General features: G+C 35.0%; 1 non-coding gene across 1 annotated transcript; it reads right to left on the bottom strand.

The window, feature by feature from the left end:
* Positions 1 to 37,384: 37,384 nt before the first annotated feature.
* On the bottom strand, positions 37,385 to 37,516 carry LOC131489908 (small nucleolar RNA SNORA72). The gene has a single exon (XR_009250816.1). It is a non-coding gene; the product is annotated as a small nucleolar RNA SNORA72 (small nucleolar RNA).
* Positions 37,517 to 72,089: the final 34,573 nt, after the last annotated feature.

Below are 72,089 nucleotides of genomic sequence, written 5' to 3'. Positions count from 1 at the left end.
TAATTCCCCATGAAGGAACATAAAACAACACTGCAATAAATTAAGAGACTCAATCACATAAGGAGGTTAATTCTCTTAATTAAATCTTTCATGAAAATTTGGTAACATCCCAGTCAACTCCATCATAAAATAATCCAACAGTTAATCTAAAAACATTAAAATATTAAAATTGACATAAAAATATGCAAAAAATAAAGAGTAATGATCATTTGCCTTCTTTGTCACATATTAAAATGTATTATAAAATTATGATTAAACATTTTATAACACCACATTTTATATTTGTAAATTAGACTACTAAACAAACTTGCTGAAATTTTATTAACTGCAATGGTCAGCTTTTTAAAAATTAAGTGAAGGCTTCATGTATATAGTCATATTATCTGTAAATAATAAATAATTTACATTTTTCTATTCAATTGTTATACTTCATTTCTTTCTCTTGTCAAAATGAATTAGTCCATATTTTTAAAATTTTTCATAATAATGCCAAAAATGTGTAGCTTATACCTTGTTGGTAACTTTTACGAATGTTCTTTATGTTTTTCACTTAGGGAGAAAATATTGAGAGTAGACTCCAAATTTAACAAGACAGTAACAAGAACACTGGGGAGGGAAAGACACACTATTTGGATAGCTAAAAGTAAGGAAATGTTCAGAGGATATGAATATCAGAATGTAGACACAGTGACACAAATGCTGTATTTTCAGAGTCAAAGCAATAACAAAAGACAGAACTCTTCTAACATAGAGACATGAGGTATCAAACCTACCTTGGTTTCTACTATTTCTTTTATATGAACAGTGTTTTAATTATAGAAGAGCATATTTCATTTAAATATGAGGAAGGGAAAGAAGTTACAATTAAATCACATATTAAAAGACAGGCAGAATAAAAGGAAAGATAATTTTAATAATGTACTAATTGTTAACCAAGGCATAATAGAAAATTAGGGCCATAATATATGTGAAGTATTCTAATTTAATACTGTAAAATTATATAAACAAGTTTTAAAAACAATAGAAAAATGGAAAAAAGAATAAAATAGAAATTAAAAAATCAAAATGATAAGACCGAATAATAGAGAACAGAGCACAGAAAAAAAATAGAAAATATGGAAAAATATTTCAAAAATTAAGAGAAAACAAGAAGCTACAAAAGTAAGGACAGACACATTTGAAATTATGACCACAGAAATAAAGGAAGAAGTAAGAAAATCAAAAAGGAACAGAAAATACAATAGAAAGAATTAAAAGATGATCAGTTTAGAAGGCAAAGAAGATCCAACATAGATATAATTGACGTTCTCTGAGAAGAAAACAAATCAACAAAACAAAACAAATAGCAAAATATGTAATTTAAAAAATTACCCAAATTAAATAGAAATTGAATTTGTTTAGGAAGTGAAAACTATTCAATTGAGAAAATCAACCTAGAAGGGTTAAAACTAAAATATATTCTAGAAGAAAAAACCACTGTAGTTTAAACACAAAATAAATAAATGATCAAATCAATTACTCTGGACAACTATGCAAAAACGGTACTAAATAAGGTTAAATAAAAAAATATATTTCCATCTAACTTATCAACAGCAGCACATCTTAACACAATTGAATTATGCATTTAAAATCATGAAACAAAACAATGGTATAAAGATTTTAACCTCCAGGCAAAATTACTTTTCATGAATAACAGTTATAGAACAATTATGGGCCTGCAAGGCATTAAAAAGTTTGGTAGTGATAAGTTTTTACTGAAGAAATCTTTCAGGAATGAGCTTCAAAGGACCAAGAATTGTTGATGAAAGTTTCTTTCCAAAGTGTATTAGTGGGCATTGATATATTTACTTGTAGCACTGTGACTAGGTCATAGGGATAAAAGTGACATGTTAAATAAAACATGTAACAGGCCAAAAAGTAATACAAAAATGAAATTGCAGTGGGAGGTTGGAAGATGGTAGTGGAAGAGGGGTATCCTAAGCTTGTCTGGTCCCATGATTACAATTAGACAGCCATCAAATCATCCTAAATACCACAGAAATTGACCAGAAAACTGGCAGAACAAACGACACAACTAAAAGTAGAGCAGGGGCCACATCAAAAAAGGTAAGAAATACAGAGTTGCAGTTTGGGAGAGAAAGGATCCTGAGCATTGCAGTGGGGGTGGGGGGTGGGGCTGCAGTTGGAGAGAAGGGTCAGAGACAGAATATCACAACAGAGGAGCACACAGAAAAAAATGAATCCTCACAGCAATTGACTTGGAAAGCAAGAGGGGCCAAATTTTGTGAGTTCTTACAATCAGCAGGTCTTAAAGCCTGGAGTTATACAAAGGTCAGAGGGCACTGTGCTGCTCTTGGAGTAAAGGCAAGCAAACAAGTCCTGAACATATAGCTTACAAACTGTGATCTGACAAGTGAATGGGGGCACCAGGGGGAGATTATTCACTCATTTAGGAATGCATCACAGAGAGACAGCTTCAAGGAGAGACTCTTCCAGGAACATAAGGAACTGGCAGGCACCATTTCCCTCCCCCGCCCCTCAGCAGGAATCAAAACAGAGAAGATACTCACTATTTGCTTATATCACATTCTGGTGGAATCACCCTTCCCAGCCATACATGCCTCCGTCCCAGTATGGTGGGCACTCCCCCCAGAAGACTAGCCCAAACCCCTCCTCACACCTCATTCCCTCACTCAGGAGTTTTACAGAGCATCTCTTCCAGCAGCAGTTGCAATAGGTCTCATCTAATAGACCAGAGTTAAAACATACCACATTCAGCCCAGCGACTAAACACTGCATAGACAGCCTCTACAGATGATTGGCCTGAAAGATAAAATGGCCAGGATAAAATGGCAGAGCACATGCAGCACACATCACAGGCACTCCCAGAAATGCCAGGCACTGGTGAACAGGGGACACTACATGAAAGAGTACCACAGGACCTCTTCTTCATAAAGCCATTATTCTCAAGAACAGGAGATGTACCTGATTTTCCTAGCACACAGAAACAAGCACAAAGACTTCAACAAAATGAGAAGACACAGAACATTATCCCAAATGAAAGAAAAGAACAAGACCATGGCCAGAGATCTAAGCAAAACAGACATAAGTAATATACCTGATAGAGAATTTAAAGTAATGATCACAGAGATAAGGAGTAACATATCAGAGAGAAAGAGCTCAATAAACAAAATGAGAAAAACACTTAATGAAATGAACAGGTGGCTGGAAGAAGCAAAAGAACGAATTACTGACCTAGAAGAGACATAGAAATGGAAAGTAGATAAGCTGAACAAAAGGCAGAAAAAATAATTATGCAAAACTAAAATAGACTAAGGGTGCCTGGGTGGCTCAGTTGGTTAAGTGTCCGACTTCAGCTCAGGTCATGATTCAATGGCTCGTCAGTTCAAGCCCCATGTCAGGCTCTATGCTGACAGCTCAAAGCCTGGAGGCTGCTTTAGATTCTGTGTTTCCATTTATCTCTGACCCTTCCCTGTTTGTTCTCTGTCTCTCTCTCTCTCAAAAAATAATAAACATTTTTAAAAAATTAAAAAGACCAAGTTATTAAAAAAAAAACTAAAATAGACTTGGGGTACTCAGTGATGCTATCAAACATAATGACAATCATATTTCAGGATTCCAAAATAAGAAGAAACAAGAAAGGGGACAAATATGATTTGATGAAATAATAGCTGAAAACTTCTCTAATTTGAGGAAGAAAACAGACACCCCAATTCAGGAAACACAGAGAAGCCCCATCAAAATCAATAAAAGCAAACCCACACCAAGACATATTGTAATTAAATTGTCAAAATACAATGATAAAGAGAAAAAAAATTAAAGGAGCAACACAAAATAAGATAGTAACTTAAAAGGGAAAACACATAAGGTCAGGGTATTCTCAACAGAAGTATTTCAAGACAGAAGGGAGTGGCATGATATATTCAAAGTGCTGAACAGGAAATATCTGCAAGGCTATCATTCAGAATAGAAGGGAGATAAAGAGTTTCCCAGACAAACAAAAAATAAAAGAATTCATAACCATTAAACCAGCCCTGCAATAAATATTAAAGGGGACTCTGAGTGGAAAGGAGAGACAAAAAGTGACAGTATAAAGGTCTAAAACACAAAAAAGCAGTAAAAATAAATATTTCTGTAAAATATCAAAGAACTCACAGAATAAAAGGATGTAAAATATGACAATATATACCTAAGACATGAGGAAGAGAGGAGTAAAGAATGAGCTCAAACTTAAACAACCACCAACTTAATATAGACTGCTATTTGCAGAAGAGAGTCTATATAAACCTAATGGTAACCATATGTCACAGGCCAGTAATAAATATACAAAGAAAAAAGAGAAAGAAATCCAAATATATCACTAAAGAAAATAAGCAAACCGTGAAACACAAGAAAGAATCAGAGAAAATCTTCAGAAACAATGACAAAATAAATAATAAAATGACAATAAATATATATCAATAATTAGTCTGAATGTAAATGGAGTAAATGATCCAGTCAAAAGACACAGGGGGACAAAAAATAAAAATATAAGATTCATCTATATGCTGCCTACAAGAGACTCATTTCAGACCTAAGACATCTGCAGAATGAAAGTTAGGGGATGGAGAAACATCTATCGGGCAAAGGATATTATATATAATAAGCCAACAAAAAGATACAACAATATTATTTTAATTTTTGAATACATAGCAATTTTAAATATTTATGCACCCAACATAGAACTACCCAAATATATAAGATAGTTAACAACAAATATAAAGGAAATAATCAGTAGTAATACAATAATAGAAGAGGACTTTAATACCCCACATACATAAATGTACAGATTATCTCAATAGAAAAATAACAAGGAAACACTGGATTTGAATGATACACTGGATCAGATAAATTTAACAGATTATATTCGGAGCTTTCCATTCTAAAACAGCAGAATGCACATTTTTTTAATTGCACATGTAACATCCTCCAGAATCCATCACATATTAGCCCACAAAATGAGCCTCAGCAAATTAAAGAAGATCAAAGTCATACCTGCATTTTTCTGATCACAATACTATGAAACTAAAATTCAACCACAAGAAAAAATTCGGAAGGACCACAAATATATTGAGGTTAAATAACATGCTACTAAACAATGTATGGGTCAAGTAAGAAATAAAAGAATAAATAAAAAAGTACACGAAAACAAATGAAAGTGAAAAAAAACAATGGCCCAAAACCTTTGGGATGAAGCCAAAGCAGTTCTATTTGGAAAATTTATAGCAATACAGGCTTACCTCAAGAAGCAAGAAAAATCTCAGATAAACAACTCAGATAAACTTAACTTTACCCCTAAAGGAACTAGACAAAGAACAACAAGCAAAATCTAAAACCAGCAGAAATGAGGAAATAATAAAGATTAGAACAGAAATAAATTACATAGAAACAAATGACAACAACAACAACAACAACAACAAAACAATAGAACAGGTCAATGAAACCAGAAGCTTGTTGAATGAAAAAAAATCAAGAAAACTGATAAACTCTAGACAGACTTATCAAGAAAAAAAGATAAAATACACAAATAAATAAAATCATACATGAGGAGAAATAACAACACCACAGAAACATACTTATAAGAGAATATTATGAAAAACTTTATGCCAACAAATTGGACAACCTAGAAGAAATGGATAAATTACTATAAAAATAAAAACTACCGGGCGCCTGGGTGGCTCAGTCGGTTAAGCGTCCAACTTCGGCTCAGGTCATGCTCTCACAGTCTGTGAGTTCGAGCCTCGCGTCGGGCTCTCTGCTGACAGCTCAGAGCCTGGAGCCTGCTTCGGATTCTGTGTCTCCCTCTCTCTCTGACCCTCCCCCCGTTCATTCTCTGTCTCTGTCCCAAAAATAAATAAACATTAAAAAAAAATTAAAAAAAAAAGAGTACACTTATTAAAAAAAATAAAATAAAAAAATAAAAACTACCAAAACTTAAACAAGAATTAATGGAAAATTTGAATAGACTGATAACCAGCAAATAAATTAAATCAGGAATCAAAAAAGTCCCAACAAGCAAAAGTCCAGGACCGGATGCCTTTACAAACAAATTCTACCAAACATTTAAAGAGAGTTAATACCTATTCTCAAACTATTCCAAAAAATAAAAAAGGATGTAAAACTTCCAAATTCATTCTATGAGACCAGCATTACCCTGATACCAAAACCAGATAAGGACACCACTAATCAAGAGTACTACAGGCCAATATCTGTGATGAACATAAATGCAAAAATCCTCAACAAAATATAAGCACACCAAATCCAAAAGTGCATTAAAAAAATCATTCAACATGATCAAGTGAGGTTTATTCCTGGGTTGCAAGAGTGGTTCAATATTTGCAAATCAATCAACATGATACACCATATTAATAAGAGAAAGAATAAGGACCATACGTTCATTTCAATAGGTGCAAAAAAATGCATTTGGCAAAGTACAACATTCATTCATGATAAAAACCTGCAAAAAAAGTAGGTTTGGAGGGAATATACCTCAACATAATAAAGACCATACATGAAAAACCTACCGCTAACATCATTCTTAATGAAGAAAAACTGAGAGCTTTTCTCCTAGTAACAAGTAAGGATGTCCACTCTCACCACTTTTATTCAACATGGTACTAGAAGTCCTAGCCACAACAATCAGACAAGAGAAAGGAATAAAAGGCATCCGAATCCATAGGAGAGATGTAAAACTTTCACTATTTGCAGATAACATGATACTATATGTAGAAAACTCAAAAGATTACACCAAAAAAAATGCTAGAACTTATAACCTAATTCAGTAAAGTCTAAGGATACAAAATCAATGTACAGAAATCTGTTGCATTTCTATACACCAATAATGAAACAGCAGAAAGAGAAATTAAAGAAAAAACAATCCCATTTACAAATGCACTAAAATTCTAAGATAACTAGAAAGAAACTTAACCAAAGATCTGGAAAACCTGTACTCTGAAAACTGTAAAACAATGATGAAAATAACTGAAGATGACACACACACAAAATGGAAAGCTATTCCATGCACATGGATTGCAAGAACAAATATTGTTAAAACGTCTATATTACCCCAAACAATCTACATGTTTAATGCAATCCCTATCAAAATAATAATCATATTGTCCAGAGAACTAGAAGAAACAATTATAAAATTTATATGGAGTAATAAAAAACCCCAAATAGCCAACACCATCTTGGGGGGGGGGGTGGCAGGAAGGAAAGCAAAGCTGGAGACATCACAATTCCAGACTTCAAGCTATATCGCCAAGCTTTAACAACCAAGAGAATATTGTACTGACACAAAAATAGACACATAGATCAACAGAACAGAATAGAAAATTCAGAAGTGAACCCACAACTGTATGGTCAATTAATGTTCAACAAATCAGGAAAGAATATCCAATGGAAAAAAAAGACAATCTCTTCAACAAATGGTGCTGGGAACTGGACAGCAACATGTAAAAGAAAGAAATAGGACCACTTTCTTACACCATACAAGAAAATTAATTCAAAATGGATTAAAGACCTAAATGTGAGACCTGAAACCATAAAAGTTACAGGCAGTAACTTCTTAGTCATTGGCTATAGCAGAATTTTCCTATATATGTCTCCTAAAGCAAGGGAAACGAAAACAAAAACCAATGGGACTACATCAAAATTATGAGTTTCTGCACAGTGAAGGAAACAATCAACAAAACTAAAAGGCACCCTCCTGAATGGGAGAAGATATTTGCAAATGATGTTTTATCAGATGCAAATCTCATAAAGGATTAGTCTCTAAAATATATAAAGAACTGAAACAACTCAATGCCCCAACAAATGAATAACATTTAAAATGGGCAGAAGACATGAACAGATATTTCTCCAAAGAAAACATACAGATGGACAACAGATGCATGAAAAAATGTTCATCACTTAATATCAGGGAAATACAAATCAAAGCTACAATGAGTTACCTCCTTACAACTGTACAAATGGCTAAAATCAACAACACAAAAAACAACAGGTGTTGGCAAGGATGTGGAGAAAGAGGAACCCTCTGGCACTATTGGTGGAAATGCAAGCTGGCACAGCTACTGTGGTAAATAGTATGGAAGTTTCTCAATGAACTACCTTATGATGTAGTAATCACACTACTGGGTATTTACCCAAAGAATATAAAAAACAGTAATTCAAAGGGATACATGCACCCTGATGTATATAGCAGCAATATTTACAATAGCTAAGATATGGAAGCAGCCAGCCCAAGTGTCCATGAACGGACTCATGAATGGAAAAAAAAAAGTGTTATAAATATACAATGGAATATTACTCAGCCATAAAAAGGATTAAATCTTGCCATTTGCAATGACATAAATGGAGCTAAAGAATATAATACTAAGTGAAATAAGCCAGCCAGAGAATGACAAATACCATATGATTTCACTTATATATGGAATTTAAGAAAAAAATAAATGAGCAAAGGGGGAAAAAAGAAAGACACAAATCAAGACCCAGACTCTTAATTAAAGAAAACAAATAAATGGTTACCAGCAGGTGATGGTGTGAGGGATGGGTTAAATCGGTGATGGCGATTAAAATGTGCACTTGTTGTGATAGGGTGATGTATGGAATTGTTGAATCACTATATAGTACAGCAGAAACTAAGATAACACTGTATGTTAATTAAATGGAATTAAAATAAAAACATAAATTCAAAAAGAAAAAGATAAAAAGAATAAAAACAAGACTATCTTGCTCAAAATAAATAAACATTAAAAAAAAAATTAAAAGGGGCACCTGGGTGGTTCATTCAGTTAGGCTTCTGATTTCAGCTCAGGTCACGATCTCATGGCTCCTGAGATCAAACCCTGCATTGGGCTCTGTGCTGACAGCTCAGAGCCTGGAGCCTGCTTTGGATTCTGTGTCTCCCTCTCTCTCTCTGCTCCTCCCCTCTCACACTCTGTCTCTCTCTCTCAAAAACTAATAAACATTAAAAAAAAGAAGCAAAATGAAATTACATAATGTCTTCAAAATAATGATAATATAAAATATATCGGATCTATGGAAGTCAGTTAAAGTAATGACCCAATAACATTTCAAGGGATTATGTCAGCTAAATAGGGACCCAATAATATTTCAGGGGATTATGTCAGCTAAATAGGAAACAAACAAAACAAAACAAAACAAAACAAACTTAAAAAGTCCATACAGTCCCAAAGCAGATCAATTAGCTAAGCTAAAAGAAAGAAAATAATATTAATAGCAAAAATTAACATTATAAAAAGAATGCATTAAAACTAACAAATCAAGAACATGATTCTTTGAAAAGAAACTACTAAAAAATGTAAACTAGTAGCCAAACTCATTTTTAAAAAGAGAGAAGAAGCAGAGATACAGGAGAAAAGGGAAGAGCTGTCAAAACATGGAAAATCTTTTTTTTTAATTCATTAATAACTGTGGGACAAATTCTATGCAAATATATTTGCAAAAACATAAATAATATTGATATATCCCTGGAAATAGAATTTAAGCATAATTGATTACATTCAATAGGAAAATTTCAAACTAGTTTCCGTAAAAGAAAAAGAGAAATTTCCAAATGTGCTTCCACCATAAAAAGAACCAGACCCAGATGCCTTTATATGGCTATTCAAAAAACATAAATATCAGATATCGGTAGTAACTGACTCAATTCAGAGCTCTGAAGAAGAAACAAGCATTTCACATATTTCATATTGTCATGTAAAACACTTATTTCAAAACATTCAAAGGTATTAAAAGAAGGAAGCACTGCAGAAAAATCTCCCTTATGTATAACAAAGAAAAAAAAAAAGTACAGAAAATACCAGGAAACAAATCCCATGAAACGTTAGCTAAATAATTCATTATGACTCACTTAAGTGTTTGTTAGAAATGCAGAGGTAATTTAATATTAGGAAATATTTTAATATAATTTACTAAATTAATAAAAAGAGGAAAACCATATTATTTTCTACAGTGAATACAAAAAAAAAAAAAGCATTTGACAAGATATTTTCATAATTAAAACACTCTGTAAAAGAGGAAGGTCCAAGGTGGTAGTGTGGGAAATTCCTGAACTCAGCTCATCCCACAGATACACCAAATCTAGAGCTACATATAGATCCCTACCCTCTGAAACAGATCTGACAACTGAATGAATAGTTCTCCAGAACAAAGGATAAAAGACAGCTCAAGACAAGTAGGATAGTTAGAGTCATGGTCTTGTACAAAAACACACAAAAAAACAAAAAACAACTCACCCATGGTGGGGACACACATAGGGAGCAATCTCACCATACAGGTGCTCCTCCAGTAAGAGTGAGGAGTTGGTTCCCCACAACAAGCACCTTGGCCTTCAGATCTATACTGAACAGATAAGCCCTCTGAATGCATGGACTGGAAAACCAATGTGGTGACCTACAGGGGTCCCAAAATGCTAAAAAAGGAAACTTAGATTCCCATCTTGGAGGGTTCATATGCAGCCTCGCTTCCCTTGAGACACAGAAAAAAATTGCAGTTTGAAAAGCATTTAGACTATATGTGAGAAAGATTCATTTGCTTATCTGGGGCATCAGCTGGAGAGCCAGAGGACAGTTGAGATGGTCCCCAGAGACAGAGGCATTGACAGATACCAGTCAAGAACTCCAAGTATAGCCTGTAGTAGCACAGGCAGGTGAACTCAGATGTGGCACCCTTCCACCATATTGCTGGAGTAGGTTACGGTGAGTGGTCCCAGTTCTTGCTGAGGCCAAAGTGGATCATCAAATTCAGCACTCTCCTGCTCTCCGGCTGGGGCAGATGAGCACAGAAGAGCAGGGAGTCCTCTTGCTCACAGCCTAGAGCCAGTGTTCACCCACAGAAAAGGCACTCTTGCTGCACTAGTGAAGCCTGTAGGTACACACATTCAGGACATTTCCCCACTACTTTTCTTTTTTTATTTTTTAAGTTTAGTTTTATTTATTTATTGGGAGAGAGAGAGAGAGAAAGAGTGCCCTTGAGCAGGGCAGGGGCAGAGAGAGAGAGAGAGAGAGAGAGAGAGAGAATATCTCAAGAAGGCTCTGTGCTATAAGTGCAGAAACTGACGCAGGACTCCCTTATATGAACTGTGAGATCATGACCTGAGCTTAAACCCAAAGCTGGATGCTTAACTGACTGAGACACCCAGGCACCTTGTCCCACTGCCGTTCAGAAGTCAGCAAATATCCCCTGTACCCTACACTATCCAGCAGCCTTGCAGATGTGCACAATCGACACAGGGATACTCCTGAATGGCCTGGCCCTGGTGGCCAACAGGACTCGTGTTCCAGAACTCCATAGAACTGTAACAATCAAAAAAAGATTGTTCTTAAACAACAACAACAACAACAACAACAACAACAACAACACTATAAATCTTGGCAGGCCACCAACCCCAGAGCACTGCACAGACAGCATACTGAATACAACCTGAGTCTTCCTGTGAAAAAGGCCTATTTACATACCCAGAAGCTTCAGCCTGAGGGACAGGCTTCAGGTTTCCCAGACATCAAGAAGCTAAGGAGGCACCTTCAGGGAATGTAAGCTGGGAGACCCCATCCATAGGCTTACTACAGCTAGATAAGACTTCCTAAATGGGGCTTATATACTCATTTTGTGCTCTGACTTTTGCAACTGTCACCCAAGAGACACCTGCAGGGATTACAATTGCAGCCCCACAGGATGGTATACATCTGCATACTTTAAAAACAGCTGCCTGCCTTTTGGGATGAGCACTGGGTGTTGTATGGAAACCAATTTGACAATAAATTTCATATATTGAAAACAACAACAACAAAAACAGCTGCCTGAAAGTCTGGCTTCCAGTCAGCCTGAAACTAGGTGTCCCCTTGGTTCACTAACAGGTCTTGGCAAACCCTAAACAATGGAGGCATATCCAAAACAAACAAGGGGCACCATGGTGGCTCAGTCAGTTAAGCATGTGACTTGACGATTCGTATGTTCAAGCCCCGTTTTGGGTCTGTGCTAACAACTGAGAGCCTAGAGCCTGTTTCAGATTCTGTGTCTCCCTCTCTCTTTGCTCCTTCCCCAGTCACACTCTCTCAAAAATAAATAAACATTAAAAAAAAATCTATACAGGCACCTGGGTAGCTCAGTTGGTTAAGCATCTGACTTTAGCTCAGGTTATGATCTCGCCCTCCCTGAGTTCCAGCCCCTCGTTGGGCTCTGTGCTGACAGCTCAGAGCCTGTGAAGCCTATTTCAGATTCTTTGTCTCTCTCTCTCTCTCTCTCTCTCTCTCTCTCTCTCTCTCTATGACCCTCCCCCCATTCATGCTCTGTCTCTCTCTGTCTCAAAAATAAATAAACGTTAAAAAAAATTTAAAAACAAAACTATAGAAGAAAAGAATAAACCAAGCAGTTTAGACAAAGGTTCAAAAGACAATCAAGAGCTAGGGCTAGATTAAACACGAAGGACTGTCATACACAAAGGCTACTCCTTCAAAACTGAGAAATAGCTGTTTTGCCTAATACATAGAAACAAATCCATGAAATTAAGTAAAATTAGGAAACAGAGTAATATGTACCAAACAAAAGAAAATGACAAAACCTTAGAAAAAGACCTTAATGATACACATAAATCATCTACCTAATAATTCAAGGTAATGATCATAAAGATGCTTGCTGAACTCGAGAGAAGAGTGAATAAACACAATGAAGACTTAAACAAAGAGTCAGAAAACATAAGAAAGTACCAAACAAAATGCACAGAGCTGAAGCATACAATGACTGAATTGAATAATAAACTAAAGGGATTCAACAGCAGACTGTATGAAGCAGAAGAGACCAGCAAGTTGGGAGATAAAGAAATGGAACTCATCTAGACAGAGCAGTTAAAAGAAAAGAAAATAATGAAGATGATTAAGGAACTTCAAGAACATCAGTAGAATAATATATACATTACTGCGGTCCGAGGATGAGAAGATAAAAAAAAAAAGAGGTAGAAACATTGTTTAAGGAAATAATGCCTGAAAATGTCCCATGCCTAGGGAATTAAACAGATATCTAGATCCAGGAAGTCCAGAAAGTTCCAAGAAGATGAACCTAAAGAGAGTCAGACCAAGATATATTATAATTAAAAGGCCAAAGTTACAAAGAATCCTAAAAGCACAAGAGAAAAACAACTTTTTATATACAAGGAAACCCCTATAAGACCATGAAAGGACTTTTCAAGAGAAATGTTGCAAGCCCAAAGGGAGTGGGATAATATATATACAAAGTGCTGAAAGGAAAAACTTTCAACCAACAATGCTCTACTTGGCAAGGTTATCAATCAGAATTGAAGGAATGATAAAGAGCAATTGACAATACAATAATAATAAGGGATTTTCACACCCCACTTACATAGATGGATAGATCATGCAAACAGAAAATCAATAAGGAAACAGCAGTCTTAAATGACACATTAGACCAGATGAACCTAATAGATATATACAGAACCATCCATCCAACAGCAGCAGAATATATTCTTCTCAAATGCACATGGAACATTCTCCAGAATATATCACATGTTAGGACACAAAAGAAGTTCAATAAATTCAAGAAGCCCAAGATAATATCAAGCACTTTTTTAAAACATAATAGTATGAAACTAGAAATCATTACAAGAAGAAAACTGGAGTAGAGATTAAACCACATGTTACTGAACAACTACTGAAAGCATCAAAGAAGAAATAAAAAATATATACACACAAATGAAAACACCAGTGTGACATACCAAAATCTATAAGATGCAGCCCAAGTTGTTCTACAAGGTAAGTTCACAACAATACAGGTCTACCTCAAGAAACTACAGAAATGATATGTATCTATCTATCTATCTATATATATATATATATATCACTATATCTATAGATATAGATCAATACAGATATAGATATAGATATGTACCTATATATAAATATGAATAATGGATCACTATTTAGCCATAAAAAAATAAATCTTGTTAGTTGTGACAACATGGATGGACCTTGGACATATACACTAAGTGAAATGTCAGACAAAAACAAATATTGCATGATTTCACTTATATGTGGAATCTAAAAAATAAAACAAAGGAAATCTAGACTCCTAAATACAGAGAAGAAATGATAATTGCCAGAACGGATGGGGTTGGGATGACAAAAGGGTAAAAGGGATTAAGAAGTACAAATTTCTACCTATAAAATAAATAAGTCATGGGAGTGTAATGTGTTGTTTGAGGAATACAGTCAATATTATTGTACTAACTTTGTAATGTGACAAGTCATAACTAGACATTATGTTTACCATTTTGAAATGTATACAATGTATACACTGTATACACCTGAAACAAATACATGTCTATTATACCTCAATTAAAAAAATAATAAAATTTAAAAAAAAGAGAGAAATAAATGGATACTTCGTTAACATAACAAAACATGTGTATCTCAGCTCCAAGTCAAGTATTTCACTTGTGGAACAATGGTAAAGATATCCAGTAATATCATGCACAAGACTTGGGTACCCACTATCTTCACCACTATTAACACTGCTTTGGAAATATTAGGCAAAGTACCTATATTGCAGATGACTTGTTTGTCTACTTAGAAAACCCATAAATAACAACAAAAACTAATTTTAGAACTTGGTAAAATAGCGGGATATAAAATGCAATGAAATCAATTACTGTCAAACATAAAATAAATAAATAATTTAAAAGGCGTGTTTCAATTAAAAAAAGAATGCATAGGCATAAATCCTAATAAGAAACTTCCAAAAACACTCCTGAAAGTCATAAAAAGTAGAATTAAATAAATAGAAGGGTATCCCTAGATCCTGGAGAAGAGGACTTGACAGCATAAAAAGGCCAATTTTCCTTAATTTATGACTTGAGCATGATCCCAATAACACCACTTGGTTTTTCCAGGTTTTAAAAAGTTGAGTATAAATTTCGAACAAACAAAAATAAATAAACTAACAAGAATACTTAGTAAAATCCTGAAAAATAAGAATACAGTATGTGTATATGTGTTTTGTAGGGGGTAATCACACCAACATTCAAACATACTTAAAGCTTCTCTAATTAAGTGATTTCTGAGATTGGTCCTTGAATAGGATAACAGTCAAATGGAATAGAATAGGAAATCCAGACACAGATTCAATGCATATATAAATGTAGTACGTCATTATGACAGACATGAAAACGGTGAATCTATTATGCTATTGAATATGGTTTTGTTTTAATTCATTGAAAAACATGTGGTTACATTTTATTTGTTCCATGGGAACATTTTTCTGTTTAGAGTTCTTTGTAAGGAATGTTTCTCTCTTTTTTTAAAAAAAATATTTTCTTAAGTAATCTCTATACCCAACGTGAAGCTTGGATTTACAATCCCAAGATTCAGAGTCTTTGCTCTACCAACTGAGTCAGCCAGGCACCTGGGTAATGTTTCTTTCTTCTTTCACTCTTTTCATTCTCTCTCCCTCCCACCCTTCCTTCCTTCCTACCCTACCTCTTTCTCTCCCTTCCTTCTTTCCTTTTCTTCTTTGTCTCTTTCTCTCTCTCTCACACACGCAAACACACACACACACACACACACACACACACACACACACACACTCATCCGTCTTTCCCTTTCTCCTTTTTTTCTGTATTTGTATAGAATCCATGCGTCATCTTAATTACTTTTGTTTTACATGTAAGGGATAAGTTATGCTCATGCTCCAAGCAAGAATGAAGTTTTATTACTGATGATGAGTGTGAGATCTTTTCTCACATGTCTGCTCACAGTGTCTCTTTCCTAATTTCTAACACCAAGAGTGTATTATAAACAAGTCTTAGCTTTATGATTCCTTGTTCAGCACCTACCTCCTGTGCTTATGCTTAGAACAAAACAATTCTAGTCAAATGCCTACCATCAACATGAGAACCCCAATGCCATTGTTGCAAATAAGAAATGCTGCTTCTGTACTGCAGCGTCTTTCAGGATTTAAACTTCTGTTTGTGTGGCTTTTCATGAACACCACAGTCAAGAGTGTCCTTTCACTATATTGTATCCAAACATCATTATTCATCATTGATTTTGGAAGACACAACTCCTATTTTCTATTTTGTGCTTCCAGGGATTTCTTAATTTCTGTCAAAGATGAATTTGCTGTTAGATTCTATTAATTTTTCTACTTTTTATGATTTCCAGAAAGTGAAGGGGAGAGTATGCTGTATTTACTTTACATTTTTAAAAAAGGAATTCCTCCTCCAAAAAAAATTTAAAACACATATTAAAGTCTCTTACATTCATTTTATTTTTATTTTTTTTAACGTTTATTTATTTTTGAGACAGAGACAGAGCTTGAACGGGGGAGGGGCAGAGAGAGAGGGAGACACAGAATCGGAAACAGGCTCCAGGCTCTGAGCCATCAGCCCAGAGCCCAATGCAGGGCTCAAACTCACGGACCGTGAGATCATGACCTGAGCTGAAGTCAGACGCTTAACCAACTGAGCCACCCAGGCGCCCCGTCTTACATTCATTTTAATCTCAAGTTGAAAATGAAATTCTTCTCAAGTCTGAGCTTTAGAGGATGAAGGTAAGGGTCATTTTATTATTTTCAAATGTGGCAATAAAGTTGTCTAGAAGTACAAAAGGACTCTTGAAAATTATACCCACTGAAAACCTGGTTCTAATAACCTTAAAAATGTACACCATAACACTTCAGTAGTTTCACAGGTGGAAAAATGTGAAGTGCGTTTCCATTATTTACCATAAGCCAATTTCATCTGCATCAAGCCATATGTTTTGGGAAACTGCGAGTTCCAAGAGAATCTAGAGAGAAATTTAACATTACTATCTGAAAACAGAGTAAATTGAAGAGTGTATAAGCTATTCTAAGACACAGATGATTTTTTTTCTCTCTCCTTTTAAAAAATACTATCATACTAATATTTTAAAACAGTATTCACAGTGTTCTTGCCATTTTCTGAAAATTGCACCCTTGCTACACTGATCTACAGAAAATGTTGTCGTAAGGTTTGAACTCAATTATTGGTAACTTCTCTTCTGATGTAAGAAATTAGAAGTACTTGATGTAAAGTATGGTTATTTTAAATATCAACTATAATTTTTGAGGTTTCAAAACTATTACTTCACTATACCTTTCAAAATAAACATTGCTAGGGAATCATTCAGAAATGAGTATGAGGAGGGGCACCTGGGTGGTTCAGTCAGTTAAGCGTCCAACTTCTGCTCTGGTCATTGTCTCATGGTTCCGTGAGTTCAAGTCCCATGTGGGGCTCCGTGCTGACAGCTCAGAGCCTGGAACCTACTTTGGATTCTGTGTCTCCCTCTCTCTCTCTGCCCCTCGCCCACTCACACTCTGTCTCTCTCTCTCTTAAAAAAATAAACATTAAAAAAAATTAAAAAAAAAAGAAATGAGTATGAGGAAATCTGGTCAAAAATTACCTATCAACTAACTAAATATTATTTTGGGAAATTCTTTTGCTATCTACAGAATAACTTAATATAAAGGCCAAAAGTTTTATTTTATGACTTTACTTAGCATATTCACTTACCATATGTACTTTAAAATTTCAAAGGAAAGGTTAAAAAAATATTATTTTAAGATTTTAAGCTTGAGCTAAATGCACTCCTTAGGCTTTTAATTTTGTTTAATGTTTTTTTGGATTATAGTTCAAGTTAAGTATTTAGATTAACAAATACACTTAAAAAACTTGAATCCATTCATAAACATTATTAATTAAAGCAACTAAAATATATAAAATCTTTTAAAATATTGCAAATAATAAAGGAAAAAGTGACTTGCCCACATATTACTCATGAAAATATAAAGAAACTTGATTCCTCATCATCTACAACAGAATTCCTTAAGTTGATAAGTCAAATTTATACGGAATTGATTAGTTTGGAAACAATCACTTCTGTAATTAGGATAGGTCAAGAAAAGTTTCTTTATAAATAATTTATCAGAAACTACTCTATAAAAATCTAGAAAAATGTCAAGCCAGGTGCAATCTTTTTAAACTATTCCTGTATAAATCAATTAACGTGCTTTATTTTGACACCCAGTGTCAGTATTTACCAAACGTAGATAGACAAGTCCATCCCTGCAGCATGCATTTGCAAATAAGTTTACTCATTAATGTTTAATTAAGACAGAGGAAAACTGTCTTTGATATTTTGCTGCAATTAGTGCTCTCTATACCCCACTGACTTCTCATGATGAATTACTTTTCAAATGAAAAGTGAAGTGATTAAAACTGGAGACACTCCATCTACTATGCATTGCCCATACCACATTCTGAAGAGGAAAACCAAATAATGCTATGCATAGTGAAAACACAAGTGAAATTATGTTATTGCAGATTTCAACTGTGAAACTTCTTTTTTCATTATGACTCCAAAGTGATATAACATCCCGATTTATTGCTATTAAATTAATAAGGTCACTATACCAGAGCTTTGAGAGTTTTAACTCAAACCTCTCAATCTAAAACATTTCACAAACAGTAAGTGGATTGTGAAGGTCACACAGTTTTCCAAATGATTTTCTCATCATATTACCTATAGTTTTAACATTTTACTTTTTTGAAAGGCTCCATAATCCATATTGTGTAATATACTAATTTTACCAAACAACCAACCTAATCCAACACTGCACAATAATGACAACAAAAATGTTATGTCCGAAAAGGTTAAGTTGACTTGTGCAATGTTAGACAACTAACCAATGATAGATCTAAAATCGCAGTATAGTTGTTCTATCCCCAAAATCTTTCCCTGGACTCCCTATTCAATTAGTTATGCTTAGTTTAGTTTAGTTTATTATTTATTTTGAGAGAGTGTGTATGTGAGCAGGGAGCGGGGGAGCAGAGATAGAGGGAAAGAGAGAGAATCCCAATCCTGATGTGGGGCGTTGATCTCTCAAACCATGAGATCATAACCTGAGGTGAACTCAAGAGTCAGATATTTAACCGACTGAGCCACCCAGGGGCCCCAAATTATGTTCATTTTTGCCTGGAAGAACAAATATAATATAAAATATATTGATGAACTCTGATCATTACATGAAGACATAACCCAGGCTGGAATATTCTTTGTTTTTGTATATGTCTTATCTTGTTTCATTTTGCTTGTTTGTATAAGAGTGTTCATAGTAGCTTTATTCATAATAGCCAAAAAACTGGAAACAGCCCAGATGTCCATCAACAGGTGAATGCATGAACAAATGATAGAGAACTATACTCAGCAATAAAGTGAATGAACCACTCATGTACATAGCAGACTTGATAGATCTCACAAACATTGTCAAGTGAAAAGAGCCAGATATAAAAGAACACATACCAATGAGCCCATTTATATGATACACTATTATAGGCAAAACTAGTCTGAGGTGATAGAAATCAAACCAGGGTCTGCCTATGGTGGGTTGGGTTTGACTGGAAAGTATAAGGAAAATTTTTCAGTTGATGGATACATTCTTTGTCTTGATTGGGGTGTTGGTTATATTGATGTGAACATCTGTGAAAACTCATCAAACTATACAGTTAAAGTCTATGCATATCAGTGAATGTAAATTTTCTCACAATTAAAAAAAATGGTGTGGTATTTATATTATTTTGGATTCATTTAAAAAGTGAGTACTACTGTTTTTTTTTAACAGATTGAGGTAAAAGTAACAAAAATAAGCCACACATATTTAACTTTTACCATTTAATAACCTTTGACATATCACCACAATCAACGAATATATACAATTACACATAATTGTAATGAATATATTCATCACCTTCAAATATTTCTTCATGTCTTTTATATATTCTTTCCTTCCCACAGGTTGGAGCATTCTTGAAATAGTATTTTGTTACACATTTTTCATGTTATGTTTAACATTAATCAGCTAAGATGTTGTCAGTAATGGTAGAAAACTATTTCCTAGATTCTTTTGAAGTGTTTTTCTCATTATTCTATCAATTTTAGAATCACCCCTCAAATATATGAAATGCTCAGAATTTATAGACCAATAACCTGAGAACTGACCTGAGTTCACCAACCAGTGGTTATGCTTGTTCTATGCTGTGAATTATATTCCGACACAGAAAAAAAAGTGAAATTTCAAATATAAATCTGGATTTCCAAATTCTCTATAAATAACATGAGATCTGGCTAATCTGAGCATGCATTGTCATATAGCTGCAAATGGTCAGAGGTGAGTAACACAGGACCACTTTGAGTAGAGCATGTGTTCAATCCTCCACAGTCTCCACCACTCCCTATTACATTCCAATGCTGGAGCTTTGTATCTGTTGCCACTCAATTTTGAGCTTGCCCTGTTGCTTTACTAACACTTCACCTGTTTTTTACTCATTTACTTCACCTCCCTGGTCCCTGATGGCTTTTGCATTTGTAATTCCTGACATAATTACTCATGTGGCAAAATTACTGAATGAGATATTCCAATAAAATTACCCAAACACACACACACACACACACACACACACACACACACACACACACACACAGATTGTGAAATTAAATAGCATAAGATTAGTAGTTCAAGTAGAGATTGGAGAAACCTGGCAACAGGAAATTGTAATTTATTTGCTTTGAGCTTCTGTGTTATGGTTACTCAATATGAATGGGAATCCAGTGAAGTCTGCTAATCGTTTGTTTTTTAATGAATATAATTTATTGTCAAATTGGCTTACATACAACACCTAGTGCTCATCCCAACAAGTGCCTTCCTCAATGTCCATATAATTGTTTTCTTTTTTTTAATCCTCATAAAACATGCTATTCTGTTTAGAAAATAGTTTCTTCTATCATCCTTCATATACTACATTTTCTCTCCTATCAAGGAGGAAAAAGTATTTAAGTCCCGACAATGGCTATTGTTAGGTTAAAACTACAACATCATCTTAAATAACCAAGACAGAATAAACCGGTGGAAAGTTCAGAAACACACTGAGGAAATATGAACAGACCTTAATACTGGTCTCACTATTAGGTGCCGGTTATGATAACAATTCAAAGACCTTGAGCTATCAAGTAGGCTTACTGATGGAGGACTCTTATCAGAGCCCCTGCTGTTAGTTCTGACAGATTTACCACACGTGGCTGCACATGGCTACACTTGTACCTACTCAAGTGTGTAAGAAGTGTCTAGTGTTGAGCCATTGAGAATTCACCTCAGTAATGTTTTAATTGCAGTGTTACTCAAACCGAAGAAATTAAGCCCGATAGAAAAGTTATCCACACCATTACTGCTGCTTTCTTTAATGCAAAGAATCAGGTTATTTGAAAGTACATTTTTGACACTTTATCATTACATGTGAAAATGTTGAGAATGCCCTCTGGATTGTTGAAATACATTTATAGACAAGATTGTTCCTTTTCACGTAAAGGAACTAAACATCCATATATTTTATTAAATATTGGATAATGCCCAATACAGAAAATATCCATATGCATTTTCCATATAATTGAGAAACCAAAACAAAAGGTTTAAGGGAAAAGGTGAACACCTTGAAAACTAGCACCATTTCAACAGATCATAAAATGGTATTTGGCAGGGAGCCCCAGCTCAATTTAAGACACAAAATTTTACAACTGTGTCATTCAATCCTTCTTTAAAGTTAGATTAAAAAAAATAACATTATAGCCCTTTAGCATCCTTCATTATTCAACTTATTAATGAAAAAAGAATGATCTGCTTAAAAAATCAGACTTTCAATTTAAGAGATCCAATTTTGAGTCTGAGCTCTTCCACTTATTAGCTGTATATTTCATACTTCTGAACTTCTAGAATAATGATGCCTACCTTTCAGATACTTTTTGAAGACTAATTAAAATAATACATATTGACCACTTAGTATTCAAGGATGTAAAGCCAAAATGTAGTATCTACTCAGAAAATGCTAATATTTATAAATGTGTATTGTGCACAAATTATATAAAAATTGTAAAATTTATAATTTGCTCATTGGAATGTTTTAAATGTGTAGGTTTATGTGCCTGTTTATATGTAAATGTATATATTTTTTTAAATTAGCTGCTTTACTGAAGATCAAATGACTGAGTAAAATTGTTTATAACCTGGTAGAGTGATCATATACATATATATCTATAGATATACATCTATACATCATATATATATATATATATATATATATATATAGATAGATAGATAGATAGATATACCATCACACATATAATTCAGGATTTTGCTCCAAGATAAGATTTAATTTACAGTTAAAATTACATACATGAAGTCAATAATTAATCTAGATTCTAAAAGAGGCGAAAGAGAATCACTACAAAGCAGAAATATAATCTTAAACATCATGTTTGAAACTCAGTGGAGAGGTAGTTATAGCCCATAATTATGTATAGAGTCTATCATCTTGTGCTTCAGATGCAATTTCTTGGTGTTTTTAACTCTAGGATTTTAAGGGACACTTTCCTCTTAATCAGAGGTTAGAGAAACCTTTCACTTAACCTCAGTTTCAGCTTCTATGTAAGATAACCATTTTTACAAGGATCCATCAGTACACACCACAGTGAGTTTTTCATATCCCACATGACTGTATACACATTACTACATGTGTCATTATGTATCAAAAGTATTCTCCAACTTGAGCAAAAACCCATTCATGTGACTGCACAAATGTCGACAATAAATTTTTAAAATAGGCAGATATTTTTTATGGTTAAACAAATTTGAGAAATATTTTGAAGGAAGTTTACTTGGAAGTAAACTGTGGCTCTAGTCAAAGAAATGGGAATGACTATAGCAATACAATCATTTATTCCACATATCTAGTCAATATTTTAGTCACCTACTCCCATGGAATTGCTTGGTCTCAATTCAATACTTTATAATGATATAATAAGAAAATATTATAAATGAATATAAAAATTATCCTGCAAAAGTAATTCTTCTTTTCTATTGCCATGTTTAGGATGCCTCATTATAAATGATCCAATTTCTCTTTTTATTATAGTTGATAAAAAGCTTTGGCCAAAGATTTTGAACCATATTTAGAATACTAAAGAGGCTTTTATGGTTTATAGTTCAGTATTAGCTTTATTCTTAAATTCATTTTTAAATTTATATGTATTTTTATTCTTAAACCTACTTTTGACATATTGTATTTTGCTGTATTTTATGTCTTTGTAATTAGTAATAAAGCCTTTATAAAATAAGGGAGACTATAAATTAATAGATGACTTAATAGACTTCATGATAGATCCTTTGATATATAACATGGCCTCAACATCTCTCTTTAGCTGTGTCTCCCACTATTCTACTGAAGCATTATTTCTCTATCAACACTGATATTTTTAAAAGGTGTATTTATTTATTTTGAGAGAGAGACAGAGAGAGAGAGAGAGAGAGAGAGAGAGAGAGAGAGAGAGAGGGAGAGGATGGGGGAGGGGCAGAGAGAGAAGAAGAGAGAGAATCCCAAGCAGGCTTCACACTGCTGACAGTGCAGAGCTTTATGCAGGGCTCAATCTCACGGACTGTGAGACCATGACCTGAGTTGAAATCAAGAGTTGGACGTTCAACCAATTGAGCTACCCAGGTGCCCCTATCTACACTTGTTTTTAAAAATTACTTTATTAAGGTCTAACATAAGGTGTGTATGAATGCAACTTGATGAAAATCGAGAGAAGTATACATTCATGAAACCATCACTACAACCTATGCCATAAAAACATCCATCACCTCCAAACACTTCTCCCTTCCCACTTTAGGTATTTTTATTATTATTAATTATTATTTTGGTATTAAAAACATTTAATGTAAAATATATTTTTTCTTTGATTTTTCTGGACACACTGTTTAACAATGCTAAACCTCACATTACAATGCCCTTCCATTGTCATCTCTGTATAAATGATATGCATAAGATTGAACTCACAGTTATCCTTTCATGACTTGCAAATAAATTAATGACAGTATGTAGCTGTCTATGAAAGTGAAGGATATGCTTATTTACTTTGCCTTTTCTTTGATGTAATCTTACCTAAATTCAGGAATTTATAAGATATTAAAATGTCAATATAGAATAAAGTAAATGTTACATTTTAAAGTAACTTCATTATATTTTTAACTGTGGTAATATATCAAAGGATGAAAATCTAAGCCCAAGTTCCAAGATGTATGTCTTCTCCACTGTTGCATAGTTATTTTATTACTACTATGCATTTTTAACAAATGTTTATTCTCAGATGTGCTTTGATTACTTTAACAAATTATGCTAATTTAAAAAGCCAATTCGAATCTTAAATTGTTCTGGAGCATTGTTTTACCAGATACTATCTGCAGGTAGGTAGCCTTAAAGTCACTTGCTAGGCAGAGATTTGCAATATGCATGGATTGGCTGAACTGACTTACTAAAAAACTATTTGGGTAACCAATTTGAATAAGAGTATGCTTCTTAGGGAGACTAAAGGGAAAAGCACTGTGAGGTAAGTCAACCTCCGGAGTTTTTCAGGTCCTAGCATGCGGGACAGATGTACTTAATATCCTGGAGTTCTCCTAATGCATGCTTCTAATGGAAGTCGGCTTTGTTCTGTACTACTTTCAAGAGTAGAAGAAGAAAACTCGAACCCAAGTGCTCTATTAAAGACATTTCTTATTTGAGATCCGACTTGCTTATGTGGTTTGTTTGCTTTATTTATTTATTTATGGTCAGGATCACAAGTAGAAGGTATTGGCCCTTTGAAGAATGAACGCTGCTGTCACCCTCCATTTCCTATGAGATGTCACAGCTGTGACAAGGAAGGGTTTATAATGGCACAGTTCGGTGCCTTCATAATTTATTCTCTCTGATTTTATGCTCTTTTAGTCTCCTGCTCAACCATCCACTAACAAGTGGTGATATTAGCCAATAAATCAAAGACGTCTGCTTGTCACCGCCAGATGCTTGGCCACATCGCAGCCGATTATGAGACGTACAAAAGGACAATTTCATGTAGGGAGCTCAGCAGAGGTGTTTCACTGATATTCTGTTTGATAGGAAACCAGCGTGAGGTGAATGTAGTAAAATTCAATAACTTTTGTGCCTTATAGCGATGAAGAACTAAGTTGAAATAAAACCGGGAAGTAAATTAGGACCTCAGCTTTATTACTACTCCTTTTATGACCCTAAATCTCTCCTTTATCACTTCAATACAAGTCAGAGACAGAAGGAGTATTTTAATATACTCAGTTTATTTTGCTGGGTCTAAAAACTTATCCTCTTTTTCTAAAAGCATCAAATGAAGCATTTGCATCCATCTATTAAAATGTCTATTAAAATGTATTTTTAAAGAAATAAAATGTTTGCATAATATTTATGTGAATGTTAGCTAGTGTGCAAAAAGAATATCATTTTATTTTCTTTTTACTATTTAAATCTGTTACCAACTAAAATTATCCACTAAGTCTTAATTCCTTGTATTTATTTTATACATCTCATTATTCAAATTACTGATCCACCACAAAGTACCTCTTCTGTAATATAAATGAAAACAACAGTAGGCTGAATTTATAGATTTTGAGTGACTATGCATGGTATTTTTATGAAATGTTCCTCAACAAAACATTGAATTTTCTTAAAAGACAAGAAATACTCATTTTTTCCCTTTCAATGAAAGGAGCTACGGTAGAAAAGAGATACTCTATAATTTTATTTTACTAAGGAAATTACTAAGTTTTTCTCCCCTGAGAAGTTTATCATATTTATACATTGAATACATGACTACATTGTTGACTTAGCATTTTTGCTATATTGACAATTTATTTATTTATTTTTTTAATTTTTTTTTCAACGTTTATTTATTTTTGGGACAGAGAGAGACAGAGCATGAACGGGGGAGGGACAGAGAGAGAGGGAGACACAGAATCGGAAACAGGCTCCAGGCTCTGAGCCATCAGCCCAGAGCCTGACGCGGGGCTCGAACTCACGGACCGTGAGATCGTGACCTGGCTGAAGTCGGACGCCCAACCGACTGCGCCACCCAGGCGCCCCGATATATTGACAATTTATTACAGAGCAATCAAACAGATTCCACGGTGTAAATCAAATTTTATGTTAAGGTACAAAAAGTCATATATAATTATCCTTTGTTTTTCATTAGTGTAGCTGTGCTGTGTCTTATGACCATCTTTTTTCCCCCCATGTCTTCTATTAACTTTCTAGAGGTCCTGAAAGTGCCCCATATTGCTCCAATTTCAGGTACTAACCCTCAGAGGTTAGAAAAACCATTTATTACTTCAGCTTTTCCTCATATTTCCTTATGTTATATATATATTCTAATTACTGTTTTGATATACTAAATGTCTTCTAAATCCTCTGGATAATAGCTTTCACTTTCTAAAGAAAGTATGTCAAGTAAAATACAAGAAACTTTCATAAGTAAAACGTTCTTTGTATATATTTAAATAATAAACAGGTATTTCACAATTCTATTCAACTTAATGATGCTTTAGTGATGTTGTTGCTTTCTTACTACTGTTGCTTGGATGTTATTTATACTATGATTTCTACATTGATATTTCATATGATGGTTTTATTTCTCTCCAGCCTAACAGGAATTCAAAGGCACCATCTATTTAGAAAGCTTTAGACAGAGAAGATAATTCACTTGGAAGTATGTGCTTGAGGTCCTGTTTTATTTCTTTGAGATACAGAAGGATTAATTATTATTAAGTATTTAAGTACCACTTTACATCCTGCAAAGTTTTCATAACTATGCTTTTATGTCTCACATTTATATGAAACATTCAAAGTAAATTTCCAGTTATATTAAGCACAGGAAATCAAGGAAGTGCATTAAAAATACACTGCATAACAAAAGAAGACAGAAAATAGAAACCTCAGAAATATTACGAAGGTGATAGATTACAATACAAATGCTGTGGCTTAGACCACCATATAGAATGGGATACCTGCTTTCATCTGAAGAAGTGTGTCAGTTTGTACTGCCCTGCAGTAAAAAGATAAGGAATGACTTAAAATGTAAAGTGCTATGAAAACACAGAAAATGATAAGATGATTAAAGATTTGTTCAGAATTTATTTTTGATGAGACACTCTTAACACTAAGTTTATCCAGCTAAAGCAACACATGAGTTTAACTGGGTTTGACTGAATGATTCAAAATCAATGAAAACCAGTAAATATTTTGTTGTTGCTGTTGTTTGTTTTGTTTGTTTGTTTTGGTTTTGTTTAGTTGGTTTTTTCAATAAAGCCAGAAGAATTTAGAATGAATGCACCACAAAACTAACAATGTCAATTCAAATTATTTGTCTCATCTCTCCATTATTTTAATCTTTGCCTTTGTAATAGAGTTTATAAGTTCTTGACATGGGATTGGGTGAAAAGTATGCTTACTTATTATCTTGATGGTAAACAGATGAAATCTATGAAACTGTCCCTAGTAACTTATGATAAATAAGAGTTCTGATTTACTTTATAGTTTTTTATGGAGCATTTACATGTATCATTATTTCATTTTTAGTCCCCATATGGATGGGAGATAGCAGCACTGAAAGCACCATCATAAATCAATCCAAAAGGTAATGTGATTCTTCCTATTGGCATGAGAAAGTACTGGACATACTCTTCTAGTCCCAAGTACAGGCTGTCAACCCAGGAAATGATTTTCTACTTTCAAACAGTATCCAACACAGGAGAAGTTCCTTTACAAAATAAGATACGGGAGAAATACAAATATCCCTTATACACGGTAAGGAAAAACAAGTTCTTTCCATGTTTTACTTCCGTGACTTTTAAAATCCTTTGAAATTGAACCAACCTATCATTCCAACAATGTTTCCCACCATTACTCTATTGATCATAGATTTCATCTTGATTTTCTCCTTATGGTTTTACTCAAATAATAGTCTATAAACATGTTATTTTAATCACAGCTCAGTGGCACAAATATATCCTTATCTGAATTCTGGGCTTTTCATGCCATGACTCAAGCGAAAATGTTCTTCATCTTCCCTTTCCCATGGTCTCTCCTTCTGAATGCCTGTAACTTGTACTGTCTGTACGTTTATTGTCACCTATCATATCTTTTATGTAGCATTCTGATTAGAGATGTGATCTGGACCAAGTTATTTACACTCTCTCTGCTTCTCTATATTTTCTCTCTATATATTTTCTCTATAACTAAAATGAAATTAATAATAGTATATATTTCAGATGGTGAAGTAGAGATTAGATGAGCTAATCAATGTAAAATTCTAAACCAGGGCTGTATACATAAAAACACACTGCTGAATAAATAAGAATTGGTGTTATTATGGTAACATATGTTCTTGATCTAGAGGGTTGTGTTTTTTTAGAATATATTAAGAATACCATATTATTTAACCTACTAACTTGAATTGGAAAGTGTAGGAGTTAATGTACTATTGAACTTTTTGATTTATGTTAGTGCAAGAGTCATTAGTTTTTATGTATCTGGTAAACAAATAATATACACCATATATTAAACAAATTTATATGTCATGCAACTTTACTGAACACTAAAGTTGCAAAAAATATCATGTGGAATACTACAACATTCAATTGAAAATGCACCAATAATTAAATTGAAAGATTGAGATTACACAATTCATCATGAGTGAGAATCAAGTAAATATGATAAATGTTACTGGCATCATTTGATTAGCATAATATATTTAGCTGCAAAATACGAAATCATTTAATGGGAAAAAGTGTGAAAACTTTTAGGAAAAAAAACAAAATTGCGAATATATACACTGTGCAATAAGTTATTTCTGAGCATTGCCTTAAAGTGGATTTTAGTCCTTGAACTCTAAAACCATGAAAAATATCACAATCTCCTTGGAGTATGTATAGGTAGAAAGATATGATTAATCTTATCTATTACACTCAAGTATAAGCTATTTTAGAGTCAAGGTAGAGTCATTTGTGTATCCATTTATTTAGTATTCATTATTTATTTATTTATTTATTTATTTATTTATTCATTCATTCATTCATTCATTCAGTTATTCATTTATAACCAATGTATCCCTAGCATTTCATTGAGTACTCAATATACTTTTTTTTAATTTTGTTTTCAGAGAGAGAGAGTGGGGGAGGGTCAGAGAGAGAGAGAGAGAGAAAGAATCCCATAAAGGCTCTTCAATGGCAGACTAAAACTGTGAGACTAAAACTCACAAACCATAAGATTATCACCTGAGCTGAAATCAAGAATTGGACACTTAATGGACTGAGTCACCCAGGTGCCTCAAGTACTCAATATTTTTTTTAAATGAATGATAAATTTCCTCATTCTTTTTCATCTTTTGAATGGTGGGGACAGATTAAATAATCTCTCAGCTCCATAGTTTTAAAATATTCTAACAGAATATTATTTAAGCTGTATCACCAATGATGCACATATAAGAAAAACAGAAATTCTTCTATGACCTTGAATTCTTTTTTTAAAACCGTATTTCATATTCCATGGGGAGAATTATGTGAGTTTCTCCACTCTGGTGAAACAGAGAGAGGTGGAACTAGTTTAATGTGTGGATTAATACAATTTTCAACTATAGAAAGAAAGGTTTCATAATCATGATTATTGCCATTAAAATAATATCGGTCATTTGATATTCATTCTTGAGTAACAAAATCATAGTAGGTAGTTTATTTACTTAGGTTATCTTATTTAGTTCTCACAAGTAGTCTCTTATGTTGAAACAATAACATCCAATTAAAAAATGAGAATACAGTATGAGAGAGAACTTGTCCATGAGTTTGTACTGTTGGTGACAGTATTTAAAACCAAGATTTTAAACTAAGCTACTATGGAGACAAAGATTATGCTCATTCTATATTTAACATTCTCTAATATTGACTGCAAATGAGTCCACATTAGTAAAGCTTTGCTTGTATCTGTACTATAGATCTCCATGATTCTCTCTAAATAATTATCAATCACCATTTTAGAAAACCAAATCAGGCTTTGGAGCAAACAAACTTGTTTTGCTTTCTGAACTGCACTTTTACAAATGAAATAATCATTTACCAATGATAATAAACAGAAGGAGGAATTCTTTCTTAAAAAGTACTAGAGGAGAAGGTGATTAAAAGGACAGCATAGGAAGACTTCGAACTCACCTCATCCCATGAATATACCAGGTATACAGCTACGTATGAACAATTCTCTCTGAAAAAGACCTTAAACTAGCTGAGCAGCTCCTCCACAACACAGAATAAAAAGACTACAATGAAATGGGTAGGAGAAGCAGAGATGTGGTTTGGTGAAAAATCCACCCATAACATGGTGATCCAAAAGTGGAAATGATCTCACAAAAACAGAGTATGTCCTTGAGTGAGGAATTTGATCCCCATATTAGGCAAGAGGAGCCCCTAAAACACCTGGTTTTGAAAATCCACAGGGATTATGTCCAGGAGACCCAGAGGGCTATATGAAACTGAGACTACACATTTAAAGGTCTCACAATCAGTCAATCAATCATTCAGTCAATGTCTCACACACAGATTCACTCACATTAGGACCCAGAACAAAAGCAGCAGATTTTAAAGCATGGAGACCATATGTGAAGGGGACTCACCGGCTAATCTTAAAGTGTCTGCCAAAGGGGAAGAGGCCTGTTGGAACTCTCTCCAGGGATGAAGGTGCTGGCGAGCATCATTTTGCACTGTCCTTCCTTATAGGCACCAGTGTTTTTAGGTGCAGTTTTTGTCCTTTCCCTCTACCCTGATAGCAACATTTTCCCTATGTCATCACTCTCCTGTGGCCTGCCTTGCTAAACCTGATAGACTGGTATACCCCACCCCTGTGCTCTTCTGTGGTCCCATACTGATAAACTCCATAGGCAGATGCTTCTGTTTAGACCTGCCCTGTCCAACCCAATGGATAGGCATGCCCTAGATTGGCATGCCCCAAAAGCCCCACCCCACCAAAGCAGGAGGGTGGACATGCCCAGGGCCAGCATTCCCCCATGTCCCTACCCAAGCTGATTGATATGCACAGTCCACATAGGGACTTTCCCTTGAAAACAAAAATGGCTCTGGTGGCAAGGAGGTCTTGTTTTTGTAGGCCTGGTATGATTGAGACAATCAAAGAGACAGTTTTTGACAGGCTACCAAATCCAAGGAACTGTATTGACAACTGAATGAAACAAATTCAAATCTTTCTATGAAAAAAAGCCTTATTACCTAAGTATTCTGGAGCTTCAACCTAAGGAGTGGGCTTCAGGTTGACAACACAACTACACTAAGATACACCATAATTGAAATTTCAGGAGTTAAAAATAAAGGGAGACTACTACAAGCAATAAAAGAAACACAACTTCTTATGTACAAGAGAAACTCCGTAAGACTAACAACAAATTTTTCAGCAGAAATTTTGCAGGCCAAAAAGAAATGGCAGGATATATTCAAAGTGCTAAAATCAAAAGTTTGCAGCCAAAAATACTCTAGTTAGCAAGGTTATCATTCAGAATTAAAAGAAAAATAAAGAGTTTTCCAAAAATGCAAAAACTAAATAAATGCACTACCACTAAATTGGCCTTACAAAAAATATGTTGTAAGACTTCTTTAAGCTAGAAAAGAAAGAACTAATTAGTAACAAACACCATGAGAATAGAAATCTCCCTCAAAATGGTAAATATATAGTAAAGGTAAAGAACTAATTACCTATTGAGCTAGCATTAAGGTTAAAAGGCAAAAGTAATAAAAATAGATATGATAACAGTTAAGGGAAACACAAAACAAAAAGATGTAAAATGTGACATCAAAAACATAAAAAGGTGGGAGAGGGTGAGTAAAATTGTAGAGTTTCAAAATGTGTTCAATCTTAACATGTTATCAACTTAAAATAGACTGAGATATATGTTATATCTATATCTATATATATAAATTTTAAGACTGAGATATATATATCTCATCATAACCATGGTTATATAACCATGGTTATGATGATTACCACAGAGCAAAACTCTAAAGTAGAAACACAAAAGATAATGAGAATGGTATATAAACATAACATCCAAAAAAAGATATCAAACTGTAAGAAAAAATAGCAAGAGGAGAAGGAACAGGAAAGAACTACAAAACTGGCAGAAAACAATTAACAAAACGGCAGTATTTACCTATTTGTAACTACTTTAACTGTACTGGACTAAATTATACTATCAAAAGACACAGAACATACAAACTACCAAACCCAAAACAGAAAGACATAGACATTTTAAATATTAATATTAATATTCAACATATATTTAAAAAACTCATATAACCCAATGACATAATCAACAGCAACAAAACAACCAATACAATTAAAAATAGGCAGAGGATCTGACATACAAATGGCCAAGAGGGACATGAAAAGATGTTCAATATCATTAATTATCAGGGAAATGCAAATCACAACTACAATGATATATTAACTCACATTTGTCAGAATGGCTATTGTCAAAAAGACAAGAAATAACAAGTGTTGCTAAGGATGTGGAGAAAAGAGAATGCCCATGCACTGTTGTTGGGAATGTAAACTGGTACAGCTACTATGAGAAACAGTATCTAGATTCCTCAGGAAACTAAAAATGCAGATCCCTGTGATCCAACAGTTCCACTTTTGGGCATTTATATGAAAAAACAAAAACAAAAACAAAAATGCTATTTTGAAAAGATAATTTCAGGGGCGCCTGGGTGGCTTGAGCATCCAACTTCAGCTCAGGTCATGGTCTCACAGCTTGTGGGTTTGAGCCCCACATCAGGCTCTGTGCTGATGGCTCAGAGCCTAGAGCCTGCTTCAGATGCTGTGTCTCCCCCTGTCTCTGCCCTTCCCCCACTCACATTCTGTCTGTCTCTGTCTCAAAAATAAATAAAATTTTGAAAAGATAATTTCACCCCTAAGTTCACTGCAGCATTACTCACAGTGGCCAAGATATAGAAAAAACCAAAGTATCCACTGATGGATGAATCGATAAAGAAGATGTGGTATACATACAATAGTATACTATTCAGCCATAAAATAAAATAAAATAAAATAAAATTTTGACATTTGTGACAACATAATGAACCATGAGGGTAATATGTTAAGTGAAATTAAGACAAATATGTATGATTTCACTCATATGAGGAATCTAAAACCAAAGCAAATGAACAAACAAAACAAAATTCACAGATGTAGAGAACAGATTGGTGGTTGCCAGAAAGAGGTTGGGGGGACATAGAATACATGAAGGGCTCAAGAGGTATAAACTTCCAGTTATAAAATAAGTAAATCATGGGGATGTAATTTATAATATGGTGATGATAGTCATTAATATTGTATTGCATTGTATATTATGTAACTTTACATAGTTACAGGAGGAAACCAAACTTACTATGGTGATCATTTCCCAGCATATACAAATACTGAATCATGTTGTTGTATACCAGAAACCACTATAATGTTTCTTGTCAATTATACCTCAAGAAAAACAATAAAAGAAAATGCAATTAATAAATAGGTAGAAATGACAGAAAAGAATTCTATTTTTGAGTCAAATATATACATTGATCTCTTTTCTGAGTATCTTTATCTACTTCTGATTTTAATAAGAGTTCAACATATAAATACACAGAGAATTAAATAAAATTATAGAGTTTTTTTCCCCATAAAAGCGTACTGATCTTTTTCTCCAATGTATTTTGTCCTATTTAAAGTGTCATCCCATTCCTTTAATTCCCTTCTCTTGCCCAAACTTACATGAGCTTTTTGAACATGCCTGAGAAGGTATTTTTCATCCCTTACAACCAAGTCCTGATCATTTGTGTCATTCTCTGAACATTCTACAAGAGCCTAATCTGTACTTGTTTAGGTTTGGAAACAGAATGTAGAAGCAGAAATAGATTTTACAGTTCAGTTAAATCATAGCCTCCATCCAACTCCTTTTCAAAATGAAGACTTGACTGATATGCCTGAAATCTGAATCAATTCACAGCAGGATCTGTTTCTGATTTCCTATTCTGGGATTCTTTGTACCATATTCTGCTTATGAGATTCTGGAAGTATCTTTCTGTGGAGTCATACACAACTGTTCAAGAGTTTTGAATGATCACTGAAGCTGTTATGGACATCCTGAGTAGTATTAAATTATACACTGATTCATGATATTATCTTGGGTATTTAAATAAAAAAAATTTAATGTTTATTCTCATTTCAGAGACAGAGAGACATTGCAAGTGGGGGAGGGGCAAAGAGCGAGGGAGACACAGAATCTGAAGCAGGATCCAGGCTCTGAGCTGTCAACAACAGAGCCCAACACGGGGCTTGAATCCATGAACCGTGAGATCATGACCTGAGTCAAAATCAGACACTCAACCAACTGAGCTGCTCAGGTACCCTGGGTATTTAAATTTTTGTTACTAAGATATTATTGGTATAATTTTCCACAATAATATGGTTTTGTTAACCAATATACATATATGTTTACTTTAACTTTACAAATTTATTCAACTTAATTTATGATTTTTGGTATATGTAATGTCTAATATGTGAAGGCTATGAACAATAAAAGTTTAACATATTTTCATTTTCTAAAAGCTGTTTTTCTTATGTAACAATTACCTACATGTGTTTGTTAGCAAGTGAATATAAGCCAATTTCCTTTCATTTAATATTCAATAATGTCATCAAGTTATCTAAGAGTTGTAACTAATTCAAGAAAATAAAATTATATACCTATAGATAATATTTTTCTACACAATTTTGACTTTTCTCCAAGTGCAATAGCAATTTCTAGACTTCACATCTGCTAAATATTACCAGGGTTATGGCACATTCTGTAGTGGACAAACATTACAGTGACTCTCAATGATTTCTGCATCCTTTTGTTCATGCTTTGCATAAAACCCTCCCCTTGAGTGTGGGTAGAAACTGTGACTTGCTTCTAACCAATGGAATGCAGTAAAGGTGATGGGATGTCATATCCATGATCATATTAAGTTATAAAATATTGTATTTACTAGTTTCTTCCACTCTCTGTTGCTGATTTTTTTAAATGTTTACTCCTTTTTAAGAGACAGAGCATGATGACTTTTCATGAATCCATTAGAGAACAGAGAGCACCAAGCAAATGATCACCCTAAAACCTAGAATGGCAGGTGAATCTAGGGTGTCATAGTCAAGATCCTACATGGAGCAGATCTGCTAGAGCACAAAACTTAAATGGTTATTTTGACAAACTGCTGCAGGCTGAATATCAAATAACCTAAGAGTGAGAAAGTTCAAGGGGCCACAATTTAAAGAAATCCCCACAAATTCATGGGTTTACCTCAAATAATCCCAATGATCCTCATAGCAAAGAGTCAAGAAAAAAAAAGGTTTTGGGGCTCCAGCAGATGGAAAAGATAAGTAACCATTTGGAAATATACTCACAGAATTCTATATAACAAGGCTTAATCTTTACTGGAAAACATTTTACTGATTGTTGTCTGAAGTGGGGGAAGGGAATTTCCCCAAATACAGGCTTTACTGTACCTTCAACTAAGCAGGGGGAAAAACAAAACAACAACAGCAAAAAAAAAAAAAAAAAAACAAAAAAACAAAAACAAAAAAACAACAAAACACCCTAAGAAACACTTGTGAAGATCACACATAGGCAAGGCATGTAGGATCATTAACAGACTGAGATTTAGTCATAAGATTATAAAATGCATCCCTTACTCCACTCTTTATCAACACAACAAAAGAGCTCCAAATCAATAACAGTGGATTACGGTGGAGAGATCTACAAGGCACTGACTCTAAGGATGAGTTTTTAGGGAAGCCCAAAGACAACCCAGAGAAACAAAATTCAAATACAATACAGGAACTTGAAGCATCCATTACCTACAACTACAGCAAGCACTAAACACCACCCAACTCCTAGTCAGAGTAACCTAAAATCTCACACAAAAGACCTATGTACTTTAGTCCTTATTATCTGATACATTATGTTAGGCTTTCAACAAAAAATAATGAGTTATGCTAAAATACAATAAAACAAAACAAAACAAAACAAAACCAACAACAAAAACATTGTGTGAAAATAAAGTACACTTCAGAACCAGACTGAGATATGACATGCATGTTGAAACTCTCAGAAAAGTAGTTTAAAATAATTATGATTACTATATTAAGGGCTCTAATGGGAAAAGTAGAGAACATATGAAAAGAGATGTATGATATAAGTAGAGATATGAAAACTCTAAGTAAGTATCAAAAGTTAGTGTAGAAATAAAAAACACTACAACATAAATCAAGAATGCTTTTGATAGGCTCATTGGTACAATTGGACATGCCAGAGGAAAGAATAAATGAGATTTAATATAGGTCAATAGAAACATTCCAACTGATATGCAAAAAGAAAAAAAAAAAACAAGAATAATAACAGCTTAAAAAGAAAGGAACACACAAGACAATTTCAAACGCTGTAAGATACAGGCAATTAGATAGCAGAAGAAGCGAGAGGGGATGAAGAAGACATATTTGTAGAAATGTTCACTAAAATGTTTCCAAAATTATTAACAAATAGCAAACCACAGATCTGGGAAGCTCAAAGAACCAAACAAGATAATGACTAAAAATTCTATACCTGGGCATATCATATTCAAACTGCAGAGAAACAAAGATAAAAATGAAATCTGATAAGAAGCTAAAAATGAAAACAATTTAACTACAGAGGAAAGTAACAAGATGTACACAGACTTCTTGTCATAAACCATGCAGCAAAAAGAGAGTAGAGTGAAATATGTAAGTATTGAAAGAAAATAACCGAAAACCTAGAATTCTATAATCTTTGAAAACTGAAGGGGTATAAGGCTTTCTCAAACAAAAATTAAAAAAATAAAATTCACTGACAACACAACTACCCTATATGAAATGTTTAACAAAGTTCTGAGGATGAAGGAATTTCATATAAGTCTAAAACTTGGATTTACATGAAAAATGGAATAGGATTAAAGAAAAAATAATTGAAGGAAAAATATTTTTAATTCCTATATTCTTTTTTTTTTTTACATTTCCAATTATTTTATCAAGGTAAGAAGTACAGAAGCATAACTTGCCAGTGCTCAACAATCAATAATCATTACTGAATGCAACTAAAAGTAGTACACTCTACTTTTTTTCCAAAAAATGAAACAATAGTTTACAATTCATTTAATGGCAACTGGTAATCATTAAATTGTCAATGGTTATCTTCAAAAGTTATTACACTAGCTGTGCTGTCATTTCTTAAGGATGATCAGATACCTAAAGTCACAGATGTTTCCCACATAAGATGCAACATATAAATCAGACTTGATTTATCACAAGCATTAACAAAACCAGACCTAGGGAAAGAATTATTTCTGGAGACATATGCATAGTCTTAATACAGTGAATATTTAGCCCACCTGGATTATTACAAAATCAGAACAGCAAGAATATTTGCAGTAAATTTTCCTATTCTTTTTTTTTTTTTAATTTTTTTTTTCAACGTTTTTTATTTATTTTTGGGACAGAGAGAGACAGAGCATGAACGGGGGAGGGGCAGAGAGAGAGGGAGACACAGAATCGGAAACAGGCTCCAGGCTCCGAGCCATCAGCCCAGAGCCTGACGCGGGGCTCGAACTCACAGACCGCGAGATCGTGACCTGGCTGAAGTCGGACGCTTAACCGACTGCGCCACCCAGGCGCCCCTAAATTTTCCTATTCTTAATTGATCCAAAAAGAAACCTGTTTGTTGAAAGTAATAATACTAATAATATATTTAATGATTATAGTATAGGGATGAGTGAAATGAATTACAGCAAGGTTAAAAGGGATGGAAAAGAGAAACTGAACATGCTCTTTTGTATGTTACTTGCACTACATGGGAAGCAATATAGTGTTAGTTGAAGGGGGATTTGGGTTATTTCAAGGGAAATAACTATTTTTTTAAAGAAACCTAACTGATATGCAAATACAGGAGATAAAATGGAATCATATAAAACACTCAGTTAAAACCTGAGAAAGGATAAAAGGGGAAGCAGGAAACAAAAGACAATTATGATAAAAAGAAAACAGTTACAAAAAGGTAGATATTAAATCCAAATACATCAAGAATCACTTTAAATATGAATGGTTCACATATGTTAATTAAACACAGAGATTGTCAGAGTGAGCTATCAAGCCAGAAATGACATGGATCAACTTTAAATGCTTATTCCTAACTGAAAGAAACCAGTTGGAAAAGGCTACAAACTGTATGATTCCAATCATATGTATGACATTATGGGAAAGACAAGACTACACAGACACTGTAATGATCAATGGCTGACACAGCATGGGACAAGAGAAGAATGCTGAACGGTGAAGCACAGGGAATTTTTTTAAGGTAGTGAAACTGTTGTGTATGAGACCAAGATGGTGGATGTATGACTATATATTAATCAAAACGTATTGAACTTTACAGTAGCACAAAGGTTGATCCTTAATATATACAACATTTAAAAAACTGTTTAGGATATCAAGGGTTCCCAGGAGGTAATGCAGACTGTAACAAAAGAATTTAACTCTATTAAAATTGTATGGACAACATTACTGGAGGACGTGGCGAAAAAGATGTTGACCTAAGTAACTTGGAAGTAAGGAAATCCTATAAAACACAGTGGGGGGGAGGGGGGAAGAAAAGAAAAAGGACATAAGTCCTGTAGTCTAATTGATAATGTTGTTTCTAGTAATGGTATAGGTCTATAATTCTGATACTCCTATGTATGCACACTGGAAAGGAACAATAAGGTAAGTCGATAGCAGATGGTATGAGTCAGGTTTCTTATTATAGGAATGGGAATTTACAAATAAGCAAGGGGACAAAGACAGCAAGATTCATGTGGTAACAGATAAGAGTTGGAGACATCCATATCAATTCATGTTTAGCTTAATATAGATAAGCTTGTTATGTAATGACACTCCAGTAGCAATAAGTACACCTACTGTCCAAGTCTTGCTTTCATTGTTTGACAAAAGGAACGAGGGATCTTTAAAAAATGGCCAATTATAGTCAGGGGCTAATATAGCAGAAAATTTACAGTATCTTAAATGAAAGGAAGGAAAGGTCACAATGATGGGGGTATGTCATAGAACACAGGAGCCAAATGAAAGAGTTCTTGATGGTCAAGATGAAAATGTTTGTGCAAACAAAATAAATAAAATAGTTTTGGCTTATAACCCAAAGTATGATATAAATATCCACGGGTTAATACTGATACAAAAATAATTACAAAATAAATGAGAGAAAATATATAAGCACCTCATTCCAAACAATTGATACTTGATACTCTAAGGAGTCAGAATATATTTCTTCAAATCTTAATGTTGGCTTTTCATAGTAACTTCTTTCTAAGGAGTAGATAGCATAGAAAGGGAAGAAAAGACTAATTTTATAGTAGAGAAACCCAATAAAACCATATGTGCAAGCTATATAAGGCTAATGTCAATAGTGATAAATTATGTTAGTAATATGCATTCTTAATGTAACATAATGAAAATGGCACTTTACCTTTGTGATCATCCTACCAAAAATTCATAACCCCAATTTAACCATGAAAATGTGAGTAAATACCTGTGCAGTACTCCTCAAAACCATCAACTTGCTCTCCCTGGTATCTCACCGCTGCATCGGTGCAGAAGATCCTTGGGAAGATGGCGGCGTAGGAGGACGCTGGGCTCACCGCGCGTCCTGCTAATCACTTAGATTCCACCTACACCTGCCTAAAGAACCCAGAAAACCGCCAGAGGATTAGCAGAACGGAGTCTCCGGAGCCAAGCGCAGACGAGAGGCCCACGGAAGAGGGTAGGAAGGGCGGCGAGGCGGTGCGCGCTCCACGGACTGGCGGGAGGGAGCCGGGGCGGAGGGGCGGCTCGCCGGCCAAGCAGAGCCCCCGAGTCGGGCTGGCAAAAGCGGAGGGGCCGGACGGACTGTGTTCTGACAGCAAGCGCGACTTAGCGTCTGGGAGGTCATAAGTTAACAGCTCTGCTCAGAAAGCGGAAAGGCTGGAGGACAAAGGGAGGGAGAGCTGCTGAGCCCCCGGACAGACGGCAGAGCTCAGCTTGGCGGGGAACAAAGGCGCTCGCCAGCGCCATCTCCCCCGCCCATCCCCCAGCCAAAATCCCAAAGAGAACCAGTTCCTGCCAGGGAACTTGCTCGCTCCGCGCAAACACCCAACTCTGTGCTTCTGCGGAGCCAAACCTCCGGCAGCGGATCTGACTCCCTCCTGCTGCCACAGGGCCCCTCCTGAAGTGGATCACCTAAGGAGAAGCGAGCTAAGCCTGCCCCTCCTGCCCCCGTGCACCTTGCCTACCCACCCCAGCTAATACGCCAGCTCCCCAGCACCACAAGCCTGGCAGTGTGCAAGTAGCCCAGACGGGCCACGCCACCCCACAGTGAATCCCGCCCCTAGGAGAGGGGAAGAGAAGGCACTCACCAGTCTGACTGTGGCCCCAGCGGTGGGCTGGGGGCAGACATCAGGTCGGACTGCGGCCCCGCCCACCAACTCCAGTTATACACCACAGCACGGGGGAAGTGCCCTGCAGGTCCTCACCGCTCCAGGGACTGTCCAAAATGACCAAACGGAAGAATTCCCCTCAGAAGAATCTCCAGGAAATAACAACAGCTAATGAACTGATCAAAAAGGATTTAAATAATATAACAGAAAGTGAATTTAGAATAATAGTCATAAAATTAATCGCTGGGCTTGAAAACAGTATACAGGACAGCAGAGAATCTCTTGCTACAGAGATCAAGGGACTAAGGAACAGTCACGAGGAGCTGAAAAACGCTTTAAACGAAATGCAAAACAAAATGGAAACCACCACGGCTCGGATTGAAGAGGCAGAGGAGAGAATAGGTGAACTAGAAGATAAAGTTATGGAGAAAGAGGAAGCTGAAAGAAAGAGAGATAAAAAAATCCAAGAGTATGAGGGGAAAATTAGAGAACTAAGTGATACACTAAAAAGAAATAATATACGCATAATTGGTATCCCAGAGGAGGAAGAGAGAGGGAAAGGTGCTGAAGGGGTACTTGAAGAAATTATAGCTGAGAACTTCCCTGAACTGGGGAAGGAAAAAGGCATTGAAATCCAAGAGGCACAGAGAACTCCCTTCAGACGTAACTTGAATCGATCTTCTGCACGACATATCATAGTGAAACTGGCAAAATACAAGGATAAAGAGAAAATTCTGAAAGCAGCAAGGGATAAACGTGCCCTCACATATAAAGGGAGACCTATAAGACTCGTGACTGATCTCTCCTTTGAAACTTGGCAGGCCAGAAAGGCTTGGCACGATATCTTCAGTGTGCTAAACAGAAAAAATATGCAGCCGAGAATCCTTTATCCAGCAAGTCTGTCATTTAGAATAGAAGGAGAGATAAAGGTCTTCCCAAACAAACAAAAACTGAAGGAATTTGTCACCACGAAACCAGCCCTACAAGAGATCCTAAGGGGGATCCTGTGAGACAAAGTACCAGAGACATCACTACAAGCATAAAACATACAGACATCACAATGACTCTAAACCCGTATCTTTCTATAATAACACTGAATGTAAATGGATTAAATGCGCCAACCAAAAGACATAGGGTATCAGAATGGATAAAAAAACAAGACCCATCTATTTGCTGTCTACAAGAGACTCATTTTAGATCTGAGGACACCTTTAGATTGAGAGTGAGGGGATGGAGAACTATTTATCATGCTACTGGAAGCCAAAAGAAAGCTGGAGTAGCCATACTTATATCAGACAAACTAGACTTTAAATTAAAGGCTGTAACAAGAGATGAAGAAGGGCATTATATAATAATTACAGGGTCTATCCATCAGGAAGAGCTAACAATTATAAATGTCTATGCGCCAAATACCGGAGCCCCCAGATATATAAAACAGTTACTCATAAACATAAGCAACCTTATTGATAAGAATGTGGTCATTGCAGGGGACTTTAACACCCCACTTACAGAAATGGATAGATCATCTAGACACACAGTCAATAAAGAAACAAGGGCCCTGAATGATACATTGGATCAGATGGACTTGACAGATATATTTAGAACTCTGCATCCCAAAGCAACAGAATATACTTTCTTCTCGAGTGCACATGGAACATTCTCCAAGATAGATCATATACTGGGTCACAAAACAGCCCTTCATAAGTTTACAAGAATTGAAATTATACCATGCATACTTTCAGACCACAATGCTATGAAGCTTGAAATCAACCACAGGAAAAAGTCTGGAAAACCTCCAAAAGCATGGAGGTTAAAGAACACCCTACTAACGAATGAGTGGGTCAACCAGGCAATTAGAGAAGAAATTAAAAAATATATGGAAACAAACGAAAATGAAAATACAACAATCCAAACTCTTTGGGACGCAGCGAAGGCAGTCCTGAGAGGAAAATACATTGCAATCCAGGCCTATCTCAAGAAACAAGAAAAATCCCAAACACAAAATCTAACAGCACACCTAAAGGAAATAGAAGCAGAACAGCAAAGGCAGCCTAAACCCAGCAGAAGAAGAGAAATAATAAAGAGCAGAGCAGAAATAAACAATATAGAATCTAAAAAAACGGTAGAGCAGATCAACGAAACCAAGAGTTGGTTTTTTGAAAAAATAAACAAAATTGACAAACCTCTAGCCAGGCTTCTCAAAAAGAAAAGGGAGATGACCCAAATAGATAAAATCATGAATGAAAATGGAATGATTACAACCAATCCCTCAGAGATACAAACAATTATCAGGGAATACTATGAAAAATTATATGCCAACAAATTGGACAACCTTGAAGAAATGGACAAATTCCTAAACACCCACACTCTTCCAAAACTCAATCAGAAGGAAATAGAAAGCTTGAACAGACCCATAACCAGTGAAGAAATTGAATCGGTTATCAAAAATCTCCCAACAAATAAGAGTCCAGGACCAGATGGCTTCCCAGGGGAGTTCTACCAGACGTTTAAAGCAGAGATAATACCTATCCTTCTCAAGCTATTCCAAGAAATAGAAAGGGAAGGAAAACTTCCAGACTCATTCTATGAAGCCAGTATTACTTTGATTCCTAAACCAGACAGAGACCCAGTAAAAAAAGAGAACTACAGGCCAATATCCCTGATGAATATGGATGCAAAAATTCTCAATAAGATACTAGCAAATCGAATTCAACAGCATATAAAAAGAATTATTCACCATGATCAAGTGGGATTCATTCCTGGGATGCAGGGCTGGTTCAACATTCGCAAATCGATCAACGTGATACATCACATTAACAAAAAAAAAGAGAAGAACCATATGATCCTGTCAATCGATGCAGAAAAGGCCTTTGACAAAATCCAGCACCCTTTCTTAATAAAAACCCTTGAGAAAGTCGGGATAGAAGGAACATACTTAAAGATCATAAAAGCCATTTATGAAAAGCCCACAGCTAACATCATCCTCAATGGGGAAAAACTGAGAGCTTTTTCCCTGAGATCAGGAACACGACAGGGATGCCCACTCTCACCGCTGTTGTTTAATATAGTGCTGGAAGTTCTAGCATCAGCAATCAGACAACAAAAGGAAATCAAAGGCATCAAAATTGGCAAAGATGAAGTCAAGCTTTCGCTTTTTGCAGATGACATGATATTATACATGGAAAATCCGATAGACTCCACCAAAAGTCTGCTAGAACTGATACATGAATTCAGCAAAGTTGCAGGATACAAAATCAATGTACAGAAATCAGTTGCATTCTTATACACTAACAATGAAGCAACAGAAAGACAAATAAAGAAACTGATCCCATTCACAATTGCACCAAGAAGCATAAAATACCTAGGAATAAATCTAACCAAAGATGTAAAAGATCTGTATGCTGAAAACTATAGAAAGCTTATGCAGGTAATTGAAGAAGATATAAAGAAATGGAAAGATATTCCCTGCTCATGGATTGGAAGAATAAATATTGTCAAAATGTCAATACTACCCAAAGCTATCTACACATTCAATGCAATCCCAATCAAAATTGCACCAGCATTCTTCTTGAAACTAGAACAAGCAATCCTAAAATTCATATGGAACCACAAAAGGCCCCGAATAGCCAAAGTAATTTTGAAGAAGAAGACCAAAGCAGGAGGCATCACAATCCCAGACTTTAGCCTCTACTACAAAGCTGTCATCATCAAGACAGCATGGTATTGGCATAAAAACAGACACATAGACCAATGGAATCGAATAGAAACCCCAGAACTAGACCCACAAACGTATGGCCAACTCATTTTTGACAAAGCAGGAAAGAACATCCAATGGAAAAAAGACAGTCTCTTTAACAAATGGTGCTGGGAGAACTGGACAGCAACATGCAGAAGGTTGAAACTAGACCACTTTCTCACACCATTCACAAAAATAAACTCAAAATGGATAAAGGACCTGAATGTGAGACAGGAAACCATCAAAACCTTAGAGGAGAAAGCAGGAAAAGACCTCTCTGACCTCAGCCGTAGCAATCTCTTACTCGGCACATCCCCAAAGGCAAGGGAATTAAAAGCAAAAGTGAATTACTGGGACCTTATGAAGATAAAAAGCTTCTGCACAGCAAAGGAAACAACCAACAAAACTAAAAGGCAACCAACGGAATGGGAAAAGATATTTGCAAATGTCACATCGGACAAAGGGCTAGTATCCAAAATCTATAAAGAGCTCATCAAACTCCACACCCGAAAAACAAATAACCCAGTGAAGAAATGGGCAGAAAACATGAATAGACACTTCTCTAAAGAAGACATCCGGATGGCCAACAGGCACATGAAAAGATGTTCAACGTCGCTCCTCATCAGGGAAATACAAATCAAAACCACACTCAGATACCACCTCACGCCAGTCAGAGTGGCCAAAATGAAGAAATCAGGAGACTATAGATGCTGGAGAGGATGTGGAGAGACGGGAACCCTCTTGCACTGTTGGTGGGAATGCAAATTGGTGCAGCCGCTCTGGAAAGCAGTGTGGAGGTTCCTCAGAAAATTAAAAATAGACCTACCCTATGACCCAGCAATAGCACTGCTAGGAATTTATCCAAGGGATACAGGAGTACTGATGCATAGGGGCACTTGTACCCCAATGTTTATAGCAGCACTCTCAACAATAGCCAAATTATGGAAAGAGCCTAAATGTCCATCAACTGATGAATGGATAAAGAAATTGTGGTTTATATACACAATGGAATACTACATGGCAATGAGAAAAAATGAAATATGGCCTTTTGTAGCAACGTGGATGGAACTGGAGAGTGTGATGCTAAGTGAAATAAGCCATACAGAGAAAGACAGATACCATATGGTTTTACTCTTATGTGGATCCTGAGAAACGTAACAGAAACCCATGGGGGAGGGGAAGGGAAAAAAAAAAAAAAAAAGAGGTTAGAGTGGGAGAGAGCCAAAGCATAAGAGACTGTTAAAAACTGAGAACAAACTGAGGGTTGATGGGGGGTGGGAGGGAGGGCAGGGTGGGTGATGGGTATTGAGGAGGGCACCTTTTGGGATGAGCACTGGGTGTTGTATGGAAACCAATTTGACAGTAAATTTCATATATTAAAAATAAATAAATAAATAAATAAATAAATAAATAAATAAATAAATAAAATAAAAAAATAAAAAAAAATAAAAAAAATGGAAAAAAAAAATAAAAAAAATAAAATGATTCATTAGTAAAAAAAAAAAAAAAAAAAAAAAAAAAAAAAAAAACCATCAACTTGATCAAAAACAAGGAAAGTCTGAGAAATTGTCATAGCCAAGAGGAGTCTATGAAAATATGATGACTAAAGGTAATGTGGTATCCTGAATGGGATTTTGAATAAAAATAAGACAAAATTAAGGAAATGTAAAAAAACTTCAGTAAATAATAATGTATCAGTATTGACCCATTAATTGTAACAAATGTACCAAATTAATATAAAAAGTCAACTATATCATTAATACAAGAAGTCAATTGTAGGAGACAATGGCTGCAGAGAATGAGAATTTTGTATTATCTTCATAAGTTATTATCAGTCTAAAACTATTCAAAAGGAAAAAATCTTAATGAGAAAAAAAGGTCAAAATATGGTGTACTTCCATGAATTTCAACATAAGAAAATACACTTGTCTTTTTAAGGCTTTAAGATGAATGGGAACTCAATACAGTAACATTGTTAAATGATTACTTTTGGTGATCGAAGAGGGTGGGTTTGAATCCTTGTTCTAATACTGAAAAGATGAATTATCTTCAATGCTTATAAGTATTAGGTGCATGTGACACTAATATAATCACAACAGAAGAATTATGTACTGAAACCTTGAAGGGAAGAAATGCTTTCCAAAACAAGGTCAGATTACTTAATTTGAAGTTATAAATGCATCCGAATAGAGGCTAGTAGTGTGAATGCCAGTGAGCGTGTGTGTTTGCATATGTGTGTGACTGTTTGCATTTGTAGAAATCTGTGTTTGGAAAGCAATGGAAGCCTAGAAATGGAGCACAGAGTACCTAGTTTCAACAGTGTTTCCAGTCTAGTTCCAGAAAGAGGATGATCTGAATAAGAACTAGTATTCCTATGATGGTAACAGGTAGAGTTGGATTCATGAAGCTATGTTATTCAGGTGAGAAACAATAAAATTCATCTATTTGATTTTTCCTGTGCTGTAACACATTTAGCAATTTAGTGTCTGACTATATTTAGGATTTCCATGTACATTTATACAAAGACAGTACACTGACCAGGAAAAAAAAAATGGTGTATCTTCACATCTTTGTTCCAAATATCTCTCCTTTAAAATCTAATAGATGCCTGATTTGTATGCATCTATTCTGAGCTCAGTTAACCTGCAACATCCTTGGGTTTGATCAGCTTGTTATGTTTCAGGGCTTTTCCAAATAATCTTCAACATTTTTGCATTTGGGTTTCTTCCAACTGCAACTTCTTCCATCTTCAATCAAATTAACATGTTTAATTCATTTGGATCTAAGATTAAAGTATTTATACTATAAATTTAAACTTCAGTAAGAGTTACTCATTAAATCAGTATAAATATTAGTAAGTGGAAATATTAGTATTAGTGTTACTTCATTTATAATAGTCACACCCATGTCATATGACCATTTTCCCAATTTACTCAAGAACATAAACATAAAATCATAAGAAACAAACACAGATTCAAAAGCATTTGAGAAAGAAAAATGGCATGTTGTTTTAGAGACACTTCTCTAAGGTATTTTCTAGGCTCAGTCAATTGTTTTGAGTTTAAATACAGAGAATGGAAAGTGTTCAGTGGCATTTAGTTTCATGATGACTTTAAAGCGAAGGAGGAAGGCTGGACAAAAACATGTAAGGCGTGACTCTCCAAGGAGTCTAGTACAATCGTTATGACACAGGTGTTGGAGCCAGATGGATGTGAAATGCAGCTCCAGCAATCCTTACGGCTTGCTGATATTAAGGAAGTTTTCTACTTTCTCAAGGCCTCTTCTTGTTTCTTACTAGATAGGGACAATAATGCTATCCACTTTTATAATTGTAGCTTATCATACAACTAGTTCTCCATAACTTCTAATTATCATTGTAATTTCTTTTGTCAGTATGATCATTAGGATGATAGTTATTATTTTACTGTGCTACAAACACATAATCTGGTTCACTGATTGGGTGGGTGGGAAAAACTATCCTATCAAACTAGGATTCTAAATAGTATTAATTTCATCCAATCAGACTGTGACCCAATACACTACTACAACTAATAATAATAATAATAATAATAATAATAACAACAACAACAACAATAAGTCAATTCCCTGCTTTTAATCTTTCTTCATACATAGGGCAAAAATGCTGCGAAGGATTGTAAATATATATTTTTTTCTTTAAGTATAAAGAATAATTTAAATTATCATAAAGAAATAGGCATAATATTTCATATAAAAATCCAAAAGGATTGGACATAAAGATGGTCCTGTAATAACTACAATGATTAATAATATTTTCACTGTGTCATAATGGCTGTTAGTATATTGTACAGAAAGGAGTCAAACAAGAGTTCCAACATATCTACAATCTGCTTATAGTTCACTTGGTGCCATATGATTAGTTCTGGCCCATGGAAATGAATAGAAATGATATGCTACTTTGATACTGTGGAATTTGACATCCTTCCCATCTCTCTCTCTTTTTTATATCTGTCTCAACAACACTGGAGACTATGTTGTCCACAATGAAGATTGGATTTTCTGGAATGTGGATTTTCCAAGATACAGTTTAGTATACACTGTATGTAGTAAATAGTGCCTTTGGGATCAATAATACCTGTGGAAAGGAGAGGAAAGAAACAGGATTGGGCAGAGGATCAAATTTAAGCTGAGATCCTGGCACCTGTCTTGCTCTCTCCGGGAGCTAGAAAAATTTGCAAAGGGAAGGGAAGGGAAGGGAAGGGAAGGGAAGGGAAGGGAAGGGAAGGGAAGGGAAGGGAAGGGAAGGGAAGGGAAAGGAAGGGAAAGGAAAGGAAAGGAAAGGAAAGGAAAGGAAAGGAAAGGAAAGGAAAGGAAAGGAAAGGAAAGGAAAGGAAAGGAAAGGAAAGGAAAGGAAAGGAAAGGAAAGGAAAGGAAAGGAAAAGAAAAGGGCCTATTTAACATCGAATATTACATTGAAGCAGTCATGCCTTCACATACCTGCTTTAATCAGTCCTTAGATGCAATGAGTCCTTCTGTGACGCATCATCATGTCCACCACATTCCAAAAGGCACAATTATAAGATGGAGAAAGGTTGCCAAAAGCAGCATTCGACTGTGACATTAAGATTAAGCCACTGGGTTTCAGGGCTTGTCTACTGCTTTGCTAGGGTTAGTTTTCCTAATACAAGAATATATTAGAATGTATTTATCTCCTATATGATATCTTCTATATTAATTCTTATATTTACTGCACTATTTTTTTAAACCAAGTCAGTTTTATTTAGATCTATACTTGCACTGGCATATTAGGGAAATAATGTTATGAGAAAAAAAACCAGTTAGCATCTAATTTTATCATACTTAAAATACAACCTGTAGGACTGAAACCTTTCATAGAGATGTATTTTCCCAGATTAGATCTTTCATTGGTTTGGCAAGAGAAACATGCTGCTTAAAAAAAATAAAGAAAACATTATCATATAATGACCAATGGACATTCATTTTGGCTGTATGAGTAGTAATGCAGCTTCAAGTTTAAACAACATAAGGTTAAAAGACTATGAGCTTTCATGAATTTAAGAATAGCTGAAATAAATATTGAAGTGTAAATCCAATCCAATCCGGTATTGTTATGATTTCTAATTTGCAGTAGTCATATGCTGGTCTCAGAGAGTTAAATGCTAAGCAAAAGTACTCTGAGATGATATTAAGATCAAATGGCCACATAGCCAGGATGTGCATTTTGAATAACATTTCCTCAATGATGAGAAAAGAAATGTTGGGTGCAGTGACTTTTAAACAATGGCCGAATAAGGTTACAATAAAATAAATCAGAGAAGTGAGATGGTTTAATGGCTTTTTAATGAGCCTAATGTTTTCCGTTTTAATGAACCCTCTTACATCAGCTTTAATTATTTTATGAGAATGAGAAATGATTGAGAAATGGCTTGCATTAATTCAATTTTCTGTTCAGTCTTCCCACAAGCCATTATGGCATAGTGGCTAATGGGAGTCAACTTGGATAAGTGGGAACTTGGATAATAGGACAAGTCTCGGCTAAATTTAGTTAGACACTTGATATGTTAACTGGTGATAAGGTTATATTTCCTCATTTTGCAAAGAGTGCACACCAAATGCCCACAAAGTATTTTAACACTATAGCACAAGCAAAAATTAATTAGGGCAGTTTAAATGAAGTATAATTTGTCCTAATTAATTCAACAAAATTGTGTTAAAAATCTCCTAGCTTTTTATTAGTGACCTGTTGAGATTAAAAATGTACAAAAATAACTGAATTTTGAAATACAAATCTTTGATATAATCTGTGCTTAAAACCATGTTAAGCTTTTATAATATAATACATATAAGGACACAATTTTCCTACTACCTAAAAGTAATATTAAACAAATTCTTTAGCTATGAACCAAATAAGGCATGTCATATCCCAAATCTATGTCAAACTGTCACAAGAAACAGGTGATATTAAACAAAATATAAAATAAAGTAAAAAAATGATGTTCTCTGACATATTAATCAATGTATTTTACGGCGAGTAACAAAAAACCAACTCTTTTTTTTTTTTTTTTTTTTTAATTTTTTTTTTTCAACGTTTTTTATTTATTTTTGGGACAGAGAGAGACAGAGCATGAACGGGGGAGGGGCAGAGAGAGAGGGAGACACAGAATCGGAAACAGGCTCCAGGCTCCGAGCCATCAGCCCAGAGCCTGACGCGGGGCTCGAACTCACGGACCGCAAGATCGTGACCTGGCTGAAGTCGGACGCTTAACCGACTGCGCCACCCAGGCGCCCCCAAAAAACCAACTCTTAACTAAGGCTAAAACAAAACAAAACAAAACAAAACTGCGTGGCTCATTAAATTGACAGGAAAATTCAAGAATTAGGCCAGAAAGCATGAGTAGGAACAAAGTGGTTACACAGCAAATATAATCCATGTACAATTCATATATGATCCATATCGACCCAATGAGGACATCCCAAGCAATAGAAGTGTGAACTCCAGCAAGTTTCCAAAAGTACTGGGTGCCAGGCATGGCTGCTAGAACCAAAAATAAGGCCAGTCCAGAAACTGGATATGCTGGTCTTACTGCTATTCTCACAGCTTGAATAAATCCTCTGCTTGACTATTGCAATGCAAAATCTTTACCAGGTGTAAAATTGGCCAAAATTCATTCTGAAGCCTGCTTCCTAGCTGCAAAAGAACCACAAAAGTGAGTATGTAACATTTTAGTCCGTTTCATGGGAGGTTGATTCTCCTCCCAACAAAAATTCTCAAAGAGAGAATACCCGAAAGGTAGCCAAAGAGGTTTCGCAGTTTGGAAAAAAAAAGTAGAGCTCACTATAAATTATATACAAAATTAAAGAGAGATATAAACAGTAAAGATTAATAGTTAATAATTTTAAGAAGCAAGCCAGCAGCAGTTGTAGTTCACTCCAGGGAAATGCAACTTTATCAATTCAATTCAAATGGAGTATATGAAAACCTCTATGTGATAGGTGCCATATTTAGTCCTCTATAGGAATATACAATGGAGGGGAAAGAGAGAAGGGCTAAGCACCTAACATTTTCTAAAGTCACCAAGGTGATAAATATTTAGCTAATCTTTTTTCAATAGGACCTGGCCTTCAAGGATTTAAGTATCTTGTATGGAGAAAAGAGAAGCAAGCTAATAAAGAATAAACTATGTATGTAATATGTTCTAAACTCTCCTAAACATTAAAAAAAGAAAGCAAGACAGAAATGAAAAAGAGGAAAGACTGTATCTAAGGCATGAGATATTATATTCATCGGGAGACACATTAAAAAAGTTTCCTCTGGCAAATAGTAAAATGTGACAGAAAATAAAGATTTTAATATTATAGCAATATAGAAAAGTTTACTTCTTTTATTAAGATGTTTAAAAATATTGATTACATGACTGTTTATAATAAAAAAAAAACACTTCCTCTAGAAAGGGCACTTTGTCATGATTTTATTTTTTCCAAATGTTCCTATGTATACATACCTATCTTTATACATGTATAATAATGCTTATCCTAGTCTAGTAGGATACACAGCCCTTGAACAACACAGGTTTGAATTGTATGGCTCCACTCATATGTAAATCTTTTACAACACAGTACTGTAAAATGTATTTTCTCTTCCTTACAATTTTCTTAATAACATTTTATTTTCTCTAGCTTACTATATAGTTTTAAAAATATAGCATAAAATACATAGGACACACATAATATGTGCTAACTGACTGTTACTGGTAAGGCTTCAGGTCAAATAGTAGGCTATTAGTGGTTAAGTTTTGGGGGAGTTAAAAGTTATATGCAGAGTTTTGACTGAGTCGGGGGTCAGTACCCCTAACCCCTGTGTTGTTCAAGGGTCAACTGTATGTGGAATTGCAGCAACATAAGAGAGGAAAAAGGAAGAAGAAAAAAAGTAAGGGAGGAGAAAAACTCCAACAACATATTAAGACAGAATATCTAAATATATCACTAATTTAGGAAATGGCAAGGACAAAAGAAGATAGTAGAGGATATACTGCACTGTCTCCAGGTGGAGAACAAGTAAATCGCCCCAGAATTCACCAAATGAGACATTCCTTTCCATTCATCTCAAAAACATTCACAAATCTTCATTATGAGTTTTGATAGTCAACTCCTCAGTCACATCACAAAATCCGCCTCCTATAACATCAAGGAAATTGACCCAAAAGTATTGTAAGCTACCACTTTTTCTCTAAACCTCTAAGAGTTCCTTTCTATATTCAGTCCTATTTATCCAATTTGTATTTTTAATCCAATTCCCTCCTGTTTTCCCTAGGATTATTCTGTGCCTTCTTCCAATGCTTCCTCCCTTTTGTCTATAAACAAACTTCAGAGCTCACATTCTCCACTCCCCTTCCACACTTCACTACCTCCAGTTGATACAAAATCTTTTTCCTGCCCAAGCCATTTAAAACTCTTGAAAGAATCTTTTTAACCACTTCTATTCCTCACTGCTTTCTCCTGTTTTCTTGAAATCTGACTTCTGCTACCAAAAGATTTTTCAAGTATTTTCACTAAATGCTCTAATGAGCTCCCAAATGTCAAGTTTAGTAGCAACTGTTTACTATTCCTCTGATTGGGGTTACTTGCTAAATTTTGGAATTGCCAATCACTCCCTTTTTCCTGAAATTCTCTAGCTGCTTGGTTACTTTACTATGATGTTGAATTGTTATGGATTTCCTAATACAGACCCCTATCTCTTTTATCTCTTCCCTGGATCCTCTTCACTTCCCTTTCCTGTACAACATGACTTTTAAAAAATTTGTGCTCCTCATGATTTTGTATTCCACATTATGCTTCTAACTAAAGATTCTCTTCCTGAATGATCCTGTATGATTCCATAGGTTCAACTATGTCCTTTATGCTGATAATGCCTTACTTATTAGCTTTAGTCCCAACCTTTCCCTTGAACTTCTTACATATATTTAATAACTATTACACATCTGTTTTTGATTGTTACAGAGCTAACTCATTACCAAAGAGTCAAAAACAGAACTCCCCACCTCTCTGCTACATCTTGCCCCCTCTTGTATGCATGTTTGCATTTGTGCCACCAATAAATATCCCGTCATAAGCAATTTGTCTTTGTCCCTACATTCAGTTCAGTCACCAGGGCCTATTGAGTTACCTGCTACGTACTTTCAAATCTATATTCTCTTCTCCATCCCCACTTGCTGTGTTTTAATTCACTCCTTTATTACTTGTTCCCTGTTCTATAAAAAGACTTCTAAAAGTAACATCATACAGTTTCATCTACAGTTAGGTTTATCACTGTGTACAGACAATAAAACATGGGACATACTAAGTGTAAAATATAAATTGTTTTATTGTGTAAAGATTGTTTTATATAAGCTTCATTTTTATAAATTTCTGATCTTATATTCATATACTAAAAACTGCTAGCATTTATTTTAAAAATCTGTTCAAGTTATGAAGAAGCCTTTCAAATAGCATTTCGAAAATTGACATGAGTGAACATTAGTGTTCTGAAATATTTTAATGTTTCCCCCCAAATTTCCAAGATTAAATATGCTTGAGAAATGTTCAGTTAAATAAATTAGATATTTCTATATTATTGGACTTATCAAAGCTTTTATTACGTTAACATGTGCCAAGAATTTTAAGAGGAATTCTTAAAATTCCTCAGTATTCCATAAGCATTTGTGACTGCAGAACCCCTCTATTATAGCATAGCTATTAGCATACTTAGAATAACCTTTTTTTAAATTTTTTTAACGTTTATTTATTTTTGAGACAGAGAGAGACAGAGCATGGACGGGGGGAGGGTCAGAGAGAGAGGGAGACACAGAATCCAAAGCAGGCTCCAGGCTCTGAGCTGTCAGCACAGAGCCCGAGGCGGGGCTCGAACTCACGGACTGCGAGATCATGACCTGAGCTGAAGTCGGACACAACCGACTGAGCCACCCAGGCGCCCCAAGCATACTTAGAATAATCTTAATAACATTACTTGAAAATACCATTCCAAACTATTTACAGAAACAATGAACTACATTTAGGTATAAATAATGTGATATTTTTAGGTGACATGAAATAAACTGTTTTCATATTATTAGTTAATTTGCTGATGATTACTTTCTAGTCATTTCTGAATATATTGATTTCTGAAAAACAAATTAAGACACTTGGAGTACGGAGAAAAGATGAGTTTGAAATCATTTCGTGTGTTAAGTGTGATTCCCAATGGAGTCTATTTAAATCCTTCTGAGATACTCATCCTTAATATCGCTAAGAAATACAGGATTAGGCTGGAATAAATTAGTGAGGTGATTAATTAAACTAGAAATATTTATATTATTAAAAAGTGATATCTCAGGAAATCTAAATCTATCTTTTCAAATTCATGCTTAACCTGGACTCAACTTAATAGACTCACTTTAGTATACTGACCTACAGCTCCAGTGTATAATGTAGACACTATGGTTAGCACAAGAATGTGATGGATTTTAGAGGAATGCAAGTGTGGACTTCTGAATTCATGTTTAATCTTACTTCACCTTGAATCTTACAGAAACAAAATGATTATCTGGAACCTCTACGAATCTTGGAATGAAATAGAAAATTCTCACATAATTGAATCTGGTTTGCATAATGTTGCAGCATACATGTATACATTCATGCATACTAAGTGATCTTCTGAATATATGTTTCTATCATTTTGATGGAGAAGGAGAGTAGTGATCTAGACGACTACCTACACATTATTTCTCTGTGCTCAGAGGTTTCATTTTAAGTATGAAGAATTACTTTTTTTCTTGTGGGATAAAAGTTCATCTCACAATCACATGTCAGAAAGTGCAGCATTAGGCATACTTCAGGGAGAAAATTCATTAAAAATCACCCAAGTTGACTACCTACTGGACCAAAGAGCCCTGGAGGGATGAAGGCTGTGGAGATCACTCCTAATGAGTAGAAGGAAGCAAAATGGAGAGATCCATTGTGGCCCTCAGATGAATTCATACCTATGTCCTAAAAAAGCAAATTAGAGGCCAGTCCACCTTAGCTAAAGAAGTAGGAATTGCCAAGAGAAAATTGACCACATAGCAGTCAATTAAGTGGATGTATTTTCCTCTCCTTCCTCATCTTACCAGCACATTGCTATAGGGAGGACTTAAGGAGAAAGAGGGATCAAGTTTCAGAGACAAAAAATGCCTCCCTCTCTCCCTGCCTTCTAACACCTGCAGTAGGCAGGCCCCCAGCTCAAGTCTACATGGGGAGAAGATGATAATCAAGATGAAAGGAAACTTTTATAATGATTGAAGTGGACTTTAATCAGTGATTGAAAATTACTTACCAGAGATGTGAATAAAACCATTTTGATAGACCACAGTTGAAAGAAGTGATTGTAGAAAAACACACTCTTTGTGTTTACACCCCCAGTGAGTTGAGATTACTCAATAAACCAGTTTTATTGTGATTTTCATATTACATGGTCCCTAAACACAAGTCAATTCCTTCTGGGGCTTAACGAGAGAAAGAACAATCTGTCGCATCTCTGGGACAAAAATTGTGTCAGACTTGCTGAGAGAAAATATGCCCATCTTCAACACAAATTCATCCTAAGGAATTTTCAAAAGCAATTTTGACTCTCGGTAATTTTTTTCCTGCATGCTTTACCATACAAGCCATTTGTAAAATTCAACTTCTCTATGTAGTGCAACCAGCAAGTAGGCTGGTTTCATCATTGTTTTATTCATGAGGACATAGGCTGACTAACCTAGAATTTCAGGCTATTGTAGATGACCAATAATCACAATTTGCCTGCAGCTGAAGAGTTTCCAGGATGTGGGACTTTCAGGACTTAAATTAGGAAAGTCCTGGACAAATCAAAAAGAACTGGTCACCCATATAGTTCTACTTATTCTTCAAGGAGTAACCAAAGTGTCATTTCTTTCATTGCATCCTCTTCTCTATGTCTCAGAGTGCAGAAACATTTAGCAGCTTGATGTATTATTAAGAGATTTATTTTTTTTAACTTTTTTATTTATTTTTGAGAGACAGAGAGAGAGAGAGAAAGGCAGAAAGAGGGGGAGACACAGAATCTGAAGCAGGCTTCAGGCTCTGAGCTGTCAGCACAGAGCCTCGACGTGGGACTTGAACTTGTGAACTGCAGGTCATGACCTGTTCCTAAGTCCGACGCTTAACTGACTGATCCACCCAGGTGCCCCACAGTTTTATGTATTATTAAAAGTAGAAAAGGGATGCTTGGGTGGCTCAGTCGGTTGAGCATCACTTCATCTTAGGTCATGATCTTGATCTTGCTGTTAGAGACTTCCAGCCTCACAGTGGGCTCCCTGCTGTCAGCCTGTCATCATAGAGCCTGCTTCAGATCCTCTGTCCCCTTCTCTCCCTGACCTCCCCTGTTTGTGCACATGCTCTCCCAAAAAATAAATAAAACATTTTTTTAAAAGGTAAAAAAAAAAAGTAACAGCTTAATTTTTCCTATATTTAAGTGTATTGGTTTCTTATTGTTAATGTAACAAATTAACACACGTTTATTGGTTTAACAACACAAATTTGTTACATTACTACTTTAAAGTCAGAAGTCTAAAATGTATCTCGCTTTGCTAAAATTCAAGTGTTGCCAGAACTGTTGCTAATCCAGGATGTTCTAGAGAAGAATCCATTTCTTTGCCTTTTCCAGCATCCAGAAACTGCCGCATTCCCTGACTAATGGCTCTACCTGGCTCCAACTTCTGCTTCCATCATCACAACTCCTCTGACTCTCTTCTCTTCACTTTACATGGACACTTTTGATTACACAGGACCAACCTGGATAATCCAGGATAATCTCTGTCATCAAGATGCTCCCTTAATTAGATCTGTAAAATCTCACATAACATGTACAGTAACATTTTCAGGTTCCAAAGTTATGATATATTTGGGGGCCATCATTTCCCCTATAACATTAGGCATTAAGGAAGTGCTTTCAAAATTATTAATTTAATGCACAAAAATATTGAAGCCACACAAGTCTCCAACAATCCCAAATTTCTACAGGACTATATGAGTTTATTTTTTTTTTTTAATTTTTTTTCAACGTTTTTTATTTATTTTTGGGACAGAGAGAGACAGAGCATGAACGGGGGAGGGGCAGAGAGAGAGGGAGACACAGAATCGGAAACAGGCTCCAGGCTCTGAGCCATCAGCCCAGAGCCTGACGCGGGGCTCGAACTCACGGACCGCGAGATCGTGACCTGGCTGAAGTCGGACGCTTAACCGACTGCGCCACCCAGGCGCCCCAGGACTATATGAGTTTAACACACTAAAAAACATCACATTTTCTATGACTTTTGGGATCAATTCGATTTGGCCTATTTTTTGTTATGTATCTTTACTTTTTGTTAGATGTCTATTCCTTCACCTTATAATGAGTCAGAAAAAATACTGTCCTTGATTCTCAAAATTTCAAAAGAATCAAGTTTATAACACCTTAGCATTTTACTTGCTTGAGACATAGAACTTCTAAAAAACTTTCCCACAAAATGTTCACAGCTGGTACCAGCTTAAAACAAAGACTATCAGGGCACCTAGGTGACTCAGTTGGTTAAGTGTCAGACTCTTGGTTTCAGCTCAGGTCATGATCACATGGTTCGCGAAGCCCTGTGTCAGGCTCCGTGCTGACAGTGTAAAGGCTGTTTGGGATTCTCTCTCTCTCTTCCTCTCTCTCTCTCCTTCCCCCATCCTTACTCTATCTCCCTCTCAAAATAAATAAAGTTAAAAAAAAAAAGAGAGAGAGAGAATCTCTTTTGATTCAATGTTTCTGTGGTGAATATTTTCAAGCTTTAATCCTACCTATTTGACAAATTCTGGTTATTTGTTAAAAACATGATATCTTTTGGGAAACCTGGATGGCTCAGTCGATTAAGTGTCTAATTTTGGCTCAGGTCATGATCTCACAGTTCATGAGTTCAAGCCCCTGGTCAGGCTCTGTGCTCAGAGCCTGGACCCTGCTTTAGATTCTGTGTCTCCCTCTCTCTCTCTGAACCTCCCTCATTTGCATTCTCTCTTTCTCTCAAAAGTAAAGATGAAAAAAACTTTTTTTTTTAAACATGGTATCTTTTTACAGAGACACAGTATCCCTAGTAAATTAAAGATGTTCTTCTTCCTTCTTAACAGCAAATGATAATTAGTCAAATTTAACATCTTGTTCTTCTAACTCACTTTCACATTTAGAATTGGGGAGGTAAAAAATGGCTATCCTAGAGCAGAGTTCATTATTACAGTAAATACTCTTAAAATCCTGTACAAATTCCAAGGCCCTTATTCCAAGGACAAGAAATTGTTATGTCTCTTCTTTCCCCTTCGTTCATTCATTTATTCACTAAATAAACAATTACCGATCTCTTACTATATGCTCGATGTCTCAAACAAATATAAAAACCTCTTAAGGCAGAAATGAGTAATGATTAAAGCACGGGCTTTGAAAATAGGTTTGTTTTCAAATTCTTGATAAATTGAGCAAGTAGACGCTTACCTTTAGTCTGACCCTCCTAATTGATACAATTGTCATGAGGTCTCAGCTAATACGTTGAAAAAACTTATCATAGGGAATAAGATATCACTTAACTCTCTGCAGAAACTAACACAGTACTAAGCAAATAATTCATAAACCAAAGTCTTTATTGTCTTATTAAATCATACCATATTGCCATTATATCTGCCATAAAGGATCCTAATGCAACTAGGTTTTTTATTCAGATTTTAATATAAATCCCTCAACAATATATTAACTACTGAAAGTAATTTATAAACTGAGACAATCTGGCTTGTTAGAGATATGACTTCCTACATTTTAATGTTATAAAATATCTCAATATTTTATTTAGTTAATAAAATCTGGGTATAGATTTCAAGCTTCTTTGTTGAATTTGCAGAAGCTGCCATATTCAGCACTTCTTAGAGCATCTATGAGTTTATCAGAATCTTCTTAGTGAAAAAATAAAAGCTTACTTCTTTTGGGGTTTTAGAGGCAGGGAGAAAACTAAGATATATCTCATAATTTTAGATAAAACCGAACACTTGTTTAAGAATGAAAAATAGATCTCTACAACAGGCAAAAACTAAGGTCCAAGGACATTAAAACAGGAAGACCAGCTGAAGTAACCAGAAGTGTGGGCCTAATATAGCCACAGAGAAGGTGAACCATCTTATGGGAGGATGAACAAAAACTTGGATAGAATCAGAGAAAGAGGCAATGAAGAATGACTTTTGATATGCTTGTTTCTGTTGGTTAGTTAATTGGCTTGATCATGTTTAAGTATGTGATTCTAAGGCTCAGGGTTTGAGAATATCATCAGAACTACAGAATTTACGATTCTCTTTTTGTCCCCAGTCAAGTCAATACATATAATGTCTCATGAAGGTGCATACCTACATGCTTGGCTTGGTCTTCTGGCTGGCATTGCTGCTTGGGGGAAATGGTGTTCTGGAAGCAGGCAAAAGCGCAAGGGCTCCTGGTGCCAGACTTGAGCACTTAGAACAGCTACCCTTATTCTGCACTAGAGTGCTACACCCAACCAGAAGAGAAATACCCCACGTAGTCAACAGATTTATTAAGTAATTTTAGATAATTCTGCAATTTGGTGTTTGTTATTAAAAGTCACAGCAACCAATGAGACTCTTTGGAATAGTTCTATGCTATTCTCTAAACTGGACAGAAGATATGAATTCTGTAAAATCATTTCTGGCATACTATTTTAAGCTAACGTGGCATTTTTTTGAGAAATCTGGTAAGTCTAATAATCAGCAAATCAAGTTACATAAAGTAATGGAAGACCGCTATATATGGAATGCACATGGCTGAGTCACAACTACCAGAATGAAGTATATATTGTGAAATACTTATAACAGGTTTAATTCCTAGATATAAAACGTGTCAAGTCAGTAAGACACATAGAAAAATGGAAGAGGTGAAGAGGAGGAGGCTACAGAGGGCCATGTTCTAAAGACATGTTCTTAAAGACATCCAGCTGACATTCAATGGAAAGGAGCAGAGTGTCTGTCCAAAGCTGATGACATAGGCACTTAGCCTGTCTCCTGGCAATAAAGCCCTGTCTTAATATTAGTGATGTTATCACGAGAAAAGCCATATGTTAACAAAATAAACTAATTTGACCTAAGATGATATCACAAGGGGGTGGATTAGGGCTGCAAATAAAAGAATCCCAAAACTTTTTGAAAACTCAAGCTTTGTTACTTTTCCAGCTGATACTGTCATCTGCCTAGAGGTTTATAAACCCATTTACTACACGTGTGGGCTGTATGGCTCCACAAGAAGAAAGTCTAGAGTTAAAAAGTGGTGGGATTAATGTTCCAGGAATGGTGATTTCTGTGACATAGAATTCCTTACCAGACACTCTGGAAATTACTGTTTACTTTGCTTGCCTAATGGTGTCACTGAGAAATATCAAGCGCTAATCCTCAAAACAGAAATTAGAATCAATGCCCAACACATTGAAGTGAAATGATCATTCTTGAAATACCCAGAAAGGGAAGTATCTTAATAGTCCATTTCTTCCAAATGTTCCAATACTGATATTTTGCCTGATCCCGTAAGTCTGCAATAAAGGCATACATATATAGTTGAACAAGAATATACAACTATTTGTACTCTCCTAATGCAGTTTGGCATAATCTTCTGGTTGACACTGTATCAGGGATGCTCATAATAAAGAGCAAATAAGTAACTACTTCAAGTCCAAAATTAAATATGAGCAATCAATTTCTCTTAGAAAGGGTGAATTTTTATAATTTGTTTTTGCCTTATCCTTGCTCAAATAAATTTTCATGTGAAGTTTATAGAGAATCTTTTGTGGCGATAGTCAGGTATTACAACAACACATTCCTCTCCTTTAATGGTACATACACATATGGGTAAAATGACAAGTGCTCAGATTGACTCAGTTAATGGTTTGTGCCCTTAAAATTTGTGAAACATAATCACTCCATTCATCATTTGCAAAAATGAAATTTTTATCTTCTATAGCAGGAAATTAGGTGGCTGAGGGCTAGAAGTACAAATCCATCTTCTACTAATAAGGTATTAAGAAGCACAAGCAAACAGTACACTAGCTTCTCCTAAACTACAAACACAAAGAAGTGGTAAGCCACATGAAATATTCACCATCAGGACTTTCGAGGTAGGCAGATTCACAACAACAGCACACAAGCTTTGTCAGGAATCGTTGAGAGATTGAAAGCATACTTAAAGGATTTATTAAAGCAATAGAAGCAACCTCAACTCTAGTTACCGTGATTGCAGGGATTTTTATGGCCATGTATTTAATCTTCCTGTGCTGTAACAGATAAGTTATGCTTTCAACTGATTTGTGTACAAAGAGTTTTCTCAATCTTTTCTAGTACTATATAGTCCTGAGGTGTCGCTTTTTGACTTGCTAAGCGAAGCATTAATAGGACTCTCAGCAGCAAGATAGAATAGGCAATAAATATAAAGGTTTAATGTTACAATGATTTATGCTGTAGGGAATATTGGCTTAGATTATAAGGTATGATTATCTTTTATAATAAGAAATTATGAGAGAAATAGAATGTCGGCAAAAGTACTTTCTAATGCTCTCTTATCGGTGAGATCTTTTTACATGAATATATTGGAGGTATAATCTCGATTTGCTGAATAGTAAAGGTGATTTAAATAGATGCTCAATAAAATACTGCTGTTCCTAGAGAGGGTTTTTTTACAGATTGACATTGGTCTTTTAGTATTCGACCATCTCATTCAGCTATAGTATTTCATTGGAAAAATAATTTGTTTGGTGAATGTTTTATGAGTGGATTAAAACAGCAGACAATTATTGTAGTAATGGGAACCAGAATAAAAGACCATTATACCACTCACCCCTTATAAACACCAGATGGTAATAGGTTTATGTATAAAGTAACATGAGTTCCTAGCATTTTAGGAATGCTACTATCTTTTGCACACTGATTAATTATCTTTTGCTGCCAAATAAATTACCCCCAAATTTTGTGACTTTAAACAACATTTTTAATCTCACAGTTTCTGTACATCAGGATCCAAGTACAACTTAGTCAGGTGTCTGTGACTCAACATTTCTCAATGAAGGTTTGGAGTCAAGCTGTAGGCCATGCCTTTGCACTTCTGTGAAGGCTCAAGTGCAATGCAAGATTTGTGTCCAAACTCACTTGTGTGATTGTTGGAAGGCTTTATTTAGTGCTTCACAAGATTTTAACCGCGGTCCTTATTTCCTCATAATGTGTCGAAGCTCAGGGCCTTAGTTCCTCATTAAATGTTTTGGACTGCTCGACAGGGCATCATTTACCCTCAATATATTCAAATTATTGAGCATGTAATAAATGGACTATGAAGTCTTCTAAGAGTCTGCCTTACCCAACTATTCATTCAAAATTATTTGAAATAGTACACAAAAGCCCGTATTGGGAAGATTTGAGATTTGAGCCTAGTATCTTCAAAACATTTTTTTAATGTGTGTTAGGTATATAAATTGCTCTGGATATTCAATTATTTATAATGCCAAACATACGGATCCATTGTCACCATAAGCATTTAGCCTTGCAACCACCTGATCCCATTTGGGGTTTGAAAATACGTTCAGCACAGTTATACTTTAGATATGACATTCAAAACTATAATTGCATCGAAGGATGAAGGTTCCTATTAAAAAGTCCTAAAGTTTAAATTTTAGAGAAATACTCCAAAAGGTATGTAATACAAGTGAAGGTCAAGAGTGGGTGTTTATGGATGTAAGTATTCAATAAATGTGGTATTCTTTCTCTTCTGGAAGGAATGTATGACAAAGGAGGGTTATGACTTCTAATACAACATTAAACAAAGTAAGGAGAAAACTTTAAGATGGGAAAACCAGTTCTTAGATTTGTCTCTCAAATTTCTGCACAAATATCCCACAATAACACAGATCCTTAACTAGGAAGCATTTCTTGTTTGAATTTATATCTGCTGCATTCTTCTTTGAGCTATCACTAACATATACATCAACTATTAACAGTAACTATCATATTAATTTAAGAAATTAAATGGTAAGCTAGATAATTTCTTTGTTTTTTAGATCACTAATGTAAAGGATATTGTGTTTTTCTAGTCAGTTTTTCTAGTATAGTTCCCTTTAGTAGAACCTAGAGATAGATAAGAATGTAGACTCTTTCCTGTTAGAAATAAACAAAATACTAAATAGTAACATATTTCATTACAGAGAATCCTCTCTTTGTCTCAACTTGCTATGAAGTTAATGCATTTTTCTGAATGCATACACAGCTAGATACATAGATATAGATATCTCTAACAGCACAGGCCTCTACCATCATTACATATAAAATGGTAAAACTGCACTGAAAAACAAATGATACAGGTTTTGCGTGTACATCTTTTTAGATAACTGAACTTTCCCATCTTGTACTTGAAGCCATATGTTAATAAGCTTTACATGAAAGCAGAAATCCTGTACCTAGAAGAGAAACAGCCACATAAAAACACGTTTTTGTGCTAAATGAATAATAAATTATAGGTTATGTGTTTCTTTAATTTTAGAAGATGCATAATTTAGGATGATAAATAATTAACATATCAAAGCATTCTAATTTAACTGATGCACAAGAACAGCTAAGACATGAAGTATCCTGTTTGTGCTTAAAATACATCTTCATAGTAGAGAAATATAGCAGCTTTTTATTACTAACAATTATGATTTCCAAAGGGTAATTTCAGCTTATCACTTTAAAATATTAGGAAATGTAAAAAAGTTCCATTTCTTATATGGGATATGTAAGTACAAAATGGTGGAAGGCAGAAAGAAAGGTGTAATTAGAACTGTGTTATTAAAATCTAACATCTAACTTGGCTTATTTTGTTGAAGTATGATTTTTGAATGGCATTTTCATTTTCATTTCTATACATGTTCCTCCTCCACTCTAAGTCTACTCTGTAACCACGAAAAAAAAAATCCTTATTTTGTACTCGTCAACTTTAGTAGATATTAAAACAGTGCTCTATAAATCTAGTGTGTACTGAGAATAATATAGGTGTTTATATTTAAACTGGTGACTATCTAAAGAAAGCTTTCTGGTTTTTTGGTTGTTTGTTTGCTTTTTACCTGAGGTTAAAGTTCAACTAGTTAGAAACCAATGAGGATCTTGGACCACTTAGTTTCCATGTGCAAATTAACACTGATACACCTTGTGTCCTTGAAAACAAACAACCAAAAAAACAAAAAACCTCTCTATTGTTCTGAAACACAAATTGCTGTCATTATCACTTCATATTGTTTTTGTTTGTTTTAATTAAAGCAATCATTATGAAATAGTTTCTTTTACTACTACTGAAACACTAGATGCTCTACATACTTCAAACAAACAAACAAACAAAAGAATGGTAAATGATAATTAGTTCATTTCAAGGAAACCTTACTGGAAAAAACCATGTGCATCACAGTGTGAATAAGAGTCAGAAGCAGAATAAGACAGAAGTCAAAAAACACCCTATATGTGTAAAAACACTCTGTCTTTTGAGTATAAAAGAAGAAATTGGAGGACTGCTTTTCCTAGAACATTTGTCATATCCGTGAAAATACAAGACTGTCTAGAAATGTACCAGGAGCTAGCTCCCAATAAGCATAACAGGTCTTGTAGTAAGTACATGTTGGCTTAGACAGGAAACATCAGGAATACAGACCAGACCTAGGATGTGAAATTTAATTTATTCCCAAACAACATCTAGAAAGAATGACACTGAAAGCCAAGGAATTTCAAAATAAACTCTACTTTTAAAATAAAGACATTGGTCCTTTTCACATTTTAATGCCCTTTTAAGTTCAGGGGTCTTAATGAAATGGAAGAAAACTAGGTAATGTGAATATAATGTGAATACTTTCAATATATTCATATAGAATGAGTCAATCTTAAAATTGTCATTCTTCCCTTTCAGAAAGTCAAGTAGGCATTCAGGGACAACTAGGGCAACAGAGATATACACTCTCTGATCACAATAAATTAGAACTAGAAATCAATAAAAAATTTTAGGAACTTAAAAATAGACACATAGATCAATGGAATAGAACAGAAAACCCAGAAATAAAACTACAGTTACATGGTCAATTTTTGACAAAGGAGGAATGAATATATAATGGGAAAAAGAGAGTTTCCTCAACAAGTGGTACTGGAAAAACTGGACAGCCACACACAAAAGAATGAAATCAGACCACTTTATTTCACCATACACAAAAATAAATTAAAAATTGATTAAAGATCTAGATATAAGACCTGAAACCATAAAAGTCCTTAAAGATAGCATAGGCATTAATCTCTCTTACATTGGCTGTAGCAACATTTTTCTAGATGTCTCCTGAGGCAAGGTAAATAAAAGGAAAAATAAACTACTGGGACTATATCAAAATAAAAAGGCTTCTGCACAGTGAAGGAAACAATCAACAAAACTAAAAGGCAACCTACAGAAAGGGAGAAGATATTTGCAAATGACATAGCCAATAAAGGATTAGTATCCAAAATGTATAAAGAACTTATAAAACTCAATACCCAAAAAACAAGTGATCCAATAAAAATGGGCAGAAGACATGAACAGACATTTCTCCAATGAAGACATCCGGATGGCCAACAGAACACATGAAAAGATACTCAACATTACTCATCATCAAGGAAACACAAATCAAAACCACAATATCACCTAACATCTGTTCAAATAACTAACATCAGAAACACAAGAAACAAGTGTTGGCAAGAATATGGAAAAAAAAGGAACTCTTGTGCACTGTTGGTGGGACTGCAAACTGGTGCAGCCACCATGGAAGACAGTATGGAGATTCCTCAAAAAATTAAAAATAGAAATTCCCTATAATCCAGTAATCGCACTACTGGGTATTTACCAAAGCAATACAAAAAAACTAAATCAAAGGGATACATGCACCTGTATATTTATAGCAGCATTACTTACAATAGTCAAACTATGGAAGAAAACCAAGTGTGCATCAAAAGATGAATAAAAAAATAATACATTATGTATACATATATATGTGTATATTGGATATGTGTACACACACACATACAAGAAATTTCTCATTCATAAAAAATGAACGAAATATTGCCACTTACAACATCATGGATGGAGCTAGAGAGTATAATGCTAAGCAAAATAAATCAGTCAGAAAAAGAAAAATACTGTATGGTTTCACTCATATGCTGAATTTAATAAACAAAACAAATGAGCAAAGGAATACAGAGAGAGAGAGAGACAGAGAGAGACAGAGAGAGAGAGAGAGAAACCAAGAAATAGGCAATAAACTAATAGTTGCCAGAAAAGGGGCGGGTGGGGGATGGGAGAAATAGTGGATGAGGATTAAAGAATATACTTATGATGCTGAAATAAAATAAAATGATAAAAAATTAAAAAAAGAACAAAACAAAAACAGCCTTTAATTTTTGAGCAGTTTTATGTTATAAACAAAACTCAGCGTAAAGTATAGAGTTCCCATATGCTTTCCACCAAACACATTCACAAGTCACCCTGCCACACCCCCCCTTCACCCCTGTTTCACCTGAGTGGTTCATTCATTACAATCAGTGGACCTACAATGGCAAAAAAATATTATCCAAAGTCTACATTTTTCATTGGGTATTCTTGGTGTTGTACATTATATTGGTTTGGAAATATGTATAATTTCAGGTACCCACCATTACAGTATCATACAGAATGGCTTCACTGCCCTAAAACTTCCATGTTCTCTACTTATTCATCCCTACTTCCCTCTCAACACCTGGAACTACTTATCTTTTTCACTGTCTCCATAGTTTCGTCTTTTCCAAATCATCATATAATTGGAATCATACAGTATGTAGCCTTCTCATATTAGCATCTTTCACTAATATGAATTTAAGCTTCCTGCATGTGTTTTCATGGTTCAGTAGCTCATTCCTTTTTAAGTGCTGAATAATATTCTATCATCTATGTGTATTCCGGTTCATATATCCATTCACCTACTGAAGGACATCTTGCTTGCTCCCACGTTTTGACAATTATGTATAAAATAGCTATAAGCATCTGTGTGCAGTATTTGTGTGGATGTAAGATTTCAGTTCACTACAGGAAGTAACAAGAAGCAAAACTGTTGGATCATGTGGTAAGAATATAGTTAGTTTTGCAAGAAATTGCCAGTGTCTTCTAAAGTGGTGGTATCATTTTGCTTTCCCACCAACAGTGAATGATAGTTCCTGTTGCTGCACATCCTTGCCAGCATTTGGTGGCAGTGTTTTGTCAGTGTTTTGAATTTTCACCATCTAATAGGTATGTGGTGGTCTCCCGTTATTTTACTTTGCAAATCCCTGATGACATATGAAGTTGAATGTCTTTTCAGGTATTTACTGCCATCGATATTTTCTTTGGAGAGGTGTATCTTCAGGTCTTTGCCCATTTTTTAACTGTTTCCCCCCTCCCTCTATTGAGTTTTCAGAGTTGTTTGCATATTTTAAATAACAGTCCTATATCATAAGTGTCTTTTGCAAATATTTTTTCCCAGTCTATAATTTGTCTTCTCATTCTCTTGACAGTGTCATTCCCAGGGATGAAGTTCTACTTTTAATGCAGTACAGCTTATCAATTATTTATTTCATGGACTGTGCCTTTGGTGTTGTATCTAAAAAGTCATCACTATACCAAAAGTCATGTACATTTTTATCTGTATTATGTTGAAAGAGTTTTATACTTTTGTATTTTACATTTAAGCCCATGATGCATACTGTGTAAACTTTTTTAAGGATATAAAATCTGTGTATAGATTTATTTGCATGTGGATGTTCAATTAGCTGTTTAAACACCATTTGTTGAACAAACTATTTTTCTCCATGTATTGCCTTTACTCCTTTGATGAATTTCATTTGACTATATGTGCATTGGTCTATTTTGGGCTCTCTGTTCTGTTCAAATGATCCAATTGTCTATTTCTTCACCAACACTAAACTATCTGATTACTCCAGCTTTAGAGTAGGTCTCGAGGTCAGATATGTTACTCCTCCAAATTTGTTCTTCAATATTTTCTAGGCTATTCTGGTGCTTTTGTGTCTCCACATAAACTGCAGAGTCAGTTTGTTGATATTCATAGAATAAATTTCTGGGACTACAGTGAATCTATAAATTATGTTAGAAAAAAATATTTGACAATATTGTGTTTTCCTATATGTGAACACAAAATAGCTCTCCATTTATTTAATTTTCCTTTGATTTCTTTCATCAGACTTTTGTAGTTTTGCTCTTATATATCATGTGCATTTTTAATTTATACCTAGGTATTTTATTTTGGAGGGGAGTCTAATATAAATGGTATTGCATTTTTGTATTTCAAATTCCATTTGTTCATTGATGGTGTACATAGAAGTCACTAACTTTCTGACATCAAATTTGTATCCTAACCCTTCCTATAATTATCTCTTAGTACCAGGATTTTTTTTAAACAAATACTTTCATATTTTCTACATACACAATTACATCGTCTACAAAGACAGTTTTATTTATCCCTTCCCAAAATATAATTTTATTTCCTTTTCTTCTCTTACTGCATTAACTAGCATTTCCAGTATGATACTGAAATGGAGTTATGAAAGAGGACACTCGTGTCGTGTTCCTGATCCTGCATAAATAGAAAAAAGTGCTGTGGCATTAATAAGTATGTGTTTAAAAGGTTTAAAGAGGGGAGGCTGGGTGGCTCAGTTGGTTAAATGTCTGACTTTGGCTCAGGTCATGATCTCATAGTTTGTGGGTTCAAGCTCCGCATCAGGCTCTGTGCTGACAGCTCAGGGCTTGGAGCCTATTTCCGATTCTATGTCTCCCCCTCTGTCCCTCCTCTATTCACATTCTCTGTCTCTCTCTCAAAATGAATACATTAAAAAATATATATTCAAAAATCATTAAAAAAAGTTTTCAAGAATAGGGTGCTTGGTGGCTCACTTAGTTACGCATTCAACTCTTGATTTCAACTCAGGTCATGACCCAGGGTCTTGGGATCCAGACCAGTGTCAGGCTCTGTGCTGAGCATGGAGACTGCTTAAGATTCTCATTCTCATTCATTCTCTCTCTCTCTCTCTCTCTCTCTCTCTCTCTCTCTCTCTCTCCCTCTCTCTCTGTCTCTCCTTCTGCCCCTCTCCCCAACTTGTGCTCTGTCTCTTTCTAAAATAATAAATAAATGAATAAATAAATGAATGAATAAATAAATAAATAAATAAATAAATGTTTAAAGAAGAAATGCTGAAAAATCTTTTCACCTAAATAGATCTTGAAGGGAAGAATGCAAGTAGAAAATGGAAGGTAACTAAGTGGACTTTCCTTTCAAGAGCTATAATTTATTTTTATATATTAAAATAAAAAAAACAATAAGTAATATTTAAATCCTTATTTATGGAGGCTACAGAAGCAAAGAATTCTAGAGCAGGAAGTGCCTAAATTATGATCATAATATTTGTCTTATATTGTAAATAACTGTACTATTTGCATAACAGCTATTGAGTGTATACTCAGTGCTGTAGTAAGACCTAGAAAGATGAATAAAACAACTGGTAATCTCAAAGGACGCTAGAGTATGTCTATATAAAATAACATATAATAATGTTGAATGACAAAAAAAGAAGGTGGCAACAGAATGGCAGAAACAGATTAGTGATATCTAGACTGAATGTCCTAAGCAGATTTTTGCTCTTAAAGTATGTTCAATTTAGAAGCTCTCATTGCATAGTGTCACTTAGAGAAATCCCTGCTAGATCTGACAGGAGGAGAATGGACCTAACTAAAGGTACACATGTTCTGATAGCAATTCTTGTGGCTATCTAGAGAAGAGCTCAGCCACCAACTCTGATACCAATTCCTACTAGAAAAGAGTACACACTATCTCCATATCCATAATTATGTGAATAGAAAGAGTCACTTTTATAGTCTCTTTCTATACTAGCCCTTCAAGTTTTTATTCATCCACCTATAAATTACTGCATATTTCTGCCAGATTCTCTGCTCAGCTGCTCCTTTGATCTCCCATCTGTTCATTTCTTTCTCTCTGATTGAAGAAACAAGAAGTATTTGTGGCTATGTATTCCACTGAGAAGCCACAAGACAAAAGACGGATGTGGATGAATGAAAAGATTTTAGCCTAAAGTGCCTTTTTCTGAAAATACTTGAAATCATGTTGATTTGATTTTCTGTGAAGAATAGAATGATCAGATGCCATATTTTAAAAGACTGTCTCATTTTTAACCATTCTGCTACAGTATTCTGAAACTTCATTATACCTTGAAAAGGACAGCAATGTTTAGCAGATGAAATGGTTTTTAATACCCGTTAATGGCTTCCCTTTGCACCTGGAATAAAATCTAAATTTTTCTCAGGGCCAAAACATTCTATGTGATCCATCATCACTTGCCTCTTTTGTTCACAATTCTCCAAACATACTGGCCTGTTTCAGTTTGCTGAACACATTGTACCCATTTTCATCTTGAAATTCGCCTACATTCAGTTCATTTGCCTGAAACAATCTTTTCTCACACTTGTCATGGATGACTTCTCATCCCTCTGGTCTCAGCTCAGGTGTCACCTTCACTCCCCACCCCCCGACACTGCCTAAAATAAGTCCCTCCTGTCTTGTCTTGTGAAAGAGATGTAGTGGCATGATTAAGAACATAAGATCTATATTAAAATAACAGTTTTAATACCTACTCTGCCATCAATAACGTTGTAGGCAACCAACGGCAGCCTTCCTATGCTTCAGTTTCATAATTTACAAAATGGAGATGATGATAATGCCCCATAGAGTTGTTAGGTTAAATAAACTAATAAAGTTAAGCACTTCAGTGCCTAGAAGAAGAGAAACACTCAATAAATACTTGTTATTGTATTTTAGCAATCTGTTTGTTTCTTCCAAATTTCTTATAACAACATGGATATCTTTTCCATCTGTCTACCATGCTACCTTTCAGGGTTTCTGAGGGCAAGGATTGTATTAACCTTGTTTCATCCTTATTTCCCCAATCCAAAAAAGTATCTCACATAACAGGGTTCAATGACTGTTTATTGCATGATCAAATGCGTGACAGATTTCTGTGAGAATTATTGTAATATCCTGTCTATTAATGGGTTGAACTTGTGAGTGTAATCTCTTCCTCTCTTTATTAATCAAACTTTTGTCTTAGGAACTGACGTCATCACTTGGGGAACCTGAGTGGCTCAGTTGGTTAAGTGTCAGACTCTTGACTTCAGCTCAGATCATGATCTCACAGTTCCTGAGATCGAGCCCCATGTCAGGCTCTGCATTGACAGCGTGGAGCCTACTTGGGATTCTCTCTCTCCTCGTCTGTCTGCCCCTCCTCTGCTCTCTCTCTCTCTCTCTCTCTCTCTCTCTCTCAAAAAAAAAAAACAAAAAACAAAAACAAAACAAAACAAAAAAACCATAACATTAAAAAAAGAGAGAGAACTGACATTGTTGTTCCTTAGAATTTGGGAACTTACCGCTGACCGGTGTGGTTTCTTGTGTAATGCAACTAGCTTTTCCTGTGGCATGAATAAAATGCATCCCTCTCTGTCTCAAATACCAGGCCATCTATATGATGAATGCTTCCAAAAGAAGGGGAAAAACCCATGTTTAAAGGAAAAGAATCTTTACTCAAGATGGCATTACATAATGCTATCTCTGAAGAGACATGCAACTATTTCTTAACCTTCCAAAGAAGCTCTTTAAAGGGGCTACTTGAGGGG

This window comes from Neofelis nebulosa, chromosome 1, assembly GCF_028018385.1.
Source record: "Neofelis nebulosa isolate mNeoNeb1 chromosome 1, mNeoNeb1.pri, whole genome shotgun sequence".
In the NCBI taxonomy this organism is placed as follows: Eukaryota; Metazoa; Chordata; class Mammalia; order Carnivora; family Felidae; genus Neofelis; species Neofelis nebulosa.
This window is presented reverse-complemented; position numbering and strand designations above follow the sequence as displayed.